Consider the following 72,089-nt stretch of genomic DNA (forward strand, 5'->3'; position numbering starts at 1 on the left):
CTTGTCCCTACTGAACACTCAACAAATAGCTGCTGACTTTAAACAACAATCTGTAGGACCTATCAAAACAAAATGTAGGGATGTTCCTATAGACAAAACTGTCAAAATAAGGGCAGCTAAGTGGTATAACAGACAGAGTCCCAGGCCTGAAATCAGGAAGAATCTTCTTCCTGAATTCAAATCTGACCTCAGACCTAACTGTGTGATCCTGGGTAAGTCACTTAATCCTATTTGCCTCAATTTCCTCATCTGTGAAATGAAATAGAGAAGGAAATGGCAAACTATTCCAGTATCTCTGTCAACAAAACCTCAAATTGGTTCATGAAGAGTTGGACAGTACTGAAATGACTGCACAGAAACAAAATCATCACACTCTAAAACATACTCAAATTCCCATTAAAGGGCAATAAAGGTCAGTTGGAAGAGATCAAAATGAGATGTCAAAAGAAATATGTGTATTCCAAAGTACAGATGAAATAAAACAAGATTGAAAGGTTAAGAGAAGGAAAGGGATGAATGAGACAGAGTAATGGGGGGAAATCCAGCTTAAACTAATTCTTTAATTCCAAAAAAGGTGTTTTATTTTTAATTGTGCTTATTGTTGAATGTAGAACCAGGCAGTGAGATCTGGATAATTTATTTTGTGAATCAAAATATTCTTTTTTAATATACTCCACCAATAAAATGTTGGAGTTAGGATTGATTAGCTCTAAAATTCCCTTCAAGCTCTGATGTTCTATGAGTTTATGTTAATGTTTAGGTTATATAGGCCAATTCAGATATAATCAAATTGAATAAACTATTTAACTCTGAGAACTCTTTCCTCCTACCCAGAAAATATTTATTAGTATTTTGTAACTGTCTTTCTCATTTCTCATGCATTTGGTTCTGTACTGAACTATATGTTTTTCTATTAAAATTAACATAAAGTAAAATCTCGTTAATTAATAATTAAATGTTTTATAAATTTTGTCATTTTAGGTCAGGGATTATTAATCCAGATAGATTTCAGATTTTTTGTAAATTTAGATGAGGAAATACATCTTTATGCTCATTGAAATCTAAATAAAATTATGATTTTAGTCAGTCATATGACTATATACATGTGTATGTGTTATGAAGAGGGAAAGATAAGGGAAGGAAGTAAGCATTTATATAATGATGCCTACTTTGTGACAGGTATTATCCTAAATGCTTTATATTTCTTATCTTATTTGATTTTTTTCAACAACCCTGTGAGACAGTTGCAATTATTATCATCTACATTTTAAAAGTGAGGAAACTATGAGTTAAGATGGTGGGTGAGTAGAATCTGGACCACTTTCTCTCCTTCCCAACTGATATAACATGCATCCAAAGGACAAGAAAACAAAATCCAGATGAAAGAAGGGACCCCACAATAGTGTGCATTATCAAAGATATGAGGGATTTGAGCACTTCCACGCAAAATGGGGGAAATAGCTCCCATCAAAATGTGAGCAGATCAACCCTCCCCCACCCTACCCAGAGTACCAGAGTCAGAGGATGCACTCCAGAGTTAGAGCAAGCAGGGGCACAAAATCTAGCCCCTAGGCAGCTAGCTGGCATTACTAGGAGCTTGCCCCTGAGAGCAACAAGACCTGAGATCCCAGGTGTCTTGAAAACTCATACCTTGGACAAAGGAGTGGAGCTGAGAGAGGGAGCAACAGTACCCAGTGCTCTCAGACTCAGGGGAAAATCTCAGGTGGAGGAGCAAACATGGGCCAGGTTCTGGGCTCTGGGCAGCCAGCTAGGACCACAGGGGCTTGACCCTGAAAATAGCTAGACAAGAGATCCCAGGAGGCTGGAAAACTTAAATCTTGGGCATGGGAGTGGGGCTGAAAAAGGCAGCAGCAATGCCCAGCATGCTCAGACTCAAGGGAAAATCTCAGGTGGGGGAGAAAGCATGGGCCAAGTCCCAAGCTCTGGGTAGCTGGCTAGGAACATGGGGGCTCGACCCTGACAACCAGAGACCCCAGGAGAGTCCCCAGAGAAGCCAAGAGACTCACAAAGAAGCCTCAGGCAAAAAACTGCTCCCCAACTCCATACAAAGTGAATCAGATTGCCTTACTCAGATTTCTAGCAGATAAAACATAATGATGCCAGTCAAGACCCAAGAAATAAATAAGAAGACCAAGAAAAAAGCTCAAACGCTTGATAACTTCTACACAGAAAAAAAAACAGAAAATGGAGGAGGAAAAAACAATTAAAGACAACCAAACCTTCCAAAAAATTGAAAATGGGTCACAAGATCTTGAAGAGTTCAAATATGAAATTATGAGAAAGATGGAAGAGATCTCGCAAGAAAATAACAGTTTAAAAGGCAGAATTTTGCAATTGAAAAGTGACACTCAAAAATCAAATGAATTGATAAGCTAACTGAAGACCAGAAATGACCAGCTGGAAGTCTTGAAGAACCAGATAGACCAGATTGAAAAGGAAAACCAGTCGCTAAAGGCTAGCATTGGGCAATTAGAAGCTAATGCTCTCTCAAGACAACAAAAACAAATAAAGCAAAGTCAAAAGACTGATAAAATAGAAGGAAACATGAAATATCTCACTGAGAAATTGACAGATCAAGAAAACAGGTCTAGAAGAGACAATTTGCAGATAATTGGTCTTCTTGAAAAAGCAGAAATTAATAGAAATTTGGACTCCATACTAAAAGAAATTGTTCAGGAAAACTGCCCTGAAGTTCTATAACAAGAGGGCAATATAAACATTGAAAGGATACATAGATCACCCTCTACACTAGACCCTGAAAAGACAGCCACCAGAAATATAATAGCCAAATTCAAGAGCTTCCAAGTAAAAGAAAAAAATATTGCAAGAAGCCAGAAAGAGACAATTCAGATATCAAGGAGCACCAATCAGGATCACACAGGACCTGGCAGCCTCCACACTAAAAGACCACAAGGCTTAGAATATGATATTCAGAAAGGCAAGAGAATTGGGTCTACAACCAAGGATCACCTACCCATCAAAACTAACTATATTCTTCCAGGGGAAAGTAGGGGCATTCAACAAGATAGAAGATTTACAAGTATTTGCACCGGAAACAGGAGGATTAAAAGGAAAGTTCAATATTCAACCACAAAAACCAAGAGTAACATGAAAAGGTAAATAAGAAACAGAGGGGAAAGAAAAAAATCTTATTCTTAAATTTACTTCTTTAAGAACCTTAATAAGATCAAATTATTTGTATTCCTACATGGAAAAATGTTGTATGTAGTTTTCAAAAACTGTATTCACTATTATAGTAATTAGAAGAATTATTCGCAGGGAGAGGTTGGAGCACTAAATGGTCTAAGATGAGAAGGGGCGGGGAAAAAAGGCAGGGGAATAGTAGAGGATGCCAAGAGAAACTTGAATGAATTAAATAACAGGATATTCTATACTACACAAAGAGAGCATGGGAAGGGGAGGGGATTAATATTATTATAAAAAGGAGAGGAAGAGAGCATTAAGAGGTAATATTTAAACCTAAATATTCTCAGCAGAATTAACCCTGAGAGGGAAGAATAGCTATATCCATTGGGATATAGAATTCTATCTAACCCTACTGAGAAAGTCAGAAGGGATCAACCAAGGGGAATGGGGAGGTCAATAAAAGGGAGGAGAGGAGAGGAGAGGGGTAATTCATTAGACCTTAAAAAATAAAAAGAGGGGAATATTAAGGGAAGGGGTGGAAAGGGAAGTAAATCAAGGGAGGGAACAAGGTGGACCAGACTAAAACAAATCAGTGGTTTAAAAGGAAATACCATAAGAAGAAGGGGTAGAATTAGGAGAGGATACCAAAATGTTGGCGAATATACAACTGATAATTATTACTCTGAATGTGAATGGGAAGAACTCACCCATAAAAAGGAAGCACATAGCAGAGTGGATTAGAAACCGAAAGCCTACAATATGTTGTCTACGAGAAACACATATGAGGTGGGTAGACATACACATGTTTAAGGTGAAGGGCTGGCGCAAAATATTTTGGGCTACAAATGAGAAAAAGAAGGCAGGAGTAGCAATCATGATCTCTGACAGAGCCAAAGTAAAAATAGATTTGGTTAAAAGAGATGGTGAAGGTAATTACATCCTAATAAAAGGCAATATAGACAATGAGGACATAACAGTGCTCAACATGTATGCACCAAGTGGTATAGCATCCAAATTCCTAAAGGAGAAACTGGCAGAGCTCAAGAAGGAAATAGAAAACCATACTAGTGGGATATCTAAATATTCCTCTTTCATATTTAGATAAATCAAACCAAAAAATAAATAAGAAAGAAATGAAAGAGGTAAATGAAATTATAGAAAAAATTAGATTTAATAGAAATTTGGAGAAAAATAAATAGGGACCAAAAGGAATACACCTTCTTTTCAGTTTCACATGGTACATTCAGAAATATTGACATTGTAATAGAGCATAGAAACATTGCAAACAAATGCAAAAGAGCAGACATAATAAATGTAACCTTCTCAGATTATAATGCAATAAAAATCATAACTAGTAAGGGCACATGGACAGGGAAATGAAAAACAAATTGTTAATTAAATAATATGATTCTCCAAAAACAGTTAAAGAGGAAATCATAGAAACAATTAATAATTTCATTGAAGAGAATGATAATGATGAAACATCCTACCAAACTGTGGGATGAAGCTAAGGCAGTATTCAGGGGGAAATTTATATTCTTGAATGCATATGTTAATAAATTAGAGAAGGCAAAGATCAATAAACTGAGTATGCAAATTAAAAAACTAGAAAGTGAACAAATTAAAAATCCCCAGCTAAACACCATATTAGAGATTATAAAATTTAAGGAGAAATCAATAAAATCGAATGTAAAAGAACTATTGAATTAATAAATGAGACTAGAAGCTGGTACTTTGAAAAAACAGATAAAATAGACAAAGTACTGGTCAATATAATTAAAAAAAGTAAAGAAGAAAACCAAATCATCAGTATCAAAAAAGAAAAGGGAGACCTAACCTCTAATGAAGAGGAAATCAAGGCAATCATGAAAACTATCTTGCTGAATTATATGGTAATAAATATATCAATCTAGGTGATATGGATGAATAATTAAAAAAATATAAATTGCCTAGATTAACAGTAGAACAAATAGAATACTTAAATAATCCCATATCAGAAAAAGAAATTGAACAAGCCATCAAAGAACTCCCTAAGAAAAAATCGCCAGGGCCTGATGTATTCACAAGTGAATTCTATCAGACATTCAAAGAGCAACTAATCCAAATACTACACAAATTATTTGATATAATAAGCAAAGAAGGAGTCCAACCAAATTCCTTTTATGACACAAATATGGTACTCATCTCAAAGCCAGGTAGATCAAAAACAGAGAAAGAAAACTACAGATCAATCTCCCTAATGAACACAGATGCAAAAATCATAAAAAGAATGATAGCAAAGAGACTCCAGGAAGTGATCAAGAGGGTGATTCATTATGATCAGGTGGGATTTATAACAGGAATGCAAGGATGGTTCAACATCAGGAAAACCATTCACATAACTGACAATATGAAAAAGCAAACCAACAAAAACCACATGATTATCTCAATAGATGCTAGAAAAGCCTTTGACAAAATACAATATCCATTCCTATTGAAAAGACTAGAAAGTATAGGAATAGAAGGACCTTTCCTAAAAATAATAAAACAGTATATATCTAAAACCTTCAACCAGCATTATATGCAATGGGGATAAATTAGAAGCCTTCCCAATAAGATCAGGCGTGAAACAAGGATGCTCACTATCGCCTCTATTATTTAACATTGTACAAGAAAAACTAGCAATAGCAATTAGAGAAGAAAAAGAAATTGAAGGTATTAAAATAGGCAATAAGGAGACTAAGCTGTCACTGTTTGCAGATGATATGATGGTATACTTAACAATTCCTAGAGAATCAACTAAGAAGCTAATAGAAATAATCAACAACTTTAGCAAAGTTGCAGGATACAAAATAAATGCACATAAATCATCAGCATTTCTATATATCTCCAACACATCAGAGCAGCAAGAGGTAGAAAGAGAAACACCATGTAAAATGACCCTAGACAATATAAAATACTTTGGAATCTATCTACCAAAACAAACACAGGAATTATATGAAGACAACTACAAAACATTTTATAATCAATTAAAACTAGATCTAAACAATTGGAAAAACATTGATTGCCCATGGGTAGGACGAGCTAACATAATAAAAATGACAATTCTACCTAAATTAATTTACCTATTTAGCGCCATACCTATCAAACTACCAAAAAACTTTTTTTTAATGAATTAGAAAAAACTATAAGAAAGTTCATTTGGAAGAAAAAAAGATCAAGAATATCAAGGGAAATAATAAAAAAAAACATGAAGGAAGGTGGCCTAGCACTATCAGATATTAAATTATACTATAAAGCCGTGGTCATCAAAATTATATGGTACTGGCTAAGAGACAGAAGGGAGGATCAGTGGAATAGACTTGGGGTAAGTGACATCAGCAAAACAGTGTATGATAAACCCAAAGAGCCCAACTTTTGGGACATGAATCCACTATTTGAAAAAAACTGTTGGGAAAATTGGAAAACAATATGGGAGAGATTAGGTTTAGATCAACATCTCACACTCTACACCAAGATAAATTCAGAATGGTTGAATGATTTGAATATAAAGAAGGAAATTATAAGAAAATTAGGTGAACATAGAATAGTATACCTGTCAGATCTATGGGAAATGGAACATTTTAAAACCAAGCAAGAGTTAGAAAAAAATTAGAAAATGTAATATAAATAATTTTGATTATATTAAATTAAAAAGTTTTTGTACAAACAAAAACAATGCAACCAAAATCAGAAGGGAAACAACAAACTGGGAAAAATCTTTATAACAAAAAGCTCTGACAGAGAACTAATTACTCAAATATACAAGGAGCTAAATCAATTGTATAAAAATCAAGCCATTCCGGAATTGATAAATGCCCAAGGGACATGAATAGGCAATTTTCAGATAAAGAAATCAACACTACCAATAAGCACATGAGAAAGTGTTCTAAATATCTAAAATTAGAGGAAATGCAAATCAAAACAACTCTAAGTTACCACCTCACACCTAGCAGACTGGCTAAATGATAGCAGAGGAGAGTAATGAATGTTGGAGGGGATGTGGCAAAATTGGGACATTAATGCATTGCTGGTGAAGTTGTGAACTGATACAACCATTCTGGATGGCAATTTAGAACTATGCCAAAGAGCAATAAAAGAATGCTTGCAGTTTGATCAAGCCATACCACTGCTGGGATTGTACCCCAAAGAAATCATATATAAACATACTCGTACAAAAATACTTATAGCTGATCTCTTTGTGGTGGCAAAAAACTGGAAAGCAAGGGTATGCCCTTCAATTAGGAAATGGCTGAACAAATTGTGGTATATGCTGGTGATGGAATACTATTGTGCTCAAAGGAATAATAAACTAGAGAAATTCCATGTGAACTGGAAAGACCTCCAGGAATTCATGCAGAGTGAAAGGAATGGAGCCAAAAGAACATTGTACAGAGAGATTGATACATTGTGGTAAAATCCAATGTAATGGACTTCTGTACTAGCAGCAATGCAATGACACAGGTCAATTCTCAGGGTTTTATGGAAAAGAACACTACCCACATTCAGAGCAAGAACTGCAGGAGTGGAAACACAGAAGTAAAACAACTTCTTGAACACATGGGTTGATGCGGACATGGTTGGGGAGGTAGACACTAAACAACCACACAAATGCAACTATAAATAATATGTAAATAAGTCTTGACTGATCACACATAATAAAACCATTGGAAATGTGTCTTGGATAAGGGGGAGGGGGCTTAGAGTTGGCGGTGAATGGGAAAGTAAAAACATGAATCATGTAAAAAAATAAAGATAAATAAAAAATAAATAAATTAGTCTAAATTTTTTTTAAAGTGAGGAAACTGAGACACAGAAAAGTTAAGGATTTGCCCAGGGTTCACATGATTATTAAATATGTAAGATTTAAATTCAAATGTTCCTAACTTCAAATCTAGTACTCTGTCCACTGTGCCATCTACCTCCATCATGTGTATGTGTTTGTTTTTGTACACAAACACATATATATATAGGTGTATATATCCTGTAATAAGGAACTTCTGGGTCAAGATGGAGGATATCTTGAGTGACAGGAACATCAGTTGAAGACCTTGGAATGTGCCCAGGGTGGTCTGAGCCAGGGCCAGTAGATATTTGGAACCATCCTAAAAATACCCAGGGAAAACAGCACACTGGGTATCATTTTTAAGAATTCCTGGGAGGAGGGTGGATTGGAGGGAGGGGAGGACCTTGACCTGCAATCCAGCATCCATATCTGGTTGCCATAGGAAATCAATTACCTGCTAATTAATGGAGCTAAGAGAGACATCACCACAACCAACAAGATCATCATTGACCTTCCCTATCCTTTGGCTTGTTCCATGGCCGGGCTAAGCCAGGGATTGAGAGAGGGAGAAGAAAGCTCCAGCCTATTACCAAATTTATCACCCATTTGACTCAGTTCACTTTTATTTATTTGCATTTAGTTTAATATTCCTTAACCCTTTATCCTATTTCCTTATTCCTAACCCTTATAGATAGTAAATAAATCCTTTTACAGTTCAATTAAAGAAGATTGGTGTTCCTTTCCTAATTGGTGAATCATCTATAACTGATTAGGGAAAGGATTTATAAACCCCAATCAGAATAGTGTCAATCCAGCGAGCACATCTATATCAGCACAAACCAAAACTTTACCATCAAATCCAACCCCAAGTCATGGCTAGAGGAGGTTGTTAAACACTTATACAACTCCCATTAGGTTCCTGATTTGGGCACTGTTGTGGGGAAGAGGCTTGGCTAAGCCGATCTCCATAGGCTTGGGGTCACTGACACATTGGATAACCACCTGGCAAACACTTCACCCACTAGCCCAGATTCATCCAGTGCCTGTGATTTTCAGTGCCTACTTGGCAGACTCAGTCAATAGAACCTGTCAGGCCAAGTGAGGCTTTGCAGCCTTCTGATTACCAACCTGCCTCCAATTTCCTCACAACAATCCCCTTATGTATGTGTGTTTATGTGAATATATATATACACACATATGAAGAAGTATTTTTCATAATGTTTATATATAAATCTATGTGTGTATGTGTATGTTTGTGTGTATATCTATATGTATATGTTTTTGAGAATGATTCCAAAAGTTTCTCTAAAATTTCAAAGGGACCTATGACACACAAAATAGGTTAAGAAATCCAACTGTAGTTAGAGATTGATTTCCCTCATCAAAACCCACTAGTATAAATCATACAATATGAGAATGGTATAAATAAGTTTAGAGGAATATATTTTAAATGTTTCAGTGACCTAGATATTTTTAAACACCCATAATAACTTTAGAAGCACCAGTCCTTAAAACAAATTGAATCCTGATGAATGCAGCAGTACTACAATTGAGTGAGGTAGGAGGAGAGGAATGGACATTATTATCTAATGCAACAGAGACAACTTCCTAGAGAAAGTGATGTTTGAATTGATTTTCAAAGGATGAATTAGAGTAGAATTTCAATAAATTGGTTTTTTAGTGAAAAAAAAGAAATGCTAATATATGGATTGCAAGCCACTTACCTGTCCACTTTAAGACTTTTAGTAGGCGATATTTTGTTAAAATAATATGGAATGATATCAATTAAGTTTGAGTGAGACCTGAGATTCCAAATTTCAGTACAAGGAAAGGTGGCAATCTCTTATATGCCATTTAATCGGAGGGACAGACTTCCCCTGTCCTGGTATGAGGGAGAAGGGGAAAGACCTAGGATAGTTTCACATGCCTTTAAGAGCCTGCCCAGGTAAAGGCTTTGGTCGTTCTTCTTCCCCTTGCCTTAATTTCTCGAAGAACCCCCATGCATTTGATTGTCTTGCATGGAGCCTCATTGCTTCCACTAAATCCTCTCTACACCTTTTGAGATAATCCATGTTTGCATGGGAGGAGAGTTCCAAGAGCTCGTGTTGCTCTGGCCACAAGGCAAGACTGCAGTTGCTTCTTGTCTCAGCTATAAACTTTGCCTTCTCACTAGGGGTCTATAATTCCAATAAGAACAATTTCACGTCCTCAAATGTTGGGTTGTAAAGTCTCATGGCCCATTTATATTCTTTTATGGACTTATGGGCATTTGTGTACAACTGAGGAAACCTCCTTTTTAAGATCTCCAAATCACCCCTCACCCCAAGAAAGGTTTGTAGCCCTTAGTGTGTATAATGCCCCAGTCAGGTTGTATCACTGTCCTATCAGTAATGGGAAGGATAGTTACAGGAGCTGCTTCAGCCCCTGCAGCCTATTGTTCTTCAGTGTTCTTATCTGTAGCCTATTGTGTAATATCACCCCTTTCTTTTGGTGTGACTGCACTTTTAATAATCTCTAGCTGCATGATTGTCTTTGCATTTAGATCCTTTCCATCCCTGACTTGCTTATTTATCTCAATTAGGGTCTTCATTTGCTTCACTAATTGCTCCAAAACTGGGTTTGTTATTTCTGCTCTTCCAAAAATAAATGCCAGAACTTTCCTCAATATCATCAGGGTCCCATAAAATGTCACAGCCATGGCTATCCCTGATGGCACATATACCAAAGCATCACCCACTGATATAGTTAACCACATGTAAGTATCACATATTTCAATCATTTGTTTGCAAAAATTGGGGAACAGTTATCAGCCAAAAGATAGCACAAGCCTGCCAAATTCCATATATTAGCACCCCAGAGCACCTCAGTGTGACCATGGCTCTGTTGATGAAGCTGGACATACTAATCATTTCCCACCCAGGTTTTGAAATAAAAATCCTAGGCTGGCTGGCCAAAACTGTTATGTTGATTTTAACATAGATATTTGGGAAGCTGAAGTGTTGGTCAGAAACCAGGAACCAGTAGGACTCACTCCTCCCCACCCCAGGCTTGAATGAGTAGGGAGGGTTAAATGCTCTTTTACTCTCACCCCTCCCACCAAGCCATTAGAATCATTTGAAAATGGAGGATGATCAGATACACTGCCTTGGGCGAGCAAGGCTAATCCCCTCAAGATGTTCACTTTATCAACTTATTTCCCCACAGGTTTGACTAGAGCAGATAGGAGAAGCTTGATGTCTAGTAGCTATCAGGGACAGAATGAGGATCTGACTTTTTGGGCTGGCAGCTGAAAGGAACCAAGCTTTATGGAGGATGTGAATATTTCCAAAAATGATAGCCAGGCACAGCTATCTTAAAGAAGAAGTTTTACTGATAAAAGAGGAAGGGGAATGAAGGGAAGTTTTTAAAGGATTAGGATAAGATCTGGGAAGCCCTGAACTATTAGGTAAAAAATATCCACTGCCCCCTCAGGAGGGAGTGGCAGACTTTATAACTAACTTGCCCTCAAAGCCTATAATTATCACTTCTAATATCTAAAATAACTAAATAGTAACAAAATGCTATTGGAGGAAAGGTCTAATTCAGCTACACGGACAAACTGCTGAGCAGAACCAAAATGGCTTTTGCCACAAGTGGCCTCCAAAGCAATCAAAAACCAGGAACAGCAAGCAGAATGATCTGCTCACCTCAACCCCCAGGAACCAACTGACCCTAACTGCTTTAAACTGTCCCTCACCCAGAGTACTTCAGGGGGAGTCCCCTGGAATTCTGGGTAAGGCTTGACCCTGTATCTTGCAGGAATTCCACTCTGACTTTTCCATCTTACACCTTACCTTTAAGGCTTGGGTTCTAGTCCAGCTATTGTGTTCTACTTCCTAAGACGTGGCATGGAAAGTAGAAATGCTGTCCAAAATCTTTAACCCCAAGCATGGTCAGTAGGTGGTGCTTCTAAGAAAAATGAAATAAAAATAAAAGTCCAAGCCATTAAAGCTAGAGCCTCCCAAGACAAAATACAGCATAGCTGGTACATAGGAGCTGGCAGGAAGTGAAGCAAGCTGATGTCTTTAAGGGGAAGTACTCAGAATTGAAAAGGGGCAGTCCAAAAGGACAAGAAAGATGCAATGGAGTTTTAGGTATAATTAAGTACTTTAAAATGATAAAACATGGTAGTCTTTTATATTATTCTCATCTAGATCCAATATGACCAGTATTTGGGAAAGGAGTGGGATCCAGGAACTGGTATGGAGATTAGCATTCTGGAAGTTGTTCTGATTCATGCTGGGGAGCAGAAACTCCTAGGGAATTGGTGCTTAGTTTGCATTTAAACATTTTGCAAGAAGGAGAAGTTGCTTTTAGACATTGCTATAGATAATACTTTGAGACAGCGAGACTAGGAAATTTGAACAGTTATCCCTGCTTCTTTGTTTAGATAGTGAGGCAAACAAAGTGACTAAAAATACAGATCTCTAATAGTTAACTAAATTGTTTAAAAAGCCACATTTTTATTAAATGCTTACTATATACACAGACAGACAGATATGAATATACACATAAAGCAATTTTGGGGAGGACAGTACTGGTAGATAGGAAGATGGTGGTAACCAGGAAAAAATTACCTGTAGAAAGTAGTGCTTCAGCTGAGTCTTCAAGGAAGCAAAGGATTTAATTGAGTGGAAGTTGAGGAGCAAGAGAGCATTGTTTCTTCAAATTAAAGAAGTAATATAGAAAGCTATTGCATTTCTCTCTCAAAGTGAATTCCATCTTTCTAGGCATTGTTTATATACTTAGATATTTATATATTTTCTCTTCCTCTAGACTACAAGTTCCTTGAGAGCAAGGACAGTCTTCTTTGCCTTTCTTTGTATCCCCAGAATTAACAATATCTTCCATATTGTAAGCACTTAAAAGATTCTTGTTGATAGTCTTACTATATTATTGGAATACTGAGGTATTAATTGATTTATCCATGATCACACACTCACTATTAATATGTGTCAAAGATGAAATGAACTCAGATTTTCTTCACTTTGATGCTTCCATTCTGCCTACTATACCATAGCTGCTGATCCACAATGAGGTTTTAGCATAAATAAATTGTCAGCACAATGTTTAGTCTCAACTACAAGAAGATTGTACTATATGTATTAAATTCATTTGTTCTTTCTGCCACATTGTTACTGAGAACAATGTTTTAGTGCCGGAAAATAGACTTTCGTTGCAACAACAACAAAAAAAAAATGAGCAAGTGGCATAAAAACAAAGTATAAATTGACTGTCTGGAAAGGAATTCTTGTTTCCTTGTTCTAAACTGCATATTCTTTGTCTTAAAATATTTCAATGAGAATTCAATTGTCTACAGATTTGTTAGTTATCACCTCAATTAAAAGTCATACTCTAATCTTTCAGACATCTTGAGCTCATTTCCTTTTTTCTAGAGATCCCATTATTATCTTCTAGAATACCTTAAATAGAGAAGATGTATATGTTTCCATGAAGCTCACCTGAGAATTAAAAATATCCAGGCCTAAGGTTTAACAATAATTTTTTTCTAATATGTAGCCTGTTGTGTTACCCTGCTTAATTTTCAGGGCCATTGATCTTGACAGAATGTCTCTTAAGCAGAAGTTACCAGTGGGCACCAGTGGGCTGTTTCTTAGCTAAAGAGGGCTTAACTATAGACTTACAATCAGCCTCCCAAATCCCAAGGTGGACATTGTAATTGTTTAGAATGTGTGCAGAGGGTAATTTTGGATATATTTTAGGATGTGGTGAACTATGAAATCCCTTTCTAAGCTTTACATCCTTGTGCAGTGGAAAGCCTTGTTTTCAATTTGTAGCTAAGCTAAAAAACATGGAACCTTTGCTTAGTCATCTTTCAGGTTTAAAAAGAAATGGCTTCAACTAGAAAGAAATCAAATAAACCTAGTAAAATATTTTTTAAAGAAGAATTTGTCCATCATCATCTTTGATTCCTGAGGCACTACCAGGAGAACCTTGGGAAACATATAGTATTTTTTAAAAAGGTTCATTTGTTGCTGTTCTAATATTTGAAACAGGACCAGTGTTCAGCTAGGACACTTTACAGTGCCAATGACTAGAAGTTTGCCCCTAGCAAAACTAAGTGAGTATAATTGTAATTGTTGAGCTGATTTCTTTTATTCCAAATAATATTATTGAAATATTGTACTAGCTGTTTTAACATCCTTTTTTATAAAGTTATATCATTAAAATGTGATTCAGAGTACAATTATCTTGAAAAATACTAAATATAATTTTTAGAGAACATAACTTTTCTATTATGGCATCTTCTATATAAGTTTCTCAGGGAAAAGGGCTATTTCTTTTTTTAACTTTTTCATTTGTATTCCTTGTACCCTGAAAGGTGCCTAGTATAGCAAAAGCTTTTAAAATACTTGTAAGTTTTTCAAGGATAAGAGTTACTTCTTTTCTTTTTTTTTTTTTACTCCAAGCCCCCTCAATAACACCTAGTATATAGCAAAAGCTTTTAAAATACTTATCAATTATAGACTGGTTCAGTAGTTGGACAAAGATTTTCCCTTCTCTTGTGGTAATGCCTATGACATACCTGAATATAGTACAGTTTTATAAAATGTATCATATTGATATTGATGTACTTATCTCTTTCAGAAGAAGGAAGCAAGTAAGAAGATGGCAAAGACAATATCTGTATTCCCAAAGTTTTATCAATGCCAATTAAGCAATCAATCACTAAGCATTTATTAAACATATTATATTTCAGGTACTCTGCTAAGGTCTGGGGACACAAAAAAGTAAAAGACAGTCTTTGACTTCAGGGAAATTATAATCTAATGAAGGAAACAACATTCAAATAATTATACACAAAGCAAGTTATGTCCAGAATAAATATAAAATAATTTAAAATAGGAGACACCAGAATTTAAGGGGATTAAGTTGACTTAGTTGGCCAGCATGTTATTCACAGAATGTCAGAGTTGGACTAGATCTCAGGGACTACCTAATCAAACCCAAATATTATTTCTACAGAATATTCTGTAAGTGTTCATTCAGGTTCTATTTGAAGAGTTTCAGTTACAGGAAATCTACCACCTATCAGAGTGGCTCTTTATGCTTTTGGACAACTGAAATATTTAAGAATTTTTATTCACAGCAAAATTAAATTTACCTCTTTGAGATTTCTGTCAGCTGTATCTGAGGTCAAATCAAATCACTATTCTACATAAAAGACAACTGATGAAAACAACTATATGTATTCCTCTAAGTCTTCTTTCATCCAAGTTAGGTATCTATCCCTGATTCCTTGAGTGAACTGCCATACTATTATTTTAATTCTCTGGAAACTGTATATTATTTCCAGAACAGACCTTTCTTTGGCCAGGAAAGACTGCAGCGTGGCCAGAAAAAATCCAGTGAGCTTCTTTGATCCACAACTTATATCCCGAAGACATCACTTTTTGGGGATCTCCCCAACTAGACAGACTTTACTTCAGTCCAGGTATTCCTGATGCTCTAAGTCACATGAGACAAGAGACAACATCCTCAGAGAAGTGAGGAGTCATATGGGACAAGAGGCATGCATCTTCCAGGACTCCAGGGAGCCACAAGGCTTCTGACATTCTTCCAGGGCATATATGCCCCTCTCTTTTCCAGGTCAGGCCTTGTTTATTATCCATTAAAAGGATGGGGACTGAACAGAACCCAATTCACTAGAGAAACATCCCAACAGTGATCTAACCCCAAAAAGGGGGTACAAACTGGTGTTCAATTCTCACATAAAGGAAATAACTTGAGGGACCATAACTATATTTTTTTCCCTCTGGATATTTCCTTAACAATGGCCTTCCTAAAAATGGGATGACCTAGATTAATTGAAGTATTCTAGATGGAGTCTGATCAGGGCAGAGTACAGTAATTATATAATAATTACCCACCTAATCATGGACACTAAGACACTCTTAATACACCATAATCCAAGATTAAATATGGCTGCCATAGCATACTATTTACTCAGAGTAACTTTGGAGTTCTCTAATATATATAAATATATACATGTATATGCATATATACACATTGCATATACACACCCATATATACACATATCTGAATCAATATGCAATATATGTGTGGTCATATATATAAATGAGTATACATGCAAATATACATGTGTGTATATTATATGTTTGCATGTCAATTTTCTATCAACCATTCATTCTCTTGTATTTGTAAGTTGTACATATATATATATATATATATATATTTCACCTGTATTCAATGCAATTCAGTAAATATTTAAATATCTAGCATATGTATTATATTGTGCTAGGAACCAAGAAAGCAAAGAAAAAAAGAAAATAATACTGCCTTCAAGGAGCTTACATTCTAAAGACTAGTTCTTCATTAGATAAGTTAGTTGTCTGTAAATATTTGTAACTGGATTGTAATGAAAGAGTATCTTTGACCATGTCATCATATAAGCAATTTACAGAATTTAATGAATATTTGGCAATGAATGTGGGGTAGCAGTGAATATTTGAGTATATTATTGAGGCATTAGGTCAAAGATTTATTCATTCTTTCTATAATCAACCTTATATATCTATATCTATAACTTATTTATACCTATTTATAGTTTGAATTAACTCAAATCGGAGCTATCATTAGATATGGAGTTAGAAGATCTGGGTTTACATGTGTGTAGATTATCATTTCTTTTTCCTTTTCTTTCTTTTTGAAACTACATATCTATATTTCATCCAGGCTAAAAGGTATGGGTTGATCCACTACTAATCAATCAGTATAGGATGTTTCAACTTTCCCATTTCCAATTTGGGCCAATTTTCTACTCTCTAAGCAATTTGTTGGGACCCTGCTTCCAGACATTGTGAATACCTGATTATGTATTAGCTCAATGCAGCTCAGAACTTTTGGGAATCCTGAAAAAACCTTCAAGAACTGATGCAGAGTGAAATGAGCAGAACCAAGAGAACATTGTACACTGAAAGTGAAACATTGTAGAAATATCCAATGTAATGGACTTTACTACTAGTAGCAAAACAATAATCCAGTATATTCTTGAAGGATTTATGAGAAAAAATGCTATCCACATTGAGAGAAAGAACTATGGGAATATAAATGCAAAAGAAAAACTTATGACATCACTTATCACTTGTTTATATGTATATATTATTTGAAGTTTCAGTTCTATGGTAAAAAAGAATAATATGGAAATAGAAAAAACAATTTTGGGGTTCAAGTAATTCACCAAATTCACCATCGTGTACAACAATGACTCTTAATTCTAATGTCTTCCCTCTTATTAATTACTTCCTATTTATATAATACATAATTTGTTTTCTTTGTACTTAGTTTTTTAATGTTGTCTCATCCATTCAATAATGGGAAACGAGTACAAGAGTTATGTGTGTATGTGTGTGTGCACATGAATGCATGTCTGTTTATGTCTATAACGCAGCATGAAGTCTAGCACATAGCAAGCATATAATAATAGTCTATTGAATGACTGATTGACCATGATTAGATATACTTCCAATTTTTTGACAGAACACAAATTACTTAATGTTTCTGAGTCTTAGATGCTTCATCTGTAAAATGGAGATAATTCTTTAGACTATTTATCTTGTAAGGTGTTTTGAGAAAAGTACTTCATCCTATTTAAATTTATTTACAAATACATGTATGTTTATGAGTGTGAAGACACTTTATTTCTATATTAATACATTTTATATGAGCAGCTACTTAGAGCAATTGGATAGAGTGACAGTCATGAAGTCAAGAAGACTCATCTTCTTAAATTCAAATCTGGTCTCTGACAATTTCTAGTTGTCTAACCTTGGACAATTCACTTAAACTTTTGCCTCAGTTCCTCATCTGTAAAATCGGTTCGAGAAGGGATAAAAAAAAAAGAGAAAAGGAGATAGAGACAGAGACAGAGACTGAGACAAAGAGAGGATGTAGAATAGATAATTTAACTTTTTTATTTAGATTTATCTCAATTAGTTTTCCTCAAACCCTTACTAGCTGTGTGATTTTAGGCAAATCTCTTAACCTTTTTATGTCACAGCTCCCTCATTTGTAAAATGGAGATATTACCTACCTCTCATAACATGGTGAAGATAGCATAAGATACTTATTAATAACTTTACAAACCATTAACTGAAACATACATTATTGTTACTGTATATTACATATCACATATGTAATATATATTATAATACGTAGTCATTACAAATTTTATTTTAGATATGTTTATAAATGTGTGTATATTATATATATATGTCACATATGTTTGTATATATGTGTGTGTGTGTTGTGTATCCTTCAAGTGAAGGACTGTCTTCCTTTCCTACTTGTAAAGATTCCAAGTCCTCAGGGCTTAGTGTAGTACATGGAACATAAATCATGCATATTGCATTATTTTTCATTCATTCATTTGGTCAAATGCAGAAAGAGTCTCATATGTGCATCGTGATTTGCTCCAGGCTCACATTTCCCTCAGTTTGACCCTGGAGTATGAAGTATCAATCTATTTTTCATTCAATCTATGAGACAGGTCCTAAAAGAGTTCAAATTATAATGATCCTTTACATTTTCATGAAATTTTCAATTTACAGCAGTATTTTCACCTCCCCTCTAGAACTTAATCTTTATTATTCTACAAAGGGAAAAGTTCATATCTTCATTGTAAAAGATGGAGAAATTGAGGCTAAGAGCTTTAAAAGTGATTTTCCAAGGTCACATGTCTTATGTATGACAAAAGTCAGTTAGGTCTTCTTATTCTTGGCCTCAAATTTTGTTATTCTTTGAGCTCAGTGAGCAGGAGACCACTTTGAACAGCAATGAAATCACACTTTTCTTGTAGTGATAATAGGACTTCTCAGCTTTAGAACTCTCACTCTAGGGAACTCTGTCCTGGCTGACATGTAACTGAACACAGACACACATAGTCCATTATATGTAGTGTAATGCAAGGTGGCTAACAGAAACTTTTTCCTCCTGTAAATTCTAATGGTCACAAAATGTCAGTTAAACATCTTAAAATCTTCAGAAAGTCAGTTAGAACTTAAAGCTATAAATAGTGGTGAAGTTCCAACTGACAGGACTTTTGCCTTCTGGCTTTCACTGTGGCTGGAGGCATTTGCTTTGGCTTAACCTGTTGGCTTTGGTCTAATTACTTTGGCCTTGGCCTGTGCTTATTTTGTTTTGGGGAAATTTGGGCTTATCTCATTTCTCTGGACCTCTCCCTGATCTCCCATCTCCATCCCTCCCCCTTCTCTGAATTTCCTTTGGGTCCTAGGTGGAAGAGAGGGCTTGGTGAGTAGACATTGTGAGTTTTAGTTTCTTTAGATAATTAGAGTATCCTTAAATAAGTTACACGTAGATTTGATAAAGACTTTACTTAAAAGGCAGTCAAATCTTCCTGACTGGGAGAGCCAGTTGCTCTCTCTGTCTAAACCTCTCCGTGACCCATCCCCCACCATCACCCTCTCCCTAGCAACAGTTAGAAAACCCTGAACCGCTCCCCCCCTTCTGACTGACCCTGGTATTAATAAATCCCCTTGTTACCTGTTCAAACCCTCTAGTGAATCATTGTGTCGAAAATTAAGACAAGGGCTCAAGGGGAAGGAATCATTTTTCTTTTATTTCTTGAAAGAACTGGGGGCATCCATCTTGGCAGGAAGTACCTACCTCAAGACTTCCTCCAACCATCAGTTTGACTGGAAGGGAGGGGCCCTCTTGGCTCCTCCCTCGAGAGACTAGAGAAACTAACAAGAGAAACCCTCCAGTCAAACTTAAACCTTTCTTACTGGCCCTAGTTTCCTCCCTGTATCCTCTTTCTCAAGCCTCTGGGAATAAACCTGTTTGAGCTGTCCTCTCCTACATACCCCATTTCATTTATCTCCTATATACCTTCCCTTATCTTCATTCCTCCTCCAATCACTTTATAATCCCCTATATCCCATTATCCCTCCTCTCACCCAAATTGCGTTTCATTCTACCCACTCAGATTATCATTATTTCCTTTTTTTTATAACAGTACTTAAACCCCACTCCCTGACTATTCTCATTCCAAGTCACCTTCAAGCCTTTATAAATGGTTCCTCTCCAGCACATTTTTTTAAACCTCTAACTTCTGTGTATTGGCTCCTAGGTGGAAGAGTGGTAAGGGTGGGCAATGGGGGTCAAGTGACTTGCCCAGGGTCACACAGCTGGGAAGTGTCTGAGGCTGGATTTGAACAGAGGACCTCCCATCTCTAGGCCAGACTCTCAATCCACTGAGCTACCCAGCTGCCCCCTCTCCAGCACATTTTTCAAATTGCTTTGGCAAGAGGAATTGAACTAGAACTTTGGGAAAGGACATGCTAATTGACTTCCCTATGGCTCCACTCTCCTCTCTCCTACTCTGTGTCTTCCAAGATTAAAATACCTATCCCTAGTCAACATGTCCCTATAAGCTTTGTCTACTTACTAGAATGTAAATTTCTTGAGGGCAGAGATTGTATCTCTTTCATGTTTATTTTTTCAGAGATTAGCTTAGTGCTAGCTTCATTGTAAGTGCTTAATAAAGGCTCATTCACTCATAAGTTTATTCATTCCCTTTTTTATGAGCAAGATGGTATTACTTTTCTACTAAATATTGTATGATTGAGTGGATAACAGAATCAGAGAATCAGGCCTTAAAGTTTTGCAAAGAATTTTAAATGTTATCTCATTTGTTCCTCACAGAAAGCCTTTGAGGAAGATACTATAATCTTCCCTGATTTACAGATAAGGAAGCTGAGGCAGAAAAGAAGCTGAATGAGGGAAAAGAGGCAAGTAATGCTGATTTTTAAGGACAAAAACTTTAAAAACAAAGCTGTCCTGAATACAATCACCAACATACAAATATCAGTACCTAGACCATCTTTTCTACTCAGAATAGGTAAAAAAAGCATGGCAGATTATACTAGGGTGTATGTCAGCATCATATAATTAGATGCTTATGTGAAAGGGAAGCTAGTCTCTCTCTACCTCACAGCATCAATTTCGGGTGTCTATCATGTGAAACTACCTTATGTTTCTCAGATGGAAATTACGTTATTGCACAACTGTCAGAACTTATTTGGAGAAAATACAGATTAGCCAAATGCAAGTTTAGTATAATTATAGGCAAGTGCTAATTACACACAATGTTTGAGTTGATTCTATTTTTTTCTGTTGATTTCCAAATAAGTATCATAAATCAGAATTATAAAGTCTCTACAAACAGCTTTATTCTTCCACCCCAGGGGAGATGTAGAGTTATTTAGTTTCTTCCAGGTTGAGAATGTGCTGGAAAATTAAGCTTCTTGTCTTAACTTCCAAATATCACTTCATGGTCAAGCTTTATTTTTTTATGATAGTATTTTATTTTTTCAAATTACATATGAATATAATTTTAATATTAGTCTATTTTTTATCTTTGAGTTCAAAATTCCCTCCCACTCCCTCACTGTACTCCCCCAAAGTGAGAAAATAAACAATTCCATATAATACATGTGTAGTCATGAAAAACATATTTCTATATTAGTTGTATCATAAAAGAAAATAGACAAAAATAAACAAGAAAAATAAAGCAAAAAAAGTTAACTGAATTTTGAACTGCATTTAGACTACATCAGTTCTTTCTTTAGAGATGAATAGCATTTTCATCATAAGTAATTCAGAATTGTCTTAGATCACTGTATTGCAGAGAATAGTGGTCATCTCATTTGAATATTGTACTATATTGTTGTTACTGGGGACAATGTTATCCTGTTTCTGCTCACTTCACTTCAGAACAGTTTATGTAAATCTTTCCAAGTTTTTTAAAAGCATACTGCTCCTCATTTCTTATAGCACAAGAGTATTCCATTATTATAACAATAGATCACAACTTGTTTAGATGGAAATTCCTTTGACTTCTACTTCTTTACCACCACAAAACAAGTTGCTATAAATATTTGTATATGTATAGATACTTTTTCTTTTTTAAGAAAATCTCTTTGGGATATAAACATATGTCAAAGAATACACACAAGTATAGGTTTTGGGGAAGAGTTCCAAATTGCTCTCCAGAATTTTGGATCAGTATACAACTCCACCAACAGTGCATATGTCCCAATTTTCCTATATTCCCTCCAAAATTTTTCATTATCTTTTTGTTTCATGCTAATCAATCTGATGGGCATATTGAAAAGTGTCACCTCAGAGCAATTTGAATTTGCATTTCTCTAATCAATAGTGATTTAAAGCATTTTTTTAATTAGAATATTTTTCCATGGTTACATGATTCATGATTGCCCCTCCTCCACCCCGCCTCTCTTCCTTCCCCACTCTCGGAGCTGACAAGCAATTCCAATGGGTTATACATATATCATTGTTCAAAACCAATTACCATGTTATTCATATTTGCAGTAGAGTGATCTTTTAACATCAAAACCCAATCATATCCCTATTGAACTACACTATCCATCATATGTTTTTCTTCTGTGTTTCACATCTCACAATTCTTTCTCTGGATGTGGACAGTATTCTTTCTCATAAATTCCTCAATTGCCCTGGGTCATTGCATTGTTGCTAGTAGAAAAGCTTACTGCATTCAATTGTGCCATAATATATCAGTCTGTGTGTACAATGTTCTCCTGGTTCTGTTCCTTTCGCTTTGCATCAATTCCTGGAGGTATTTCCAGTTCACATGGGATTCCTCCAGTTCATTATTCCTTTCAGCACTTTAATTTTCTATCACCACCAGATGCCACAATTTGTTTAGCCATTACCCTACTGATGAAAACCCCCTCATTTTCCAATTTTTTACCACCAAAAAGAAAGCAGCTATAAATATTTTTATGCAAGTCTTTTTCTTTATTATCTCTTTGGGGTGCAATCCCAGAAGTGGTATGGCTGGGTCAAAGTGTAGGCATTCTTCTAAAGCCATTTACGTATAGTTCCAAATTGTCCTCTAGAATGGTTGGACCAATTCACAACTCCACAAGCAATGTATTAGCATCCCAATTTTGCCACATTCCCTCCAACATCTATCACTTTCCTTTGCTGCCATATTGGCTAGTCTGCTTACTGTAAGGTGGTACCTCAGAGTTTTGGGGGGTTTTTGCATATTTTTAATCAGGAGGGATTTAGAACACTTTTTAATGTTCTTATTGTTTTGATTTCATCATATGAAAACTGCCTATTCGTGTCCCTTGCCCATTTGTGGATTGGGAAATGGCTTGATTTATTGTAAATTTGATTTAGTTCCTTATATATTTGGGAAATTAAACCTTTGTTAGAGAGTTTTATTAAAATGATTTCCCAATTTGTTGCTGTCCTAATTTTTGTTGCATTGGCTTTGTTTGTAAAAACTCTTTTTAATTTGATATAATCAGTCATTCATTTTACATTTTATAATGTTCTCTAACTCTTGCTTGGTCTTAAATTCCTTCCTTTCCCACAGATTTGACAGGTACACTATTCTATGTTCACCTACTTTATTTATATTTCACTCTTTATATTTATAATGTCCTTTGCTCATTTTGAATTTATCTTGTGATAGGATGTAAAATGATCTAAACCTAATTTTTCCCTTAGTTTTTTTTCCAATTTCCCCAGCAATTTTTGTCAAATAGTGAGTTCTTGTAACAGAAACTGGGATCTTTAGCTTTTTTGAAAACTAGCTTACTGAGGTAATTTATTCTTAGTCTATTCCATTGATCCACTCTTTTTTCTCTTAGTCAGTATCATATTGTTTTGATGACCACTGCTTGACTTAAAACATTTTTATATAACTATAGTTGCCTTTTATTTCTTCATCTGAATATTTCCTGTTCATACTCTTTGACCATTTTATCAATTACAGAATTATTTGTATTCTTATAAATTTGACTCAGTTCTCTCTATACTTGAAAAATGAGACCTTTATCATCAAAACAATCATGTAGTGGCTAAGAAATGGAAGGGTGGATCAATGGAATAGATTAGGGGTAAATAACCTCAGCAATCTTGTGTTTCATAAAACTAAAGATCCCTGATTTTGGAGAAAGAATTCAGTATTTGACAAAAACTGCTAGGGAAAGTAGAAAAAATATGGCAAAAATTAGCAATAGACCAATATCTCACACCCTATACCAAGACAAGCTCAAAATGGGTATATGATTTAGACATAAAGGGTGATTTTATATATAATATACAATATATTATATAGAACACGCAATTTAGGGGAACATAGAATAGTTTAACTTTCATATATGGAGACAGGAAGAATTTATGAAGAAGAGATAAAGAACTTTGAAAAATATAAAATGAATACTTTTGATTATATTAAATAAAAAGATTTTTGTTTTTTACAAACAAAACCAATGCAATCAAGAATAGAATGGAAACAACAATGGGAAAAATGTATAAAAAGTTTCTATGATAAAGGTCTCATTTCTAAAATATGTAATAAACTAAGTTAAATTTATAAGAACACAAATAATTCCCCAGTTGACAAATGATCAAAGGATACAAATAGGCAGTCATTAGATGAAAAAATCAATGCTATCATTAATCATGTGAAAAAATGTTCTTAATTCATCTTGATTAGAGAAACGCAAATTAAAACAACTCTGAGGTACTATCTCACACCTATCAAACTAGCAAATATGTCAGAAAAAGGAAATGATAAATTTTGAAGAGGATGTTGCAAAATGTACACTAGTACATTGTTTGTGCAGTTGTGAATTGCTCCAAATATTCTGGAGGGCAATTTGTAATTATGCCTAAAGGGCTATAAAACAATGCATATTCTTTGATCCAGCAATACCACTACTAGACCTCAAAAAGGTGGGTTTTTTTTGTTTTTTGTTTGTTTTTTTGTTTTTTTTAATGGAAAAGGGTTGCTTATACAAAAATATTTATAGCTTCTCTTTTTCTGCTGACAAAGATTTGGTGACTAAAGGGGATATCCATCAACTTGGAATTCTTGAACAAACTGTGGTATATGATGGTGATGCAATACTATAGTGCTATCAGGGATGATGGACAAGATGATTACAGAATAAATGCTAGAAAGACCTACATGAGCTGCTACAGAGTGAAACAAGCAGAACCAAGAGAATTTTGTACACTGTAACAGATATATTGTAGGATGCTCAATTGTGATAGTTTTAACTAATGTGATAGTTTTAACTACTATGACCAATACAATAATCCAAGACAATTCTGAGGGACTTGTGTCACCTTTGGTGAAAGGACTATTGGAGTAGAAATGCAAATGAAAGCATAGGATTTTTCACTTGTTTATTTGGGTATGTTTTGGGGGTTTGGTTTTATTAAATTATTCACTTACAAAAATTAATAATATTATGGAAATTAATAATATGGAAATATATTTTGCACATATAACCTGGATTTATTTTTTTGATAGCTCTGGGATGGGTAAGGGAAGGCGGAAGGGAGACAATTTGGATAATATAACTTCTGCAACCTTATGTAGAAATTTGTTATAACAAATTGTGTAATTGGTAAAAAAAAAAATCATTGTCTCTGATGAAAACAAAGCATTCCATTTTTCCAAGGCAATTCTTTATATAAATTGAGGATGGAGTAGATAAATCCCTTCCACATCAAAGACTTCTAATGTTAAGGTCAACTTATAGTTTCTTGTTTATTGGTCATTATTGATTAAAATTCATTTAAAGTAGAAAAAAACATAAAACAAGCAAGAGCAATTCACACCCTTATTAGAAGCCATAATTGTATCCCTATGGGAGTACTTCCTTCACAAGACAGAACACAAGACAATTGCTCTTTAGTAGATGGTCACACTTTTTTTGAGGATGCTGAAAAAATATAATCTGGTCTTCCAAGTCAAAACTCAAAGTCCTTCCAATTTGGAAGGCTTTTTTCAGAGTTTCTGCTCTGTAGTCTTAGCATCCCTAGGTTCCTTCTAAACTCAGTTCTCATATTACTTCTTCATGGAGTCTTTCTTGTTTCCCTCACATATGATCTTATATTTATTTTGTATACACTTCATACAAAAGGCCATATAGTCTGGTGCAGAGAGAGATCAGACATAGCACATAGGTTTCAACTCTCCTGAGTGTTATATGAAACAAATTATAATATAACTAGGAAATATTTAAGCAAATAAATAAAAATACAATAAAACATAGATAAAATAACATGTTAAAGTCAATATGTGACCCAGAAAGATCTTTGTGTATCTTTATTGACAATCTTATTTTATGAAACACTCAAACACCCCTGGATCACTCTAAGTAGGATGAGTAGGCTGGTCCTAGCCTCTACAATAAATCTTTGAGTACCCATTGATCATGCCCTAGATAGGTATAGAAGATATAGTGAATCTGTAAATATCCTTTTGTCTTAGAAGTTTCTCTCACTGGGTCTAGGCCTCTCTCAGATATTCCAGCCCCTAGCTAGAATCCTCCTTTCCTTACCTCCAAGTAGCCAATCAGTTGTCCTTCCTTTCCTATACTCACTAAAGAGTATGTAAGACCCCAAGTTCCTCAGGTTCTTGGAAATTCCCATGATGGAAATCTCCAGTCTTGTTGCATTTTCTAGGAGACATTGTTCCCAGTCTCAGAACTTAACTAGGTAAGGTGAGGGGTGACTCTGTGTGGTGACCATAAGAGCATTATCTCCCTTCTCCTGATTAAAGATGTCTTCTTTGTAACTGTTTTGGTGGTTTTATGTTTTTCCAAGTTAACATTATATATGGATTAGCTTCCAGTTTCTCTTTGAGCTTGACACTACTGACCTAGGGAATAGTTACCTAATTGGCCTTTGACTCAGAAAGTGCTGAGTTCTATCTCTAACACATACTGACTATGTGACTAGGAGCAAATCATTTAACTTCCTAGTTACCCAATAAACTTTCTAAGTATGAAAATTATATAACAATTATGAATCTATATCTAGAATTCCATCATCAGGAATTCCCTATAGCAAATAATTTATACATCTGGTACAAGAAAATAAAAATATATTTAATTTATTTATATATTATCTCTCAATAGAGGAAGAAAATTCCTTGAGAGTAAGAACAGCTTCATTTTCCCCCCAGTGTCTAGTAAAGTGTGAGACATATATTTAAAGTTTAATAAGAGTTTATTGATTGATTGATTCTGCCGGTGTTGTTTTTAAGAGTACAGGGTTATCTCCTTACCATGAAGAGGAATAAAAAAGAGGATTTAAATATAGTTAGCACATTTTTATCAGAATAAAATTCATTAGTGATCTTATGAGCATTTCTTGAACACCCACTGGCAATATATTGGTTGTATTTATATCTGCTTATCTACATCTATAGACATATATGTCTATATTTTTTCAAATTGGTAGAAGCCAATATTGTTTTAAATAAAAATTTCACTGGGCACTTGTAGAAATAATGGCCCATAAAATATATGTTCAGAGACTTAGAGAATGGCTTTGAGCAGCCATTCTGAGTCAGTAGCTAAGAGAGGTATTTCCTTTGATAGCTATTTAGAGCTAGTGCAGCTGGAATGGAATCAACCCAAAAGGATGAGTTTAATTTTAGTTTTTTTTATTAAGTTTGACTTATAAGAATGCTTTTTAGATACCTTCCAAAACATCTTGGCTATGTGATGGGTAACACTGAACAGCATATCTGTACATGTTTTCACTTTTGTTCATTCTTTTCCATTTCTTTTCCTCATGGTTACATGTTTGTGAGACCCTCCTTATCTGCATAGCTGCTAGTATACTAGATTATATGGAATGATGCTCAAGTTTCTATTTAAAGCCAGAGAGTATTTCTCTGAGTTAGGCATACAACAAAAATGGGGAGAGGCACCAGATCTGTGATTTCATTGTTATTGGAAGCTTTTACAGAAGGAAAACCTTTTACCTGTGAAGATTGACATCTTCTATACAACTTCTATTCTCAGGGAGTTGTTTGGGGCTTGGAAGGTAAATGACTTGCCTAGGATCACAAAGATAGACAGTAAACCCATTTCTTCCTGGTGTCAAGGCCATCTCAAGATGCATTATGTTACACTGCCTCTACACTGAAGCACATAAATTACATTTCTCAAAAATCTACACAGTATGAGGGCATCTTCCAGGTTTCTTTGATCTTGAATTATTAAGCACAGCGACTATAAATACACCTACACAGTAAAATGAAGAGAGTTGAACTATCGAATGGATCCAGGCCTCTTCATCAACAGAGGCACTCATTAAAAAATGACAACTCTTGTCCCTTTTCTTGATTTTTGATAGGCATTCTGACAACCTTTATAATAACAGAGGAACAGATATGCTTTTTTTAAGGAAAAAATGTTCAGAGCAACTTTAATGAAATACTGTAACTGGGATAAAAGGTATCACTCTATATTCAAGGCAATGAGCTAGGAGCTGAGAGAGGCTTTAGAAATCATTTAGTCTAAACTCTTTTTTTTTAAACAGAGGATAGTAAGAAAAAGCAACTTTGAGTGGCTTTCCTAAGGTTATACACCTATTTATGACATAATTAGATCTAGAACCCAGATCACTAGACTCAGCCTGTAGCTCTTTCCAGTACACTATGTAATGCAACTGTAATGTGGTTACTATTAGGAGCACCCAAGGGCCTAAGCAGATGTTGATAATGGAATATGAGAGGAAGGGAGTCCCAAACCAAGGCTGTATGAGAGTTAGATAACCTCCCACAGCAGCTTGGGCAGGTCCCCTTTAAGCCCAAGATTCTCTGCTAATAGGGCCAGGGTTTGGAACCAATCCAGACAAGACAGTTAAAATTGTTTCCAGGAAGCTGATTGAAACTTCCTGAAACCTCAAATTGGAATGGATAAACTGACTTGGAAGGGCTTTCTACCACTAAGTTGTAATGCATATCTGACTACTATTAAAGGATGGTTGAAGCTAAGGTAAAGCAAGGCTCCAAGACTGTTTAGGCTCAAGGTTAACCAGGGTTTATTTGTAAATAAATGAGGGAAGGTCAGGGTAGGTAGATGGGTGAGGGTAACCCTAAAATCTTGCCTAATTTGTTGATGTTAATTAACCTTGAAGCCTTAGTTGATGTTCCCTAGAAGCAGAGTAATGAGATAGCCTTGAGGGCAGATCCCAACTCTGTAGCTTGTTGCTGAGCCCAGAGGCTGGGAAGCCACTGGGTCAGTTGCAGTTGTTCTTGGTTATAGCTGTTCTCTCTAGCTCGTATGTAAGGATGTTGTCTATGCCAAGGAAGTATAGAATATCTGGCTTACAATTGAATTAGTTCCTACCTGCCTAACAGAAACTCCCCAAACCACCCTAGGGCCTAATCCCTCCTTCCTCCCTAACCCTGCAGGTGAGTCAGAGAAGTGAAGTTCCCAGGGGTTAGAGGACCCCTTGTATACCCTGTCCTTAACTGACACCCCGGCACATGGTCTGGGTGTTCTGCCAGGTCCTGTGTTACAAAGTGGCAACTGCCAGATTGCACCTCCAGAAATATGGCTACTCATTTCTGCATTTTAAAACTATTACACTAAAAAAATGTATAACGAATGACTTCATATTTTGTACTTATATATGAAGGATCTATGAATTTTCTCATAACATTGTTCTTTAGGGGTTGTCCATAGTAACCTTTCATAAATTAAATGAGTTTATAATGGTTAGAATTTTGGATCTGGAGTCAAGAAGATAAGTCGAAATCATGTTATAGACACTTACTGGCTGTGTGTCCCTAGATAAGTACTTAAACCCTCCCAGTGCCTGAGATTGAGTACAAATGTTTATTGATTACTTGATTGGCTTAGCTACTTTGGAAACCACCTTCCATTAACAGTCCTGCTTTATAAAGAATGTTGCTTCTTGGCATACAGTATAATAAGTAACCTGATAAAGAGTATTTGGTTGAATTGTAGAGTGAGAAAACATTTCAATAATGACCTTCAAGAACTCTGTTTAAACTAGACTGAAATAAAAGCACTTGTTCACATACGTCAGGGCAACCAAAAAAGCTGAGACAAGGTACGTAAATGTTCTGAACAAACTTAGAAATTTACATCCACCTACATTTGAAAATTATACTTACTGAATGTTATTAAACCCAGACAGTTTCTTGGGATTCATTAATGTAGATAATTTAATCAAAAAATATAGTCTTGTTCAAGGGAGCAGATTTTTCTCAGATTTCCATAATCTTTCCAACACTGGCTATTTCAAGTTGTTGTGTTTGTGTGTGTGTGTGTGTGTGTGTGTGTGTGTGTGTGTGTTTTAATATGGGAGTGTGCTTATATAATATGTCAAAAATGTCTTTGTGCCACCCCATGTTCTGTGCTCTGGTCTACTGTCTATCCTATCATCAGACTCAATTCTGCTGCCCATTCCAAATTTTTGTCCCTCTTTGCATGACATGCCTCTGAATCTCAGATCATGCTCTATGAAGTAGTCAGGCATGCATGAAAGCCTTAACACTGCAACTATTGCAGGTACCATCTCTTAGTTCTTAAGAGTCATGGGAGCATAGAATCAGTTCCATGCGGTTCCTTTTCTCTGCTTCACTGATATTCCACCACTGCTACCACCTGCTACTTCCAGCTGCCTTGTCCCTGTTTCCATTATCATTAACATCATTACTGTCATCAAACAGTGCTTATTAAGAGCCCCCCTGTGTGTGATGCTCTGCCAAGCACTATAGGACACAGAGCAGATGTGTCAGAGATGACTGTGGCATGAAGGCCTATGTTGGCCTTTGGTAGGAAAAGAGGGTGGTAGGAAAAAGTTATCACACTTCTCTTACTTAATCCCTACTCAGAAACCTTGAGAATCCCTACCCTGGATATCCCAGTGGACTCAAGCACTTATATCACTCAATCATTAATTTTTAAATGTGCTAGTTAGCTCATCAGAAGGAAATATTGTTTTTAAAAAAAGGAAAATCTCTCCTGATTAGGGAAAAGCAAATAAAAACAACTCTGATGTATCATCTTATGCCTAGCAGACTGGCCAATATGGCAGCAAAAGAAAGTAAAAATGTTAGAGGGGATGTGGCAAAATTAGGACATTAATACACTGCTGGTGGAGTTGTGAATTGGCCCAACCATTCTGGAGGGCAATTTGTAATTATGCTCAAAGGGCTTTAAAACAATGCTTGCCCCTGAATCCAGACATACCACTCCTGGATTTTTAGCCCAAAAAGATAATAGGGAAAAAGACTTGTACAAAATTATTTATAGCCACACTCTTTGTAGTAGCAAAAAATTTGAAAAAGAGGGGGTGTCTATTGAATGGGGAATTACTGAACAAATTGTAGAAATGGAATTGTATGGTAATGGAATATTATTGTGCTAATTGTAATGGAATATTATTGTGCTGAAAGGAATGATGAACTAGAGGATTTCTATGTGTTATAAGGAGTTTTCTTAATTTCACTCTGTCATAAAAAGCAGAATTTCTACATTAGAACAAGCTTTTCTTAATATCACTCTGTCTCTTTAAGAAGCTAACTATAAAAGAAAAAAGTCAGTTAAGAGAAGGTACTCCATTTCTCTGACTTCCTAGGGAGCAGGAGTTCTAGGGTTTTGTGTTGGTCTCTCTCTGTCAAGAGAATCTGACAGTTGACTTCTGACAGTTTGGATTCAGATACTGGTTTTAGGAGGTTGGAGGAGATAAAGTCTTATTTCATTAGTTAGGTAGGTAGATAGCAAATTTAATTATAATTAGACAGAGTAGGTGAGATAGGCCTGCTTTGCCAGGTAAGAAGATTCTTAGATTTAGGATTTTTTAGGACTTTTAGTATAGAGTTTTGGATTTTAGACATAGTATAATATTTAAGAGCTATAGTCTTAGTCTCCCTCCTCCTATTCCTATCCAAACTTCTCCTCAGTAATAAGTAAGTGTTGCTGATTTACCAAACTGATGTCAGGACGTTTACCACAACATTAATAACCCCTCACATATGTGAACTGGAAAGATCTCCAGGAATTGATGCAGAGTGAAAGGAGCAGAACCAGTAGAACATTGTACATAGAGACTGATACACTGTGATACAATTGAATGTAATGGACTTCTATACTAGCAGAAATGTAATGACCCAGGAAAATTCTGAGGGACTTATGAGAAAGAATGCTATCCATATTCAGAGAAAGAACTGTGGGAGCAGAAATGCAGAAGAAAAACATGTGATTAATCAAATGGTTCAATGGGGATATGATTAGGGTTTTGATGTTAAAAGATCGCTCTACTGCAAATATGAATAACATGGAAATAGGTTTTGAACAATGATACATGTATAACCCAGTGGGACTGCCTGTCAGCTTCAGGAGAGGGGAGAGAAGAGAGTTGGGAAAAAGTCATGAATCATACAACCATGGTAAAATATTGTTTAAAAAAAGAAAGAAAAAGAAAATGAAAGAATTGGACTGCATTATCTTCGAGGCTCCTTGAAGCTCTAGATCTTATGATCTTATGATCTTATGTCATTTGTGGTCCTTGGAGAATTATTTCTAATATTGGCATCATGTGACCTCTACGAGTTTCTCTGATAAGGTCTTATTTATTAAGCTCTTCTATCATATTTGCCATGTTCTGCTCTACCATGTGCTGATAGTTCTTGCAGTGAGAGTCATAGCCATGGATGTTTTAGTACATTGGACAGGCAAACCACAAACCATACCTAGAAAAATCTCTGAGGCCACACATCCTGGTAGTTCAACATTAGTGGAAGGGGAAAAGTGAAAAAAACTATCTGGTGAATTCCTATTTTAAGTAATTATTATATTGTTTCTATATTCCTTAGGAATTACAATTACTATCACTGTTTTCTAGGTTTGGTCAGGTTGCTGATCTATATGATGTAGGTTTGGCTTTTATCACAGTCCAGAGCTTAAGCACTAGATCAGAAATAACTCCATTATGAAACTTCATTTTTTGAAAATGAATTGATATTATTCACAAAAGATTTTATAGAAGAGGGACATCATTATTTTGTTAGATTTCATTTTAATAAAGTACATAGATTGTTGTTGACCTCAAGCCCCCAACCCTACCCCACAGAAGACTGATTTGGAATCAGAAAAAAATAACTGACTTAAAATGCCAAATCTGGAGTACCTGACATGTATGACTTTGGATGAGTCACTTTCCATTTGTGAGGGGGGGGTGTCTTCGTATTCTCTTCTGTAAATAGTAGGGGGTTGTATTATCTAATATCTAAAGTTCTTTCTGGATCTAACAGATATGGCTTCCCTTCATTTCACCCCCATATTGATATCATTACCTTTGAAACTTGTTTTCTGCCCTGAACAAGTTGAGAGGAAGAAACTAAAAATCACTAAATATTTAGATTGGATGACTAAAATCTACTCTAAACTTTGTGCCCTTCCTAACTGTGAACAACGAATTTAGGAGTTCCTAATGCTAAGGGACTATTTTGTACTTATCTAAGGTCTGACAGAGCATACTTGAAAATTATACAAATAATAGTTATCAGGATTAATTATGTTGGTTTTGTTCAAGCTTTTCAGTAGTTTGACTCTTTGTGAGCTCATTTGAGAGTTTTCTAAGCAATAACATTGGAGGGGTTTGTCATGTCCTTTTCTAGCTCATTTTACAGATAAGGAACTGAGGGAAAGTTAAGTGACTCAGAGCTAGAAAGTGTCTGAGGCTGCATTTGAACTTGGGAAGATGAGTCTTTATGACTTCAGGCCTGATACTCTAGCTACCCAAGGCATAACTGTTATTTAAGAGTAATCAAATCACCGAAAGCTTATAATTACAAACATTTTTCACTACCTCTGATCCCAAATGAAGATGAATTCTGATACCCTAATGGATCTGTGATCACATCAATGTTGGTACTCTCTCCAACAGAACAAATCACAAGTGCTCAATACTTTCTGAAGTACAAATTTTCTAAGGACCTATAATAGGACACACACACACACACACACACACACACACACACACACACACACACACACAAAACTAAGCAAACAATTACAAACCTGGAGTTTCAGGACCTTCCTGAGACCTATATGATTTACTTTTTCAAGACTGTCTATCATCTTGACACTAAATATGAACCCTCTTCCTGCTTAATATCTCTGTCATGCCATTGTCTGGAAACTGTCATAAATAATTTCCTTTTTGGTCCACTCACCTGTTCCATTAATGATGGGCTGAAAAACAAGTACACCTGAAGGAGAACTTGCTCACTTCCTTATAAATTCCAAGAAATTCAATGAAATTAATCAATTTTTTTGGTAAAAAAAAAAACTATAACCAAATCATCTTTACATTGAGTAGGAGTGAAAGAGAGCTTGGTGGAATTTAGTGTGTACCACACGTAGGGTTGATATTTTAAATGGTTTATCATGGTATGGTGGAGAGAGCCTTTGAGTTAATGTCAGGAATATCTGAGTTCAAATTCTTTCTCAAATATCTATTAGGTGACCTAAGGCAAATCAGTTTACCTCTTTGTTTTATTTCTTCATATGTAAAATGAGTGGGTTGGATTCAATATTCTGCCTAAGTATCTCTTCCAACTCTCATAAAAGTAGCTGTTTGGTTTTCTTAATAGTCCTTTCCAAATCTAAATCTATAAACTTAGTATTTCTCCTCATTCTCCTCTTACTCTAGCGGCCTAAAACCACCAGATAATCCAATTATCTCCCCGTTTTTTTATCCACCTCATACAGCAACTGAGTTATGATTACATCCTTTGTCCTAAATCTCTTTTCACTTATTGCTCTGGTTCCCCCATGTGCCTTCTAAGTTCCATATTTTAGTTTGGAGTATTGCCCTCTTCTTTTCCTGAGTCCTAAAATCCTGAGTTCAGATATGATCTGAGATACTTACTAACTGTATCTTAATAAAAGATGAATTAATTTGTGCATTATAGCTCTGTCATTTCTTTTTCCCTCTAAGGTTCTTCTGTGGCTTGGGAAAGAGTTTGATTCCAGTTTTCAATCTACTTGATGAGGGGAGTAGAGCTGTGAGATTATAGTCAAAATTAGTAATAATTATATGAATCTACAAATATATTTTTGATATAGAAATAACTGTATAAACAAAATATTGAGCACAATAAGGTGTATAAAGGAACATTAATAGGGCAGAAAGCAACAAGGAATGCATTAGAGTAAATAGAGTCCTGCATTTAAAACCAGACAACAAGGGTTGAAATTGGAGCTTTGCTCCTTATTATCTGTGAGAATTTTGTCAATCTATTTAGAGGTTCAGTTTCTGTATCTGTAAAATGGAAAATTTGATTGGATGGCCATTGGGGATCTCTTCAGTCATTTTGTAAGAAGTATGAAGGGTGTAATTTTTTTAATCCACATAAGGTAAACCCTCCAAGAAAGTCAGGTTTTAACTTGTTGGATATTTTAAAACATATAGGAATCCAATCATAAATATTTAATTTTCCTTCAAGGCAGAGCTATCATAGTACCTCAGACAAATTTAGTTGATAGGAATGAGAAATAGTATGTTAGCAAAGAAAATATTTTTTTCTTTGAGTACAAATAAACAAGGGTGGGAGTAGTTTATCTTTCAAAGAATCTATTCCTTAGAAGTTGCTGAGGAAGGTGGCCCCATGACAATGAGGCCATGGAATTGGCAACTGAGGGGAAGTTGCACTACTAGAAAACAACAAAAAGAATTGTGGAAATAGTGGTCATTGAGGAGCAGAAATGTATATTCTCCACCCACATCCTCTCCAAAAGTGTACCAAAAAAATTTCCTTCCCCTTTAAGATATCAAACTTGGGCTAAAGCCTTTCTAGTTACTGCAACACTTTCAATTTCAGTGATTCCATAGTTGTGTATATTGTAGTCAATTGACACTAGGCTTACATTTACAAAGTACTGAATTCAAATTTAGCTTCAGACACTTAATAAATGTATGACCTAGGAAAAAGCATTTACTCTGACTCAGTTTCTTCAAATTTCAATTAGGAAAATAAGAACACCTACCTTGAAGAATTATTGTGAGGATCAAATGAGACATTTATATAGTGGTTAGTATGGAGTAGGAACTTAATAAATGCTAATTGTTTTCATCTGGAAGAACAAGAGATCTAGAATACCAAATGAATTAATAAAAAAACTATGAAGAAAGGTAGCTTAACTATACCATATCCCAAAATATGTCATAAGGTAGCAACCATCAAAACAATCTGGTGCTGGCTAATAAACAGAGAGGAGGATCAATGGAATAGATTAGGCAATCAACATGTAACAATAAATGAACATAGTAACCTGTTGTTTGACAAACTCAAAGATCCAATAATTAAAGAGCAAAGCTTTTGGAAGAAATCCTTTCTATCAAAAAATACTAGGAAAAGTAGAAAACTATGACAGAAGTTAGGTATAAAACAAAATCTCACACTATATACTCGGGTAAAATAAAAATGAATACATGATTTAGAAATAAAGAGTGATAACATAAATTAGAGGAGAATAAAATCATATACCTGTCAGATCTGTAGGAAATGTAAGATTTTAGGTCAAAACACAAGTGAGAGAACATTATGAGATATAAAATAGATCATTTTGATTACATTAAATCAAAAGGTTTCTGCACAAACTAACACAATGAAATGAAGATAAAGAGGCAAAAAAAACTAGGAAAACGTCTTTGCTATAGTTTCTCTGACAGACTTCATTTCTCAAATATATAGAGAACAGAGTCAAATGTATAAGAATAGAAACCATTTCCCCATTGACAAATGGTCAAAGGATTTGTATGGGCAATTCTCAGATGAAAAAAAAAAATTTAAATACTCCAAATCACTGTTGATTAGAAAAATGCAAATTAAAACAATTCTAAGATACCATCTCAAATCCATCAGATTGACTATCATGACAAAAAAAGGAAGATTACAAATGCTGTAGGGGAAATGGGAAAATTAGGCCATCAGTTCACTGCTGATGTAGCTGCAAACTTATTTCCACCATTCCAGAAAGCAATCTGGAATAATGCCAAAAGGGTGATAAAACTGTGTAAACACTTTGACCCAGCAATGTCACTAATAACTCTGTCTCTCTAAGATATTAAAGGTAGGAGAAAAAAAAAAAACCTACCAGTACAAAAATATTTATAGTAGCTGTTATAATGGGGCTAATCAGGCTGGTAATAGGGTAGTTGGTGGTACCCATCAGTCTCCTGCCCCAGGAAGCTAACAACTTCACTATATGTAGATTTAGGACACCCAGGGATGTGAGGTCCTTGATTAGAGAGATCCAGTCAGTCTCCCTGCTGTCTGTAGGCTCCTTTAAGGTGAGGAGTGAGTAGCCCCTCCCTTCCGGTGAGAAACTGGAAACTAACAGGAAGTGAACTCGGTTTGCTTCCTGAGCAAGATGGATGCCTGGTCTAACCCCTAAGGAAACAAGCGATAGTTATATTCCTTCTCCTCAGACCCTGGCCCTTGTTGGTGATATAAATGAATCACTGAAGCTAACTCTGAGTAAGGCCAAGGAGTTTATCAAACAATAGGGGTAACTGAGGGAAGAGGCTTAAGGTCTGGGAAAGCTGTTGCTATGGGAGAAGGCCAGTGCTGGGAGAGGGTCTCCAAAGGTAAGATCAGGCTGAGGGAACCAGCCCCTCAGCCAGCGTTAAATTCTACTGCCCTGAAGTAGTGTGGTCTACCAGCTTGGCAAATGAGGGTAATGATTTGGTTTAGGGGTGTCCCTGCCTGGCTAAGTAAACTAATTTCCCAGTTCCACCTCCCAGCCAAATTCCCTCCTCCCGGGGCCCAAGAGGGAGTCCTAGGGGTTAGCTGGATGTCTGGGTCAGGTCAAGGAAACCCCTAGGGTGGTTCTCCAGGGGAATTTATAGTGCTAGCTCCAACAGTCTGGTCCTGAGACTCAGGACTAGCTGGGTCAACTTTCTATTCCCCTAACTGCCAGGATTGCCTCAGGTGAATTTGCAAATGCAAAAGAACTTGCACCAATCCTTCATTACATAGCTCTTTTTTCCCCTTTTCTGGTGACAGAAAACTGGAAACTGAAGGAATGTCTGTCAAGTGTGGAAGGGCTGAAAAAGTTATGGTATGTCCCTGTAATGTAATACTATTATCGCATAATAAATGATATATAAGATGATCACAAAAAAAACCCTGGAAAAACATATATGAAGTGCTGGAAAATGAAGTGAGCAGAACCAGGAGAAGGTTGTACACAGTCAACAACAATAATGTATCATCAATTGTGAATGACTTTACTATTATAAACAAGGCAAAGATCCAGGACAACTCAGAGACTCATAACAAGTAAAGGCTATCCACTGCCACAGAAACAACAGATACAGTACAAATGCAAATGGAAAGATATTTTTTATTTCCTCTGTGAATTTTTCTCTACTGTAAGCAATAATATATGTCTTCTTTCACAGCATGATGAACATGGAAAAATGTATTATGTGATAATATATGTGTAATCTATATCAAATTACCTACCTTCTTGGGGAGGGGAAAGGGTAGAAGGGAAAGAGATAACATGAACTACAAAATACCAGAAAACAAATATTTAAAAAAAATTAATTGACATATAAACTGGAAAAAATAAATTACCAATTTAAAATTACTAATTTTTACCGTATCTCTCTCTCTCCTGGCAATACAAAATCCCTTTATCTCTAAATAAACACACTTCACCAGAAACGTTCTTAACAAGTGCATTCCAGGCCCATCACTAGAAGAAAAATGCACTTCTCTTAGGTATACTGACTACAGGAATGTTTGTATTGAAAAGTAAATGTGGCTGGAGAAGAAAGGAAGGATCATTCTGAGCTTTTCAGGGTGGTAAATTGCTTCTAGCCAGAACACAGAAGTATCCACTTATAAGACAGTATTTAGTTAAGTGGTACTTCTTTGCTAATTAACTTCATCAAAGGATTAAAATATCTTCCAGACAAGTATTCCTGAGTACAGCTGGCTCACTGGTTAGTACTGAAGCAGAGTAGCAACTGCTTTTCATTTTCAGTTGGCTTACAAGATTCCTTTTCTTGACCTAATAAAAACCTCTATTGCTTAGTTTTTCTAACAGCAGTGAATCTGTCATATGCCTTTTTTTTCTTTTTTCATTAAGAACTATTTTCTTTTCTACCAGTCTGTGATAAAATGAACAATAATTTGAAAACATGATTATCAAAGATGACTAAGACTAAAAGTGAACCAAAATAGTAATCTCTTCATCTTCCCTCTCCTTAACTTTTTTTTTTAACCCTTAACTTCTGTGTATTGGCTTATAGGTGGAAGAGTGGTAAGGGTGGGCAATGGGGGTCAAGTGACTTGCCCAGGGTCACACAGCTGGGAAGTGTCTGAGGCCGGATTTTAACCCAGGACCTCCCGTCTCTAGGCCTAGCTCTCAATCCACTGAGCTACCCAGCTGCCCCCATCCACCCTCTCCTTAACTTTTATAGAATGGGTTATGGAATTTGAAAAGTAATAATTACTTTTCAAACCTGAAGTATGCATACACATATTAAAACAAACAATAACAACAAAAGCCTGAAGATTTGAAACATGATAAATCCTGGGATAAACACCATGTTCAGGTTTTCTAGCTTAAAAGTCACTTTTTAAACGATTATTTCCTCTTTAGGAATGTGAAGGTAGGGATGGCATTAATTTATTAATATTTATACATATAATGTCAATAGTCATGTTATCTACCACCTATAGAGGGTCATAGAAAAATCATTCATTTGAACAATTTCTTGACTGTGTGTGAAACTCTAGTTAAAGCTATTATCTCTGTGAATTAAATTGCTGAATGTCTTTTGCACAAGGACTTAGAAGATTATTTTCTATATGAATTATTTACAAGGGAAAAATTGTCTCTACAGGTATATGTGTAGGTGTTCTGTGATTAGAAAATGAAAACTCTGCAATATGTTATTTTCTTTTTTGCTTTAGCTCAGAAAAATCAGAACCAAATTCAATGCTGGTATAGAGACCAGGCTATCACACATGTCAAAGTAATATTTTTTCCTTTACTGCTTTTGGTTTGTTTGCATGTTATATTATTTCTTCTTGCTTTTATTCCAGCTACTTTCTCTTCAGACAACTCCTATCAAATCTTCTTTTGTCACAAAGAAAACTGCTAAGTCAAACCAGTAAGTGTGATGTCCGTGCTTAATGATATGTAGCACATTTTGCATGTTCAGGGTGCCCCAAAGGTCTTAGTGCCATTTAAATTTCCTAAAGTTTAAATGGCACTAAACCTTTTGTGACCCACTATATAATCACCTACTTCTCTACTGAAAGGTCAGAGGAGATTCATCCACTATTCTACTGGACCAATACTGGTCATTACATTAATTCAGAATATTACTACCTTCTATTATTGTTTTGTTTATATTATTGTAGTCATTTTGGTATTGTTTTCCTTGTTCTATTTGCCTCACAATGTATCAATTGATAAAAGTATTCTCATATTTCTCTGACCTCTTATATTAATTTCTTAGAGAACAGCAATATTCCAAAGCATTTACAATTCTCAAAAATCTTTTCCCCATCTACATTCTCAGACTATGTTCCTTCTAGTGGCCTACATTGTTCCCTGAAGTTGACATGGGGTCTCTTGATTTTGTTGTTATGCTCAGGCTGTCCCCTGTACCAGTAATGCACATCCTTCTAACTGCTGCTTCTCAGAATTTCTGGCTTCTTTCAAGGCTGGACTTGGTTATCTGATGCCTTTCCTGACATCCTCATTGCAAGTTATAAGTATTTCCCCAATTACCTTATTTTTCTTACCATTTACAGGTTGTATCCTTCTAGCAGAATACAAACCCTGTCCATGCGAAGAAATTTTTAAAAGGTTGTCTTTGTAGATCTAGAACCTAATACAATGCTTCATAATCTAGAATTGTGATTTCCTCAATGCAGAGAAAATTCACTCTAGTAATAAAGATAAGCAGCAATATATAATTTATATTCTTCTAGAATTTCCCAGGTCACTGAGATATAAAATAATTCATGCCGCCAGCATGTGTCAGGATTAGGTCTTAAACACAGGTATCCCTAACTTCAAGGCTCGCCCTCTGTCCACTACACCCTACTACCTCTCCCATTGCACATAGTAGGTGCTCAATGAAGTCCTATTATCTTTATTTAAATATGCATAAATAAATAAATAAAGGAAATGTAAGCTAAGTAGGAAAAAGGGTGGGAGGGAAATAAATAAGCATTTATAAAGGCCTATTATGTATCAGAAACTATCATAAATGATTTATGCAAATTCATCTCTTTTGAGAGTATGGTAGAGTAGTAAATAGAATACAAGGTGTGGAGTCAAAAACATTTTAGTTCAGATCTAGATTCAGACAATTTTTACCTTTGTGACCAGAGCAAGCTGCATAACCTCCATGTGCCTCAATTTCTTCAACTATAAAATGAGGATAATATGATATTGGCTTTTTGTCCTTTTGAGGCACCTTATATCAGTAGATGATGAGGAGACCCAGAAGTCCTAAAATGAACAAGCTCTCAGGCTTGTTCAAATCTAATGAGTTAATAAGGAGAGAATTAATTTGTAGGATAAGGTGAGCTTTCACAGAGAAAGAGGCCCCTAAGCTAGTCCATGAAGGGTGATAATTCTAAAGGTAGAGGTGAAGAAAGACCAAAATTTGAGACTGAGGTAAATCCTATGCAGAAACTTTTAAGTGGGAGGTGGAGTGTTGAATTAGGGAGTCAGCTAGTAGTCCAGTAAAAACTTGTTGGCTTGAATCTCACTATAAATATCAGAAGAAAGAAAAGTTCCACTCAAAATTCCCTTCCTCAAGGGAAAAATTACCTAAAATAGCTTTTCTTTCAATTCTCACTCCATTTGTAACTTAGTATACTTGGTCATACTTCAATACTCAAGAAGGGGGGAATTTCCCAGAATAGCGTAAAAGCTCATGAACTATACTATTACTAAAATCAGCATACCAAGAAGACAGCAGTAGCAGCAACTGCTCAGCCATATGGCTACCTGCTCATCTTCATAAAATCCAGATGAAAATGCTCTACGTGCATTCTTCCAATATCCTTTTTAAAATATTGAGTGCAATGGCCAGATTTCAAAGGTACTTTGCCAGAGCCAGTAACTTCATAGTCACATAATTATTAGTATGGGGAAAATATAAGATCCTATTTTTATCCAGGTTTGTCAAATATATTCCCTCTCTTTTAGAAAAAAGAAGGAAAAAAAATTGACCAAGTAGAATAAAATATAACCTCTACTCAAGGCTTCTCCCCCATCTTTGTGAAGATTTCCTAACAAATAAGACCTCTTCAAATATGTTATCCATTTTCCTTTGAGTATCAATGTCATACATTGAAAGAGGAAAAAACAATGCTCACCAAGGGCATTTAGAAGCCTTATGGAGGACATTCTGTACAATGTATATATAGAATTGAGATTCTTGTAAGTGTAGTTACTATAGATGTCTATGGAAAAAAACAGCACTAATTCACGAATCTTAAGGTTTTCTCACTGTGAGCCAAATGTCTGAAGGAAGGGAGGCAAGAGGGGAGGGAAAAAAAGAGAAGGATATGAATGAATTTTTAAGCTTGATTTTCAAAAATATAAATGGAAAAATTTTACTCTCTTTGGGCAAATCTTTAGTATTCTCTCAAAGATAGAAACATGTACTAAGCACAATATATTAACACATCCTGAGGTCTCCAATATAAATTTTACTCAGACTTTTTACAAAGACAAGAGAAAAATTCAATATGTTTTATCTTTTTCATTATTTTATAAAACTTCATCATTAGCAGTTTGGTGTTTAACCAACTCTACCAATTCCTTTTTTATCAGATATTCAAGCAGCCCCTACATCAGTATAAAAAAATAAATTAAATAAATGATTCTCTCATTTTGGAATAAAAATGTCAAATGCTTCCTCTAATTATATATGCCTTCCAGATCCAAAAGGGTGATGAGTTTTGCTACAGAAGGTTCTCATTTTTAAGGATACAGAGCATATTAAAAAAATTCTAGGTCTTAAATCTACAACACTTAAGGTGATGTTTCACATTATTCTGAAAAAAAAGGACCCAGAAAGCAGCTTTATTAAGCCAGAGAGCTTTTTTCCACAAGCTGTCGTAGTGGTGGGCAGAAAAGGGCATCAGTAGCTAGGATTTATCCTTTACAACAAGGACCTCTTATAGCTTCTGTCAAGAAAGAGCATAATTTGAAGAAAATCAACATCACTTAAGGTTGCAGTGACCTTCTGTGGGCCTGGTATTTAAGAGCAGAGGTTATATGGCACAACAGTGTGATTTACTGAATATAATCATACTGAACTGGGTTTCACAGGATATTATTTTCTTTAAAATCTCATTGTCTATGGATTCACTTTAGCATATATTCTGTTTGGTAAAACCAGAATCATATAATTATAAGGATCCTATAAAAGACTATATTTTCAATCCCTTCCATTAACACAAATATTCTCTTACAACATACTTAGCAAATGCCTCCATTTCATCATCTATAAAATGAGCTGGAAAAGAAAACAGCAAACTCCTCAAATATCTGCCAAGAAATTCATAAATGGGGTCATGAAGAGTAAGACATGAATAAAAAAAAGGACATCAAAAGTTAAAATAATATATAAAGTGTTTTGTAAATCTTAAAAAGTACTATATAAAATTTAGCTATTAATATTATGATTTTAATAACCTGGGTTCATCCCCAGTTCTTTTAGTTTTGTTACTATATGACTTGGCCTCTCTCATGATTCTTTTTTTTTTAACCCTTACCTTCCATCTTGGAGCCAATACTGTGTATTATGTATTGGCTCCAAGGCAGAAGAGTGATAAGGGCTGAGGTCAAATTTGAACCCAGGACCTCCCATTTCTCAGATTGGCTCTCAATCCACTGAGCCACCCAGATGCCCTCTCTCTCATGATTCTTAATCCCTTTTTTCTGCTTCTTTCCTACCTCAATGAATGAATAACTTACTTTAAATAGCATTGGAGAAAGGGGGTGAATGCAAGTTATATAAAAGACAAATTAGCAAGTTGATTCTGTGCCTGAATTGTTGAGTAAAGACACAGAACTAAAAAGAAGAGGACATATAATCAATGTATTCTAGGACATCTAGGAGATGGGTAAGTGTTATTTAATCATGTTATTTGTAAGTTCCTCTCTGAAACTCCATTTGAAGAAGCACTCAAATAAGACATCATTCTTTCTTCAAATGTAGACCAGTCTATGGCTCCCTGAACAACTTTTCTACATTCTCCAATATTGTTCTAGACATCTTCCTCTACTTCACCCGAACTTTTCAACTCTCTTTTGTATGTTATCTTTCCCTGCCTCAAAATTCTTAGGGGGAAGATGTATTTTTTTAAATTTTTTTAAACCCTTGTACTTTGGTGTATTGTCTCATAGGTGGAAGATTGGTAAGGGTGGGCAATGGGGGTCAAGTGACTTGTCCAGGGTCACACAGCTGGGAAGTGGCTGAGGCCGGGTTTGAACCTATGACCTCCTGTCTCTAGGCCTGACTCTCATTCCACTGAGCTACCCAGCTGCCCCCGGAAGATGTATTTTTGCTTACATTTGTACTCCTAATATTTAGTGCCTGGCACATAGTAAATGCTTAAAAGCTCTATTTCTATCATATATTTTTAAATTATTTAATAGAGCACTATGTTATTCTGAAGGTGATATTCATTCAGACTAAATTCTTTCCAGAGGCTCATGTTTAAAATAAAACCTTAAAAAGGTATGAAAATATTCATCAAATCATCTTTTTTGGAAATTAACATTATCCTGAATGTCTTCTTAAAAGGAGAAGATTGGAGCACTGAGCTTTCACACAATGACATATAGACCTGAAGCCTGCTTTTTGACCCTGGAAATACAAAGAAAAATAAAATGTAGCTGCTTAAAAAGGACATTTTTCAGTGTAAAACAATATTAAAAATATCACACATCATTATAAAAACAGATTGTCTGAGACCACATGCTCATTAGATAATCCTTTTGTTGCACTAGGGGATTTGTATTCATCAGTAACACATATCAGGGGTGGAAATGATGAATTGTATGAATATAGCATGATCTACTCAGATCATGCTACCTAAGTCACCCTGTGATTAAGCTTTGTTGCCTTGTCAATTTTTTCAAATGCTGCAATTATCTTAGATAATCTTAGATAATTGAAGCATGATATAGTAAGCACTCTTTATCTCCTCTCCTGATAGACACTCACGGTTATATTGTAAATTCTGGGAGTATACATGCTGTTTCTAGACATGGATCCCAAAAGCCCTTGCTCTTTCATGAAACTGATCCCTAAGCCCAATGAAACTATAAGCATGTAAAAAATATTGTGATTTGACAGTACCTCTCTAAGATTAATGTAGACAGACATATGTTGCACATTAGAGGTGGAGATTACTTTGGACCTTTAAATTGCAATACGCCCTACTGAAAAAAAAATCACACTAGTTAAGAATTAAAAGAACTGAATTCTAATTCTTTCTCTGATACTAAAAATCACAGGCAAGTCACATAACTCAGGCCTGGGTAGTGGAAAGAGCATTGTCTGGTGGCAAGATCATAGGATTATAGAATAATAGATATAGATCAAGAAAGGACTAAAGTCTACTCTAATCACTTCATTATACAGATGAGGAAATGGGGCCTGATAGAGGTGAATTATCTGCTAAAGTTTACATAGATAGGCAGAAGAACCAGTAGGAAAACATGTTTTCTGAATTTAAATAAAGCACTCTTTTCATTATACTAAAATGCTCTATCCACAATGTCTATCTATTCTGATCCTTTCATCAATTAATTACTTTGCTTCTATCAAATCTATGTGAATTTGAGTTTCAATCTGTAAAATGCATGTTTTATTTTTTATGGGTATTTTCTTGATCTTGCCACCATTCCACACTCAAATGATCCATTTTAACATTCAGGAGCTCAAAAATTATTTTATCTATTATCTTTTATTATTCTTTCTCTGCCTGTGACTTACTATTCTCAATCTCAACCCTTCAGTGAACCAAAGGTTCAACTCTTCACTACCTTGTACTCTCAAATCACTTACTTCTTTATCTTATCATCAATCATTCATTGGCAAGCCCCAATCCTGAGTTAATCAAAGCATCTGTAAGGATACATGTTGCTTAATAAGGCTTCAGGGAGCCACAAAACTGTGTTAAATACACTATAAATTTATTTGTATACAGGTTATATGATTGGCCAAAATGACAATAAAGAAAAATAATAAATGTTAGGCGGCATGTGGCAAAATTGGGACACTAATGCATTGCTGTTGAATCTGTGAGTTGATCGAACCATTCTTTAAGGCAATTTGGAATTATGTCCAAAAGGGCATTAAAAGATTGCATGCCCTTTTATCCAGCTGGGTTTATACTCCAAAGAAATAAAAAAAAAGTTTGTACAAAAATATTTATAGCTGTTCTTTTTGTAGTGGCAAAAATTTGGACAATGAGAGGGTATCCCTCGATTGGGGAATAGCTGAACAAATGATGATATATAATGGTGATGGAATACTATTGTGGTACAAGAAATGATGAACTGCTTGATTTCTATATGAACTGGAGAGACCTCCATGAACTGATGTGGAGTGAAATGAGCAGAATCAGGAGAACATTGTATATAGTAACTGAAACATTGTGGGACAATCAAATGTAATAGACTCGGCTACAAAAAGCAATGCATTGATCAAGAACAATCCCATGGAATTTATGAAAAAGAATGCTATCCACATCTAGAGAGAGAACTATGGGAGTAGAAACGCAGAAGAAAAACATTCAATTTATCACTTGGTTATGTGAGTATATAATTTGGGGTTGTGGTTTTAAAAGATTATTAATATGAATAATATGGAAATAGATTTTGAGTAATAAGACATGTATAAACCAGTAGTGGAATTGCTTGTCAGTTCTAGGAGGAGTGAGGGAAGAGGGTTATATGATACATGCTGTTTCTAGACATGGATCCCAAAAGCCCTTGCTCTTTCATGAAACTGATCCCTAAGCCCAGTGAAACTATAAGCATGTAAAAAATATTGTGATTTGACAGTACCTCTCTAAGATGAATGTAGACAGACATATGTTACACATTAGAGGTGGAGATTACTTTGGACCTTTAAATTGCAATACGCCCTACTGAAAAAAAAACACTAAGAATTAAAAGAACTGAATTCTAATTCTTTCTCTGATAGTTAACCATGGAAAAATATTCTAAAAAAATAAATAGTGAAAACAAGAAAAGAAAAAAGAAAAAAAATTAAAAGAAAAAATAAAGGTTCTATGAAATGTGCAGGGAGGTTTGGCACCTTTGGTATGAAGTTGTGCTTAGCCCTTTTAAGTTACACTCATCTATCTGTCATCCTACTCTGACCTATTTCTCTCTAAGAAATTATATAATGTGCAGTAGCCACACTCCAGTAAAACTGTCTTAACAGACTGATTAACTCTGGATAAGGGTAACTGATGAGCCTCAAACCCATTGGTGATTTAGGGGGGATGTCTACTCAAAGCATGTGCACACATCCTCCTGGAATGTGTGGTTGAGAACAATTTATTCCAGTGGCCATAAAAGTAGCTAAGGCAGACACTGGGGAGTGCCTGAAATTTTTAAGGCATTGAAGATTCCAGGGACATACACTGCATCTCTTGCCATCCAGACTTTTATCTTGCCACTGGGCTTCAATGACTCTAGAAGAGAGAGCAGAGAGAGTGAAGATGACAACTTTGTGCAACTATGCCTGACTTAATTCCATTTCATGCACAAGTGAAGACATTACCCCATGATGCCATTAATCCTCTTAGAAAAAAGGACAATTTTACCTAATCTCACTGTAGGATGGTAATCCATCTTTTCTAAATAGAAAGATGTAGAAAATTCAGGAGGAGAGATAAGTGAGGATACAACTTGCTGGAGAGGAAAGAAGGTGGTAAGATAAAGTGCATATGTATTGGCCTTAGTAAGGAGAAGGGTGTCCTCTCTTTAAGAGACTATGAGAAGGAAAGTAAAAGAGAAGAAAATGGATGTCAGGGAGTTTTGAGATAAAGATTATGTGATATATCTCATTTACCACTGAACTGATTTTCAGTATTATCTTCCTCCTGCAACCTGTTCAGTACCTGCTCTTTGCACTCTCTCAGATGAAGACTATATTTTATGCTTCATTGAAAAAATATATAGTCCATTTTTTACAAGTTCCTTCTTACACGTTTCCTGATCTTACATCTCTCTGGTATCATTCCCCATACTCTTCAGCATCATTCCCTACATTCTCTTCATTTACTCTAGTTTCTAATGAGAAGGTAACTCTTCTTCTTAAAAGGGTAAATCCCCTTCCATTATTACATCCTTGATCCAATTCTCTGCTATCTTCCCTAGCAGAATTTCCCCCACTATCATTTGCTTCCTTTCTAATTTTATATCTCTGTTTCCTCTAAAATCAAATACAAAGTACAAGTCACTCTACTTCTTGGGTTCAGCACTTTCCTGGGCTGTCCAGCATGCCTCAAATGCTTTCCTTCATCTCCTATGACTGAATGGTTCCTTTGAATTCCTATCTTAAATCTCATCTTCCACACTTAGTTTTCTTGAACTGCTCTTAATTCCAAGACATGCCCTCTCTTGATAATTTCCTATTTATTCTAGATATAGATTATTTGTACTAATTTATTTGCTTCTTGACTTCTCTAAAGAGTCTGTAAAGTCCTTGAAACTATGAACTATCTTTTGCCTCTTTTTGTATCCCCAGAACTTAGCATAGTGCCTGACACATAGTAGGTGCCTTTTAAATGTTTACTGACTGACTATATACTGACTTTGTCTATGCTGCCTACATTTCAAGGTTTCTCCACCTATAAACAGACAAAACTCACTAAATCTTACAATACCTCTAATATACTTATCTTCTCGGCTAAACTCCTTGTAAAGAGTATTTATGCTTGATGTTTCCATTTCCTCTGCTCACATTTCTTCAAAAACTTTTGCAATCTGGATTCTGAATTCATCATTCAGCTGAAAGTGTTTTCTCTAAAGGCAACAATGATCTCTTATCTTTTCTCAAACTTCACACTTCTTGACCTTTCTACAGTCATTGCCCCTGACTTTCTACTCTTTGACTCAATGATTTCATACTGTCTTATGGGTTGAATAATCATCTCTTTGTAGATGATGCCTATATCTATATATCCAATCTTAGTCTCTCTTTTATTCTCCACTGTCATATCACCAAATGTCTTTTGGACATTTCAAACAGGATGTCCCAATGGTATCGTAGACTAAATATTTCCAGAAGACTTATCTTTCTTTGTAACCCACTCTTATTCAAACTTTCTTCTAATGTTGAGGAAACCACAATTTTTCCAGTTAACAAAATTGTGACCTCAATGTCATCCTCAATTCTTCATAATAAATAATATATGTAAAACCATTTACCAAATCATGTTATTTTAACATCAACAGCACCTCTTATATGGCAATCCTTTGCCTACAATCACACAGCCATTATCTGAGTTTAGGCCATCTTTAAACTTATCTGAAATTATTGCAATAATCTTCTAATTGGACTCCATGTCACTAGTTTCGCCTTATTCTAATCCAGCATTCACTCCTGTGCCAATCATTTTCCTGAAGCATTTCACTTTGCCACATTCATATTCAATAAATTCCAATAATTTTCAAAATCTAGCTATTTCCTCCCTTTCCAATTTTTAAATATTTTTCTCTATGCCTGCATTCTACCATGTAGTCATATTGTTGTACTTGCTATCCATCAAATGTGATTCTCTACCCCCCCCATATCTGTACATTGAACTGGCTATACACTATAACTGGAAGGCTCTCTCTCTCCTTTCTACCTTCTCTTAGAATTTCTGGCTTCCTTCATGACTCAGCTCAAGTGCTATGTTTTTAATGAAGGAGGCTTGTCTTGGTCCAACCCTTTTCCAGTTCTTTGTATCTTTCTGTCTAAGGAAACTTTCTATTTATTTTGTACCTTGAGGGAATTTTGGGAAAATTGACTTTTTGAAGTTTTGGATATTTTTGTTTTTTTGTGTTATCAATCTTTAGTGCAGCATTTTATGCATATGAGATACTTAAGAAATATTGATTGAATGATAGCTGCAAATGACAAATATGAGGAATATTTTAATATTTAGCTCATTAGTTTCCCATTGTAAGGATGAAATGAAAAAATAGAGGTAAAGTTAGTGGAAAACTATAAAAAACTATGTAAAGTTGTTATTAGTAATCTCTCTAAGCCTCAGTTATTTTAATAAATGAAATTATGTTGATTTAAGGCATTTTATAGGTATCTTCCAGGTCAAATATTTCCTCATTTTAACAACATATTCAGAAATACGGTAAAAGAAAAAAAAATGAACTGAAGTTATGTTGAAGACAACATAGTATTCTTTTAGTATTTTAAGTGATGTTCTGTAGGATAAGGATTAATTGGACTTGTCCCGCTTTATCTCATAAGGTAGGACTAAAAGTAATCAGTAAATGTTAAAGAGAGGTAGATATCTACTCAGCATAAGCAAAGAATCATTAGAACAGCCAAAAAATATTGTAATGCACACCTCTTTTCAGATGTAAAGTGAACTAAAGGACCTCCATTATCATTTTCAGTTTTTGAGATTTTCTGATTCTGTATGTCAACTGGAATTCTATTGTAATTTAAGGTAATCGCTGCTCTCTGATCATGCAGAGCTAAAAAAGCCTGTGTACATTCTATTCACCACATTTGAATTTTTAGGTTCTTTTTAAACTCCTGCTTACATATACTTCAGACTAATTTCTATAGCCCTGCTTCTTTCCTTTTATTTCCCCCTGTGTGATCTAGAAAACCTAATATTAGACAGAAAGCAAAATAGACTGAATATAGAACTACAGATAGAAGCAAATGGAATATGCCTTACAGAGACAATAATTTGCCAAAAGCTATAAATTCTTTTAAAATAATTTATAAGAAAGCCTACAGGTAATGTAACATAATGGGTGAAACACTAGGTTTGCATTGGAAATACATATGTTCAACATATTCCTCTGACTCCTTTTTATGCAATTTCATGGTCCTTGACAAATCATCTAGTGTGTATTTAATACCATGTACTCCTTAGAATTTCTCTAATAAATAATAAATGAGTTAAGAACTGAATTGATGACTGAAACTCACATTTGTATTTCATAGATCCCTCTTGCTTTTTGTTTAAGACATTTTAATGAACCTAGATAGTTCCCAAATTAAAAAAAATAATTTAAATAAACATTTAGCTTAGTTATTCTTATGAATGTAGCTGATCAAAGGTACTGCCCATTTGAGAATTATCAAATGTCCAAAAGAATGACATATATAATTAAAGATTACTGTTTTTCTATCATTTTTCCTTAAGTATTACCTCAGAAAAAAATACTAAATTCATGGCAGAAAAATTTAGACCTGAATACAAGCAGAATCTAAAAACAAAGAGTATGCATTGGGATCAAAGGAAATGAATAAAGGGAACAAATAGTTTTTAGAGTTAGTTAGTTAGACGATTCAAAGGTTTAGAACATTCAATACCTATGTAATTTTATGACTTCCAGTGGGAATAGTTTAGATGCAGATCCTCTAACTACCATACTATAAAGTTGCATTATGGTACCAGTGTCAACTGCTCATTTCCAACTGATGTTCCTTATCCTGAACCCCTGGGAATGTGCTCAAAATGATTACCACTGGGTGGCAGCTGGGTAGCACAATGGATTGATAGCCAGGCCTAGAGATGGGAGGTCCTACATTCAAATCTGGCTTCAGACACTTTCCAGCTGTGTGACCCTGGGCAAGTCACTTAATCCCCATTGCTCACCCTTACCATTCTTCTGCCTTGGAACCAATACACAGTATTGATTCCAAGATAGAAGGTAAGGGTTTAAAAAATGGTTACCACTGCAATAATAGCATATATTAAGAAATTGTGGAAAATATCAAATAATTAAAGATTCCAAAATGAATAGATAGAGCCTGATGGAAAGCAACTCTATGAGTTTCACAGACAAACTAGAAAAAATTATCACCCAGTCCACAACCCTTTGGTGTGTGTGTGTGTGTGTGTGTGTGTGTGTGTGTGTGTGTGTGTGTGTATTCTGAATATATATACAGTATCTATATACTAAAGTTTTATGGTTTGCAAAGAATGCTACATACATCATTGTACTAAAATCTCACAACCATATAAGGTATGTACTATAGATTTTATCAGCTCCATTTTACAGATGTTAAAACTGAGTTTCACAGAAATTATGTGACTGCCAATGGTCACACATTTACTTGTCAGAGGGAAAAATTATTACTATGCCTTCCTGTATCAAAGTCCTACATTCTGTTTGCATCATGTTAACCGCTATAACTCATACTTCACATTTTTCCAATATAGCTTTAAAAATGGGAATGTACAAGGAGGAACACTGGTATAATTTTGGAGAACCCAGGATATTTTCCATATCACAAGTAGATATCTGAGCAGAATTTCATGTCTGAAAGTATCACAGTACATCAATAAACCTGAGTATGTGTCTCCTTTTAGATCTCTAAAAAGACAAAGACACTGGGGTTAGTATCTTACCATTAATTAAGTAAAAACTTTCAATGTCAGTTTTCCTAGAGATCAAAGTAAGATATGAAAAAGAGCAAGTTATATTTTTTCCCTGAAAAATTCCTCTACCACCCTCTACTTACCCACCAAGTTGTTACCTTCATTCTGTTCTTCAAGTTTCATGTAGAAGAGAAGAGAGAAGGGAAATGAGAACAATCAAACATTTACTAAGTTCTTGGTCAGTCATTCTACCAAACACTGGAAATACATTGACAAAAGCTAAATATTTTCTCTCACAGGAATGACATGAGAAGAAAGAAATGAAAGAGGAATGAGGGAAGGATCAATAGTAGCTGTCTCAGATTTCTTTCACTTATTTCACAAGTACAATAAAATGCAAGTCTGCAAAAAAAAAAAAAAAAAGATTTTGATTTCATTCTGCCTCCCTCCACCCTTCCTGAATGCTTTTCCAGGATGAATTGTCTTCTAGGAATACATGACTCCCTAATAAGTAATCAGCTATTGTAGCCACATTTTTCACTCATCAAGGAAGTTCAATATTCATCCATGTATAAATTAATCCTCATCAGTATCTTCTCTCCTTGTTTTTTTCTTGCTCCAGGATTATTTCCATAGTAATTGAGTCACATAGTCAACTTCATTTTTCTTCTTCATTGTTTCATATTCATCTGCAAAAGAATATGAAAGGTGAGAGCTTTCTTGTATAGGAAAATATAAGTAAGGTAATGGGGTCACCAGAGATATTACAATAAACTAAGTGTTTTGTGGGAACACACTATAGGATTTATGAGAGACTGGACCAGGGTGAAGAGACCAGAATTTACTGGATTTCCACAGGAATGGCAGTTGATCTTAACTGTCACCCAGCTTCCCCTAGACCAGAGTACAGTAACAGGCTAACAAGGTAAAAGGGACTTAACAGCTTTAATTATGTTAGACTAAAAGGTGGGAAAGGATTTCTATACTTAAAATCTAAGGGATAAAACCACAGAGCAATGGGAGGACTTATTCTACTCTTATCTAAGTGATCTAAACTAACAGGGCCCAAGGAGCTGTAAATGGAGTGTCTGGGTTTCTGCCTTAAACCTGGAACCTGCCAGGCTTGAGTACAGCTAGGACTTTGTGGCTTTGGGATTCTCACTGCAATCCAGTGATGATCTCCGGATGCCAGGAGTCAAGATGATCTCAGGTACCAGGTAGAGAGGGTTCTGCTTGAAGCACTGTCCTTCAGTTTTCAAACTTCTCCTCTCTTGGCTCTGTAGATTTGTCCTTTTCTTAGATGCCACACCACACAGGATCCCAGGGGAAATCAGGAAGCAGGGTGTCCTTTGCTCTGAGGTCTCCCAGGCTGGCAACAGTTTTGCCCACCACTAATGGAGTCCACACTCAGGGCACAGACAGACTTCCTCCTCCATTCCAAACTGGAATTCCCAGCTCCAGCTCCTTCCTGCTAGGTACTTCCTAATCAATACATAATAAATACCTAATCTAATCTTCCTCACAACACTTGTCCTCTAACAGAATCTTTGGACAACTTTAATCAGCCCTTGATGATACCTGAAATTTATACCAATAAAGAAAAAAAAGATTCTGTGGGAGAATAAGAAAATTCAGAAAATTTATTTTGAGTTGGATTAACTAACAGCATCTTCCAGGCAATCACAAATTATTTTCCCATGTTTAACAAAACAGGGATGGCCTTCTCAGAGTTGAAAGACTGATAAATATAACATTTATGTTACCACTTGTGTTCCTTTGAAAATTAAGACTCAGTTAAATAGTTTTCTAACAAAAATGACAAAAATTTTGGTAAATAGAGCACAAATTATTATTTTAATAGGTTCTTCAAAAAGAAACCAAGTGTAGATAGAAGTAGCCATGAAGGCACAAAGGTATGACATTTTGAAACAAAAGTATCTGATATGATGTATTGGGAGGGATTATACCTTTATTTTCATGATTTAAAATATTATATTACATAATAATATATGATGATGAGTCATAAATGACAACTATTATCAGCAATACATGGATCTAAGACAACTTCAAAGGACTCATGATGAAAAAGGTTATTCCCTACCATAGAAGGAAATGATAGAATCTGAATGCATATCAAAGCATATCACTCTTCACTTCATTTCCTTTTTTAATACATGTGGTATATCTCTTCTTTCATATGATGAACATATATATGTATTACATGATAGCACATGTACAACCTATATCATATTACCTGTTATCTCAAAGGGGAAGGAGGAGTGAGAACAGAAAGAACATGGATCACAAAATATCAGGAAATAGTTGTTGAAATTGTATCTACATGTTATCTGGAAAAAATATAAAATAAAATTAAGTAAAAATATAAAATATGAAATTTTTCGTGATTCAAATGCTTATCAAAGAAAAATTTAATTATCAATTTTTTTGAAAAGCTAAGAAACTAACATAACTAGATCTATTGATGTTTAGAAGTGGAAGACATACAGCTATTGCTAGGTAGAAAAATAAATAACCTGTTCCATTTGAGGACAGAAAGACCCAAGTTTGATACCTGCTTCAGATACTTTTTATTACCTGGGTCATTTTGGGAAAGTCATTAAATTGTATCAGACTTAGTTTCCTCTTCTGTGAAATTTTAATAAGTTCTCATGATTACTTAGAATATGAGATAAGATAAATGTAAACTGTTACATCAAAACTAATTTTTATTTTTATAACTTTGTCAAATGCTCTCCCTCTTCCTTTATTTTCAGAGAGTTTAGATAACTTACCCAAAGCTACACAATTCATTAATAGAAGAACCAAAAAAGCAATGCATATATTGTAGTAGATACCTGTAATCCCTGTACTATGAAGAATGAATGATGGAAGAATGAAAAATGAAACTAGTTTGCATTTGGGAGTTATTAGCTACAATAGGCTAAATGAATCAATTAAGTAACCACACTAAGTTTAGATATATTATAGTGGAGGCTTGAGGATCAGATGTCATCAAAGTTGCCTAAAGAGCTTGAGCTGGGTCAAAAATACAGTAGGTCAAAGCTGTCATGTCATTTACTAGTATAATCAATTCAGATAGATAGATAGATAGATAGATAGATAGATAGATAGATAGATAGATAGTAAAACTAAAAAGTTCCTATATAAAATAAAACTACCGAAAACATGCAATTTATATATAATGAAGTCACATCTTAGTATGGCCTTGTCAATAATATTCAGATCTCTTGACTCCTCTCAGATTCAATATTCTTCCCATTACTTTATTCACCCCTCTTAATTGAATAAGAAAAAAAAATGTGTCAAAATGTTTGTGTTTTCATAGGATTTTTTTAATCTTGAGAATTCACATGAGACAAATAAACTAATCTATTTAAATTTTGTATTAGAACATAAAGTTAAGGGAGGCAGAGCTAAAATGGTGGCTTAGGAGAAGCAAAAGCCGAAACTACACTGACCCTCTTTCAAAATTGATCTTTATAGAAGGTACCTCAAAATGACAGGAGTAAAAGTCAAAATGAGGAGGCTTTCCCAATAAACATAACTTAAAAGGTAAGCAGAGAGAGTTGATTTTCACAGGATGAGTGGGAACTAGAAGCAATACCACACACAGAGGAGTACGGGCCAAACCCCCCCCCCCTCCGCCCACCTATCATGCCAGATTCAGAACCTGGGCATAGGCCAACTTTGGGATAGTCCATAGCTTGAGCCATTGCAAGACTCTACAGCAGCTGTGAAGAGTTAGCCCCAGGGCAATTTAGCTCTCAGTGCCTAACCCTGCATGCCAGCAGAGACTATAGAATCAGTAAGCAAATTTCAGAATTCCCAGTGGAGAGGCAAAAAAAGGCTGGGAAAATGAAAATAAAACATAACTAAAAAAACAAATAACCCTTAAAAATTTCTATAGAGTCAACAGATAATGGTGAGATTCAAGGAACAACATGAAAAACTTAAAAAAATTTAGAAATTGATAACAAAGTCTGGAAGAAATCAAAAAGAAATGAAAAAATCAAATAATACAGGTTGAAGAAAAATTGAGAAAAGAAAGTAAAGCAAAAAGAAAATTACAGTTTAATAAACAAAATTAGTCAACTAGTAAAAGAAGTGAAAAAATCCAGCGAAGAAAAGAGTGCCAAGAAATGTAGAATGCACCAAATGGAAACATGTTATTATCACTCAAGACATATTTCCATATTATTCATTTTCATAAAAGAATAATCTTATGACAGCAACACCACAAATCATATACCCAAATAAACAAGTAATAAAATATGTTTTCATCTACATTTTTACTTCAAAAGTATTTTTTAAAAAGATGCAAATTAATTGAATAATAGTTACCAAGTTTTCATCAAGAAATTTCTTTATAAAGAATGAACATAATGTTAATATAATGCATTTTTATATCCCATCCAGTTACTGGATTCATGGCTATTGCTGGAATCCAAGGAAGTTTGCCTAGCTCACTTGCAATCATATTCCATAAGTCCCAAAGAAACCAGGTAAAGTTGGGAGAGGGGAGGTGGAGGGGCTTAATGGAGCATCTCAGTGAAACTCCATTTCAACTCCCAGGGGAACTAACATCAAAGCCATGAGTTTAAATGTAAGTTCTGTGTGTGAAGGTTAGTTTACCCATTTTAATTTGTGAAAAATGCATGAGGAAAGGATAAATATCTATCTCTGTGTTTTATTTCATATACCCCAAGCATTATTTATGCCTAGCTCATAGGTACACCAAATGTGCTGCTATGCAAAGAATAAAACATATTTTTCCTTGAGTATGAAAACATCTCTAAGTTCATTATATTTTTCCTTGAAATTTATTTCCATTTGTCCAAGGCTAAAGATAACTCATACTTCATAAACAGAACAAACTAAGGCACAGTTTTCTGGTTGAGTGACTAAGATGAGTACAAAATCTAAAGCTTTTACTGATGATGACTTAACATTAATATCCTTAAGTTCCTCTCCACTTGAATTATTAATTCATTTTATCCTCACCTGTATTATGCCTTAAAATTCCTTGGCAAGATTTTAAACATCAACAAATTGTTCAGACATATTGCAAAAAAGAAAAAAAGATGCTTTATTTCAATCTATCAAAACTGTAAGACCTCATTTTCCTATCTAGCATAAGATTGATCAGATCACAGGGCAGGAGATAAAGAGTTGTGAATGGATCCTTTGCAACAGATCATTCTAATAAATAATCTTCAACTTTTGTCCAACTGACTTTTTCCTATTCATCCAAAACTATAAAATTATCTATCCTGATTTTCTTATGTCTCCCAGCCTTATGAAACTTCTGTTTGTTCTTTTCTTCATTATACTTCCATTGTTTAGTTCATCAGTGTTTACCAACACAAGGGCTTATTTTTTTTCTTCCAGGTGGCCAATCTATTGAAATTAGATGTATTAAATTATAACCTAATATTTGAATACATTAATATTTCTAGAAAGAGTAAGTTATCTTATTTGACATAATTTGGAGTGTGGGACAATATCTTTTAAGAGATTTTTGGGTGAGTGTGAGTGAACTTTGAGATCCTTACAGCTGCGATTTCTATGATTGTTTTAGTAACTTTCATCAGAATAAAAATAAAATATTTAAACAGAAATAATAGTAGTTAATTTTTCAAATGTATAAGGAATTAAGTCAAATGCACAAGAAATCAAGTCATTCCCCAATTGACGAATAGTCAAGGGACATGAATAGGCAGTTTTGAGATTAACTAATTAAAACTATCAATAATCACATGAAAAAAGGTGTTCTAACTCCCTCCTGATTAGAGAAATGCAAATCAGAAAAATTCTGAGATACCATCTCATACATAGCAAATTGGCTTATATGGCAATAATGGCAATTAATAAATGTTGGAGGGAATGTGGTTCTAGGATGGAGGAAAGATGAAGGAGTAATCCAGAGCAGCTCTGTGCCACCATAAGAATCCTCTCCAACCAAGTTCAAAATATCTCCACAAAAGGAATATAAGAGTGAATGAACCAGCGAGGAGATGGAGTGAAACAACTTTCAAGAAAAGAAAACCCCAAAAAGTAGGCAAGGAACATCTGGGGCACTGGGGTGAGAAGTAAGAAGCCATATCAAGGAGGGAAGAGCAAGCCACACCCCTACACCCCACATATGCTGTCTAAGGTTCAGAAACTAAGCCAAACCAAACATCCAGACCCTGAGATCCTGCCTGGGCAAAAAGTGGTACAAGCCAACCAATACCACTTTAAATTTCAAAACTGTGAAGAAATCTAGAGTGCTAGCCCAGGGAATTCTAGTCTGGGCTTGTGATAAGGACATAGTTCACACTTTGGGGTGGCTGGTAGTATTAAGTATTAAATACTTATCTTTTTGTCTAAAGCTCGGGGTTGGACTCCAAGACAGGACAATCAAAGGTGTGCTTGACTGGATCAAGTACACAGCAAGGGCAAAAGCTTCAGCCTAAGCCTGGGGCTAGAATTTGATTAGCCACTGACCTGATCAAGATCAGAGTGAGATGAAAAGCTGACAACTTAGCTTGAGACAAGTCTTTTAAATTACCAGCATCTCAAGGGTCAATTGAATCGGCACAGGGAAGGGGATCTCAGAGCTCTCAGACCATCACATCACCTCCCCAAGACTACTTAGTAAAAAAACAACAAAAAAGCACCTAACTAAAGAATTTTATGGAGGCAAAGAACAAGGTACAGACACAGAAGGGACAGTGAAAATAAAGGAAACACACTCAAAGTCCAAAAGAAAAATATGGATTGGACACAGATTCTGGAAGAACTCAAAAAAGACTTTAAAAACCAATTGAGGGAGTCACAGGAAAAGTGGGAAAGAGAAATGAAAATGATGCAAAAAGAAATTAAAGTGATACAAGAAGAAAGAAGTCAATTGAAAAAGGAGAACCCAAAACTGATAGAGGAAAATCAGGTCTTAAAAATCAGAATTTACTGTCTAGAAACTAATGATTTCATGAGAAACCAAAAAACAATTAAGTAGAATCAAAGGAATGGGAAAAAACAGAGGAAAACTTGAAATAACTTATTGAAAAACAACTCAGCTAGGAGTTGTGAATTGATCCAAACATTCTGAATGGCAATTTGGAACTATGCTCAAAGGGCTTTAAAAGACTATTTGCCCTTTTATCTAGCAATAGCACTGCTTGGTTTATAACCCAAAGAGATAATGAGAAAAAAGACCTCACTCTTTGTGGTGGCAAAAAATTGGAAAATGAGAAGATGTCCTTCAATTGGGGAATGGCAGAATAAATTTTGGTATCTGCTGGTGTTGGAATATTATTGTGCTCAAAGGAATAAAGAACTGGAGGAATTGCATGTGAACTGGAATGACCTCTGGGAATTAATGCAGAGTGAAAGGAGCAGATCCAGGAGAACATTGTACACAGGGACTGATACACTGTGGCTCAATTGAATATGACGTACTTCTCTTCTAGAAGCAATGCAAGGATCCAGAGTAAGGCTGAGGTACTTATGAAAAAGAAAACTAGCCACATTCAAAAGAAGAACTGTGGGAGGAGAAACACGGAAGAAAAACAACCACTTGAACACATGGGCTGATGTGGATATTATTGGGGATGTAAACACTAAACAATAACTCTATTCCAACTATCAATAATATGGAAATATGTCTTAATCAATGATACATGTAAAACAGTGGAATTGTGCATCAGCTAAGAAGGGTTAGGGGGTTTGGGAGAGGGAAAGAACATGAAACATGTAATGTTGTATTTGGGAAGCTGTAAGATACCAGGGGTCTGTAGCAATCAAGTCTCTCCAATCTTTTGGTCTATAGAGGGTCACACACACAAACCCACAAGCAGGCTTGATTGAAGGGAGGGGCAAGATCTCTTCAGAGTGCTCCTTCACGTCCCCCCTCCCACTAGGCAGTTAGAAAGTCAGTTACAATATGGAGGTTGAATTGATATCTTCTGGGCCAAGATGGTAAGTGGAGAAAGGCAAACTCCCTATGATTATATCTTTCTCTGTATAATTCCCCACAAGATTGTATAGGAGAAGCTTGATGTCTTTGAAGCTCAAAAGGCACAGAGGGTAAGATTTACTTCTGGGTTACAAAGTAGGAGGAACCCAATTTAAGGAGGTTGTTAGTATATCCCCAAAATATATATATCAAGGCACTGCTCCCAGGTGATAACAGGTTTAATAATAGGTGGGAATGGGAAAGATGGGAGATGGATAAGGATAGATAAGGTCTGGGAAGCCCTCAAACAATTATGTCCAAGCAGCCCCTCCCCCCAAAGGGGAAAGGTGACTTGAATAGTTGATCTTCTCCCTAACACTATAAATATTCTTCTTCAGTATAAAAATAGCTAAACAGAGGTAGACTGTGATGTTGTTGAATGTCAAACCAAGGTCAAGGAGCTTGGGGGTTAGGAACTAAAATGCCTCTGCCCAGATTCAAGTCCCAAGCCCCAAGACTAACCCAGGACTCCAGACCCAGCAAGCAGAGTGACCTGCCTATTATAATCCCAGGGCTCCAATTGCCTTTAACTGCCCCCTCTCTCAGAGTTGTCAGGCGGCCCTGTGGAATTCTGAGCTGTAGCCTGAACCCACCTCTGCAGCTTGAATCCCTCTCTGCAATATGAATCTCACAGTAACTACGAGAAAATATTCAAATTAAAAATTAAAAAAAAACTCACCTAGGTAATAGATCTAGGAGAGGCAATTTTGAATTATTGGACTATCTGAAAGCCATGATAAAGAAAAAACCTTGGATATCATATTATAAGAAATTATCAAAGATAACTGCCCAGAGATCCTTGAAGACAAAAATAAAATTGAAATAACTGACAGATCACCTCTAGAAAGAAGTCCTCAGATGACAACTTCTAGGAATATAATAGCTAAATTCAAGAAACATCAAAAGGAAAAAATTCTTCAAACACCCAGAAAGAAACTATTCAAATACCATGGAACTACAATCAGGATCCCGCAGGACTTATCAGCTTCTTCATTAAAGGATTGAAAAGCATGGGATATGATATTTAGGATGGCAAAAGATCTGAGTTTACAATCCAGAGTCATCTATCCAGCAAAATTGAGTATATTCTTTCAGGGGAAAAATAGATATTCAATAAGACAGAAGATTTCCAAGCATTCTTGATGAATTAACCTAACCTAAACAAAAAATTTGAAGTCCAAACATGAGACACAAGAGAAGCTCAAAAATATAAATAAGAAAGAGAAAATGTAAGGGACGCATTAAGGTCAAAATATTTATATCTCTAAATGGAAAGAGGATACCTGTAATTCTCAAAAATTACTCTTAGTAGAGAAAATAGAAGGAATTTTCCCAGATAGAGGATGTGGGAAGTTAGCTGATTATGATAATATGATGCATATGATAATATAAGATGCTATGATGTGTATGTAAATGTGATGGTATGAAATGATATGTATGTATGATATATATGCATATGATTGATATGTAAAACATCAAGGGCTGATAGAGATGAGAGAAAAGGAAAGGGAGAGATAGAATGGGGTAAATTATATAACCTAAAGAGGTGTGAAAAATCATTATAGAGAAGGTAAGATAAGGGTTGTGATGGGTAATGCTTAAACTTTACCCTCATTGTAACTGGCTCAGACAGGGAAAAACAAGTATACTCAGTGGGGCATAGAATTCTATCTTATCCTACAGAGAAATAGAAGGGGAATAAGACAAGAGAAGGGGGAGATCATTGAAGTGATGGTGAAGTGGGAGGGGTGATGAAAAGAAAAATGCTCATGAGCAGGAACAGAGTAAAAGAGAATAGAGTAGGATCTAAATGAGATAATATGATGGAGGGCAATGCACAGTAATCATAATGCTGAATGTGAATGGGATTTCACCCATTAAACAGAAGCTGATAGCAGAGTGGATTAAATACTAGAATCCTACTATATGTTGTTTACTTTGAGGCAGGGTGACACATACAGATTCAAGGTAAAAGGCTGGAGCAGAATTTATTATGTGTCATCTTAAGTAAAAAATAGCAGGAGAAACAATCATGATATCAGACAAAGATAAAGTAGAAATTGATCTGATTAAAAGAGATGAGGAAGGAAATTATATTTTACTAAAGGGTACTATAAACAATGAAGTAATATCATTACTAAATATTTATTCACCAAATATTATAGCATCTTGATTTCTAAAGGAAAAATTAAAGGAGCTCAAGGAGGCAATAAATAGTAAGACCATACTAGTGGCGGAACTCAACCCCCTCAGAACTAGATAAATCAAAATAAAAAATAAATAAAAAAGAACTAAGGGAAGTGAATGAAATGCTAGAAAAATTAGAGTTAATAGATATCTGGAGAAAACTGAACAGGAATTAATAAGGAATATACCTTCTCAGCAGTACATGTTACATATTCAAAGATCTACCATGTACTAGGGCATAGAAATAATGCAAACAAATGTAGAAAAGCAGGAATAATAAATATAAAGTTTTCAGATCACAATGTAATAAAAATTCTAATTAACAAGTGTCTATGGAAAAGCAAATTTAAAATTAATTGGAAATTATATAATCTAATTCTTCAAAACTGGTGGGTGAAAAAAAACAAATTATAGAAAAAATTACAGACTTTATTAAAGAGAACAACAATGAGGAGATAGCATATCAAAATATATGGGCTATAGCCAAAGCAGTATACAGGGGAAATTTTATACCTCTGAGTGCCTGCAGCAACAAAACTGAGAGGGAAGAGATTGATGAATTGGGCTTACAACTTAAAAAATTAGAAAAAGAACAAATTAAAAATCCCCAGAAAAAAGCTAAATTGGAAATCCTAAAATTTAAAGGAGAAATTAATAAAATTGAAAGTAAAATAATAACTGTTGAATTAATAAATAAGACTAGGAGCTGGTATTTAGGAAAAAATAAAGTAAAATATTAGTTAATCTAATAAAAAGAAGAGAATCAAATTAACAGTATAAAAGATGCTTAAAACTATTAAAATCATTAATGAAACAATGTTTTTCTTTATTTTTTGGGGGGGGGATACCTATGTTTCCAAATACATGTAAAGAACAATTCTTAATATTTAAAAAACTTTGCATTCCAAATTTTCTCCCTCTCTCCCAACTTTCTGCCCCATTCCTTTGCTTAGAATTCAAGCAATGTGATATAAAACTTTATGCAAAATATATTTCCATATCGTCCATGTGAAAAAATAGACCAAAAATGAAGAAATATGCAAGAAAAATAAAGTACATGAAAAAATACACTTTGATCAACATTTAGGCTTTATCGGTTCATTTTCCTAGAGGAATATAGCATTTTTCATCATAAGACCTTGAGAATTATCTTGGATCATGGCTAAAAATAGCTAAGTCATTAAAGGTTTATCATCATACAATGTCGTTATTGTTGTGTTTAATATTCTGCTCATTCTGCTCACTTAACCTTGAATTAATTCATAACTCACTGAATTTTTTTTTGCTTTTGTTTCATTTTTCCTGAAAGTATCCTGTTCATCATTTCTTATAAGGTAATTTGTATTCCATCACAATCATATACTACAACTTGTTCAAACATTTCCCAATTGATGGGCATCCCTTCAATTTCCAATTTTTTGGTACCACACCAAAAAAATATATATATACATATATATATTCTCATATACATGTCTTTTTATTTTTCTTTGATCTCTTTGTGAAATAGACCTAGTAGTGGGATTGCTACATCAAATGGTGTACACATTTTTAAAGCCTTTTGACAGTAGGTCCAAATTGTTCTATAGAATGTATGTATCAATTCACAACTCCACCAACAAGGCACTAGGGATCCAATTTTTCCATATCCTCTCCAACATCTGTCATTTTAATTTTCTGTCATATAAACCATTATTACAGGTTTGATGTGGTACTTTAAAGTTGTTATAATTTGTATTTATTTAATCAAGAGTACTTTAGATCAGTGATGGGCAAACTACAGCCCACGGACCAGATGTGGTCCTCTGAAATGTTCTATCTGGCCTCAGGACATTATTTCTAATCTAACAAATACAATGAGTAGGATACAATACAATGCAATTTCAAAAGTGTTGCCTTAGAAAACAGAATGACAGATGAGCATTTCCTTTCATTTGGTCCCCTCTTTAAAAAGTTTGTCCATCACTGCTTTAGAGCACTTTCATATGACTATAAATATCTTTGATTTCTTTATCTGAAAACTGCCTGTTCATATAATTGGTGAATGATTCATATTCTTACAGATTTGACTCAGTTCTCTTTATATTTGAGAAATATAGTCTTTATCAGAGAAACTTACTATAATTTCCCCTCTTAATTTTCTACTTTCTAATCTTGGCAGCATTTGGTTTTGTTTCTGCCAAATTCTCCTAATTTAATGCAATCAAAATTATTCATTTTACATTCCACAGTTTTTTTTGTTCATTCACAAATTCTTTCCTTATTCATAGACATTCAAACTATTCCATGCTCCACTAACTTGTTTATGATATCACCCATTCCATCTAAATAATATACTCATTTTAACTTTTATATTGGCATATAGGTTATATCTACTTTCTGCTGAACTGCTTTCTAGTTTTCCAGTAGTTTCTTGTCAAATAGTGAGTACCTCTTCCAAAATCTTGCATATTTGATTTTATTGAACATTAGATTAGTGTGGTAATTTACATCTGTGTATTGTATATCTATTCTATTCCATTAATCTGCCACTTTACTTCTTAGCCTGAATCAGATTGTTTTTATGATTATCCTTTGTAATACAGCTTGAATTATAGTACTGCTAGTCAAGGTCAGCTAAAGGAAGCAATTAAAAGAGTGGTAGGCCTATAGTCAAAAAAAGCTCATCTTTCTATGTTCAAATGTGGCCTCAGGTACTTATTATCTTTGTGATTCTAGGCAAGTCATTAACCCTGTTTTCCTCAGTTTTTTTCCTTGGTATGATCTGGGCAAGGAAATATCAAATCAGTCTCATATATCTTTGCCAAGAAAAATCACATGGGGTCATAAAGACTCAAACATCAGTGAAGAACAAGAGTTAGCTAGTCCATCTTACTTCACATTTTAAAAATTGTTTCTCTTGATATTCTTGACAATTCTTTCAGGTAATTTTTGTTATTATTTTTCTACCTCTATAAGATATTTTAGTGGTTTGGTACATCACTGAATAAACTAATTTAGATAGATGCCATTTTAATTATATTGGCTCAGCCTACCTATGAGCAATTAATATTTCTCCAATTGTTTAAGTTTTTCATGTGAAATGTGTTTATAATTGTCTTCCATACATTCCTTGGGTTTCTGTTGGCAGGTAGTGAAGGATACAATTCTAAAAGAATCATTCTGAAATAAGATATTCACAGGAAGCTTGAAGGATTCATAGAAATATAAAAGGAGGAGTAGTTATTACTTTAAAGTACAAACTCATTTGCATGAATAAGTTCTTAGTAATTTCAATATATATTCAGATTAAATACCTAAAAATTATTTGTTTATGAGAAAATGAAATTAGGACTTCTAGGGAAAGAGAAAATAAATGACAACAGCTTTCTCTACAATGGCTATATTTCTGTGACAATAAACATTTGAGTAATTTTTTAAAAAATCATTCTAATCAAATTTGGTCCTTGGATACCATCAGTTTTCCACAAATATCAATAGGATATTCTCCCATTGAACCATGCAGTATAGAAATTACTTGTTTCTAGAATTGTGGAAATGATCTCACTGTAGTCTCACTGTCTTATATTATCGTTGAAAGAGTGGGGGCTTACAAAGAGTAAATGATTTACCCAAAATCACACAGAAAGTAAATGACAGAAATAAGGCAGATACTATTTCTCTTTCTTAATACATAGATTTTTATTATAATTTGTTCCAAATTTAAACAGTAAATTTGATCAGGAACCATGAAATCCATAAAATTGTATTTAGGAGGGAGAACATCAGAATGTGCATCAGTAAAGAGTCAGAAATAGGGCAAGAGTAAGAATCATTGAAATTGAAGTAGATTAAATCTTTGAGTTCTTTTTCCCCTTTATCTACTACACAATAAAAAAATAAATCTCAGATGAAGAAATTACCAGGTACTTGTACAAATGTTCTGAGCTATTTTATGGAACAGGTCATGGATACTAGTGCCAGAACTTCATCTATTTTGGTCTTGTTTTTAGATAAGAACCACAATAAAGTCAATCTTATCTTAATACATTTAATCTGATATTTTATGTATAAGTAATACAAAATATCTGGATATTTTCAATAATAAAACTGAATTGTTCATTTTTCATCTCAATTTCTGGCATTGAATAAAAGATCTAAATTAAAATGCACAAAAAATCAGAATAAATTCAATTGCATTTAATATATGTGCCAATAAAGAAATATTTTTACTTATATATTGTATATAGGGATAAATACCCAAACTCTTTGTTCACACATAGGCATGTATATAATCAACTCAATTAAATAGGAATTTAGTAAGCATCCACTATCTGTAAGGCACTCGGAATTCAAATATAAAGTGAAAAATTCTTTTTTTCAATGTGCTCTCCTTTCTCTAGATTTAATCTATATAAAGTTGTCTTAGGTGAGGAAACTCCATTTACCAGTGAATAATGAAAACTCTCTTGTAGCTTTTAGGTCTAGAGTATTTCCTAGACTACTGAGAAGTGCTTATTCACCCAGTGTCACTCATTTCTATCTATAAGTTCCTTGAAAGCATATCATATATGTATATATATACATGTATATATATATATATATATATGTTTGTATTGCAAATTACATGAAAATTGTTATTGTTAATTAAGAGTTTTAGTATCTGGTGTGGTGAATTTCTCTGTCTCTGTCTCTCTGTCTTTGTCTACACACACACACACACACACACACATCGCTTTAAGCTCCCTTGTATTTAACAAAATTAAGCTGAGGAGGAAAATTTGTCAAGGACATTTTAGAACTCAGTAAAAATACTTTTTAAATCCTAAAAATTATAGAAATAAAATAAAACTTCCAAAGATTCTATCATACCATATGGTCTTGCCAAAATAGTGTAGGAGATGATGGTACTATAGAAATTAATTTTTTGTTCATTATACTTTTCAGGCTATTGCATAAGTTAAATAAGAAGCAAATGATAAGTTTGAAATACACTGTTTAAATTATACATTTTGAGGTTAAACGGAGGTTATTTCTAAATAATTTTCAAAAGTTAATTAATGTTAACACTTTTTGTTTGACTTTTTAAAATATATTTAAATGAGAGTTTTTCTATCAAAGATAAAATACAGTTTATGGTAAGGTTTAAAGAAAAAAACATTAATTTAAATACTTGTGATAATCTTATAAATATTTGCTTCTCAGTTACCCAAAACATCATTTTTATCATTTGACACAAAAAAATTTAGATTTTAGGAATACAAGTAAACTAGAATATCTTTATTTTCTTTGTGGTTAGTCCAAGGAGTAGAATTAAAAAAAACTATTCAAGAAATAATATAACTTCCGGGTTAAAGTGACTATGGAATATAAGCAGGTCTCTTAAATCTACTAATCAAGCAATACATGATGCCTGAAAAGGACACAAAAACACAATTCAGATGAACAAAGGGACCCCACAATAGGGTTCAGCCTTTAAGGTACCTGGGATATAGGCATTTCCATGCTATAAGGGAGTGAAATAGCTCTCACTAAAATGCGAGCTGATCAATCCACCTCCCCCCAACCCACCTACAGTCCCAGAGCCAGGGCCCAAAAGTTAGAGCAACCATGGGGCATTAACTAAGTCAATAAGTTCTTGTCAACTAACTGGAATCACCAGGGGCTTCCTCCTGAGAGCAGCAAGACTTAAGACACCAAGAGGCTAAAGAACATGGACTTTGAACTCAGACATGGAGCAAGGTCCTTGGGTGTGGACCTAGAAGAGGGGTGACAGACTGTGGAAGCAGCATGTTTAGACTTGTAAAGGAGCCTCAGGTGGAGGAGCAAACAAGGTGACCAGCAGGAGTCTTGACCCTGAGAAAAACTAGACTCGAGACTCCAGGAGCCTAAAGAGCACAGACCTTAAGCATGAGGATAAAGCTGAAAGGGGTGGCATTAAATTGTGTCTCAGGCAAAAACTCTCCAAAGCTCTATACACAGAGAGACTGCCTGCCTCACCCAGACTTCCAACTGAGAAGGAAAAACCAAAATCATAATGGCAAGTAATGCTCAAGAACTAACAAAGAGAAAAAACAAGAAGAAAGCATTAACACTTGATAAATTTTACACAGAAAATACCCACACACCAGAGCAGATAGCAGAAGAGGACAAACAAGAAAATGCATCCAAACCTTCTCCCCAAAAATGAAAATTGATCATAAGCTCTTGAAGAGGTCAAATCTGAGATCATGAAAAAGATGGAAGAGATTTGACAAGAAAAGTGGGAAATAATACAAAATGAAATTAACAGTTTAAAAGACAGAAATTCCCCATTGGAGGAAGATGCCAAAAAAATCAAATGAAATAATATGCAAATTGGAGACCCAAATTAAACAACAGGAATCCATGAAAAAGAGGATAGATCAAATCAAAAAGGAAAACTAGTCTCTAAAGACCAAAAGTAGGCAAGTAAAGTCCAATGATCTTGGAACAAAGAAAGAACTAATAAAGCAAAGTAAAAGGAATGACAAAATAGAACAAAACATGAAATGTATCAATGAAAAGATGACAGATCAAGAAAACGGGTCTAGAAGAGACAATTTGAAAATCAGTGGTGTTCCTGAAAAATCAGAAATTAATAGAAATTTGGACAACCACAGGACAAGCAATTATCCAAGAAAACTGCCCTGATGTTCTTCAACAAGAGGGCAAAATAGACATTGAAAGGATCCATAGATAACCCCCTATTCTAAACCCTCAAAAGTCAATGGCCAGGAATATAATTGCCAAACTCAAGAGCTTCCAAGTTAAGGAAAAAATATTACAATAAGCCAGAAAGAGACAATACAGATATCAAGGAGCACCAATTCAAATTACACAGAATCTGACAGCCTCCAAACTACAAGACCTCAAGGCATGGAATATGATATTTAGAAAGGCAAGAGATTTGGGTCTACAACAAAGAATCACCTACCCATCAAAACTGACAATATACTTCCAAAGGAAAGTGTGGACATTCAACAAGATAGAAGATTTCCAAGTATTTACAAAGAAGAGACCAGAACTAAATGGAAAGTTTGATATCCAACCACAAAAATCAAGAGAAACTAGAAAAGGAAAATAAGAAAGAGACGGGAAAGAAAAAAAATCTTACTGTTAAATTTGCTTCTTTAAGGGCTTCAATAAGATCAAATTATTTGTATTCCTATATTCCTATATTTGTCCATCACTTCCTCTGAAATGATGAGGGGGGGGAAAGGAGGGGAGGGAATAGAAGAAGGTACCAAGAGAAACTTGAATGAGTAAGAAAAATAGGATAATCTATACCACACAAAGAGGGCATGGCAAGGGGAGGGGAGGAATACTATTATAAGAAGGAGAGGAAGAGAGTGTTAATAGGAAATACTTAAAACTCACACTCAGCAGAATTAATCCTGAAGGGAGGAATAGCTATATCCATTGGGATACAAAATTCTATCTTACCCTACAGAGAAAGTCAGAAGGGATAAACCTAGGGGAGCAGGGGAGTGGGAAAGTCAAAAAAAGGGAGGGGAGGAAAGGGGGAAGGGAATTCATCAGGCCTTAAAAAATAAGAAAAAAAGGAAAGAATAAGGGAGGTGGTGGAAAGGGAAGTAAATCAAGGGAGGGGACAAGGGGGACTGGTTTAAAACAAACCACTGGTTTAAAAGGAAATAGAGAAAGTAGATGGGGTAGAACTAGGAGAAAATATAAAAATGTTGGGGTACACACAGCTGATAATTATAACTCTGAATGTGAATGGGATTGAACTCTCCCATAAAACAGAAGAAAAACAGAGTGGATTAGAAACCAAGATCCTACCATATGTTGTCTATTAGATACACACATGAAACTGATAGAAACCCAATGGGTGAAGATCAAAGAAAGGAGCAAAATCTATTGGGCTTCAACTAAGAAAAAGAAGGCAGGAGTTGCAATCAGGATTTCTGAAAAATAAAAGTAAAAATAGATTTGATTAAAAGAGATAGGGAAGGTAATTACATCCTGATAAAAGGCAATATAGACAATGAGAAAATAATAGTAGTCAACATGTATGCACCAAATAGTATAGCATCCAAATTTCTAAAGGCAAAACTGGCAGAGTTGAAGGAGGGAATAGATAGTGAAACTTTACTAGTGGGAGACCCAAATCTTCCTCTATCAAATCTACCTAGATCAAACCAAAATATAAATAAGAAAGAGGTAAGAGAGGTGAATGAAATCCTAGAAAAATTATACTAAATAGATATGTGAAGAAAATTAAATAGGGACAAAAAGGTATACACCTTCTTTTCAGTAGTACATTTCAGTAGTACATTCAGTAATACAGTAGGTCTTTTTCAGTGGATCTTAAACCAAAAGAAAAGAGGTCAAAAACTAGCTGCGTTGACAAAAGCCAATTTGGGACAGTCCCCCACTGGCATAAGAGTGTCCATTCAAAATAAATGCATTCAATTTGTTCAACCCCCATAGTTCAAATCAACTGAGCCCCAAAGTTCAAATTTGGACCTTAATGATCCAGTGAAGGCTCTTCAGGCATCTTTTGGTGCCTCCACCAAACATGTTCAGTTGTCTGGATTCTGGGGAGATGGTACAATCCTTATCCTGGAATTAACTCTCAAAGAATTTAAACTTTACATTATAGATTACAAAACATACATTTTCTTCTGAGAATTATACATTACCCCCCTGAGATTACTCCTAAAGGAGTAAAAATTGACTTGCAATATAGATTATAATTCAGATATTACAATTATAAAAGCTTAATACACACCCCCCTGAGGAAAATTTTAAATAATACATTACTCCCCTGAAAAGGTCAGCCAAGGATGCATGTCTGAGTGAGTCACGGAGGTTCATGAAATCAATTGGCAAAAGAAATAATAAAAAAAAATGAAAAGAATAAAATTCAAAAAACAGGAGAAAAAATTAATTTGTGAATGAAATGTAAAATGTGCAAAAAAATGTAAGGAAAATAAACTTATAACAGGCCTTTGAACCAAGGCCCAATTAAAGTGATTTAAGCAATTTATTATTACCCATTCAGGGCCAGGACTTATAGAAAATTGCTATAGAGAGAAATAAGGGAAGTGCCTTTCTTTGATCTGATTGCCTTCAACTTCTCAGTGAAATTAGCCAATAAACAACCAATCTTAGGTGCTTCACTAGGAATTTAAGTTGAGGGGGCCCACATCCTCTAAAGTTTTAGAAGAGACTGGGAATCCAGGACTCAAACCCCAATTTTCAAGCCCTTGGGTATTGGCAATGGAACTTCTGCAATCCATGCAGATTCTCAGTCAAATCTCCATGACCATGTGGCTCAGCACTTCTCCTGCAATCAGACAGAGAGGCATTATATCACAGTCCCAGTCTCAGGCTCTTCAGGAATTTGCATT

Source organism: Gracilinanus agilis, chromosome 4, assembly GCF_016433145.1.
Source record: "Gracilinanus agilis isolate LMUSP501 chromosome 4, AgileGrace, whole genome shotgun sequence".
Classification (NCBI taxonomy): Eukaryota; Metazoa; Chordata; class Mammalia; order Didelphimorphia; family Didelphidae; genus Gracilinanus; species Gracilinanus agilis.